Source organism: Micromys minutus (assembly GCF_963924665.1).
Source record: "Micromys minutus genome assembly, chromosome: 5".
NCBI classification, from domain to species: Eukaryota; Metazoa; Chordata; class Mammalia; order Rodentia; family Muridae; genus Micromys; species Micromys minutus.
In genome coordinates, this window is record NC_137974.1 from 51,566,926 (window position 1) to 51,639,014 (window position 72,089).

Sequence of the window (72,089 nt, forward strand, 5' to 3'; positions counted from 1 at the left end):
TTGTATATTTACAGGTTTCTCAGTATAACAACTATCAACACTCAGTACAAAAATATGCTTCTCTCTGAAAAATACATTAAGTAGACTGTAAACACATGAGAAGATAGTCACCATTAGTCATGAAGGAAAAGCAAAACAAATCTATTTGGATAGATATTTAAGCCAGATACATTACATGTGAGTGACAATTAGGGATTACTTTGCACTGCTAGTAGACCTCTTAAATACAATTAATAATAAATTAAATACCTCTACAGCCACTGTAGAACAGTGCTATGACAACTTCTCAGAAATGTGAATTCATCATTTTGCAGGTTTGCTTTGAGTTATGAACCAAAAAATATGAACATGGGAGCTGAGATATTTATTATTATTATGGCACAATAGCTGAAAGGGCACTCCGAGTGCCTATGGACAAGGAAATGGATAAACAAATCACAATACAAGCATTGATTAGGAAGAAATTCTATGATGGCATGCCACAATACAGCTGATCCTTAAGAATATTCAACTACATAAAACAAACCACTCACAAAAGGACAAAAAGGATTTATTTCTCTAAAGCATATAGAGTTTAAGTAGATAGAAAGCAAAATATTGGTAGCCAGGGACCAGGGAACCAAGCTTTAGCATTATGGGGTACCTAAGGAAGTGAAAAGATTTCAGGTGATGATGGGCATACAGCAGTGGGAATGTTAATGTCATTGGGCTACTCAGTAATGATAGTTAACAGTCATTCTTATGTCATGTATGCATTATCACAGTTTTTAAACTTTTCATTCTGTTCTCTTCTCACAGCAACTGGACCCTCCAACCTTAGGCATCATGGCTATGACTACAGAACTAAACAAACAAACAAAACTGAAGGAGGTAGCAGGGATCCCACTGCAGGCTCCAACCGTGGACAACTGGAGGCAGATTCAGACCTTCAAGGCCAAGCCAGATGACCTCTTCATTTGTACTTACCCCAAATCAGGTAACCTGGTAGAGTAATAGCCCGGGCCTTACCCTCTGAGGTATCTGAACTCCTCACCTCTGTTAGAGTTCACTGCAATGGGAACCTGCCCCTTTCTGTTTCATGATAAAAGGCTCCTCAAATGTCTTTATCCCTGGGTTTTATTAAGCTTACTCACTTCTTCATTTTTCTTGGGAAGAGTTGAAATATGTCTCTGATAACCTACCTTTCACAGTGATCCAAAGTCTTCTTAGCAAACAGGATCCTGGACAGAGTGGAAGGTGAAGTCAACATCTGCATCCACACCCCTTCATCAGTATGCTTCAAGAATAATAGGTTTCTGACTCAGTCTCTCCTGGCTTCTCAGGCACAACATGGATCCAAGAAATAGTGGACATGATTGAGAAGAATGGGGGTGTAAAGAAGTGCCAGCAAGACATCATTCAACACCGCCCCCCTTATATTGAGTGGGCACGGCCACCCCAGCCATCAGGTAAAAGTCCCTGATTTTCTCTGTGATCCTCTCCTGTCATCTCTGTTCTTGCCTCTTTATCTTCTCCTCTTTCCCCTCCTTCTCCTCCTTCTCCTCCTTCTCTTTTTCTTTCTTCTCTTGCCTATCTCCTTCTCTCCATATAAGACTCATTCTTTGTTTCTTAAAACAGGAACTTTCTATATGAATCTGCCTGCCCTGGTACTCATTATATAGAATAGCTGGAAACCACCTGCCTCAAACTTCTAAGTGTTGGGTTAAAGGCATGTGCCACTCTTTTCAGATCCATCTCTTTTAACCAAATATGATTCAACAAAGAATAAATATGTACATGAATGTGCCTTATTTTCTCATTATAATTTTGATCTAGTCATGTATAATTGCAGAATACAAGAAGGTACAAAACTTTACCCAGCAGCAGCTTATACCCCTCAGCTTTCAGTATTTTACCCTATTATAACCAAGTACTTTCTGGATAGTGTATAATGGCTCAACACACACACACACACACACACACACCACAAACATTGATGAGGGAGTTACTTGTGCTCATTTGAAAAGCTATTTTTTTTCACATAAAGTTAACTAGATTGTTTGTTTTTTGTTTGTTTGTTTGTTTGTTTGTTTCATACATCGGAAAAGTTCACAAGAACAACCAGAAGACATAAACAAGGATGGGAGACCTATCTTCACTTATCACATTGCAGAGCTGTATTAACAGAAACTTTGGAACTCTAGCAACTAGAGATGTGAGGGGACGGCAGGACCATTCTCATGTTAAATATGATACTCATGGGAAAGTCATGGACAGCCTCTAATAAACTCTTCCAAATGTCTCCAATCAGGAAGATCCTGATTAGATATACTTAGAAACTGTTAACCCATTCTAGAAAATGTCTTCATGTCATATTTTCTTCTGTCTGTCTAGCTCTCTTATCTCTAGAAGTCCCTCACTATGTAGGTGGCCACTTGCTATGTAGTCCCATGCCTTGTCTAGTCATGCTGTGACACCTCTGTAGGGTGTCTAATCCAACGCAGAATATCCTAACTGTGACTTGGGGCAGTGTAATCTTCTAGGTTGTCTTTGTTAACCCTCCTTCATAGAATTTGTTTTTTCCTTTCTCTTGAACCGACTTAGAGCATTTCCTTTCCATAGTAGATTAATTTCTAGATCCATTGGATATTGAGATATGAAGACTATGGCAGTAATAAAACTGTGATTTAAAGATCATAGAGGTAATGAAAGGACAGTGTGTGATTTCTCACTCTCAAGGAAAATGATCATAGCCAATGGAGACACAAAAAAAAAATTTCCCAGACACCCTCTACCAGTAAATAGATTTTTATTCTTGCATCTTTTTCTTAATATGACAAATGTTTCATTTTCCAGACAAGCACAGGTTTATGCTCTGTGTTCTGACCTTCTGAAGGCCAGAATTATCAGCCTCATTTCCACAGCGGTCACTGGACACAGCTGCAAGGATCAGAAAGTTCAACTGTCAGCACAGCCTCTCTGTCTTGCAATGTCTCTTTACTCTGGTCCCTGGGGTATGTCTCTTTAACAAAGCAACTCTTTTAGCAGCCACTTCTATTCTGCTTTCTCTGAAACTTTAATCAAGTCATGCTTCTTTCCTTGCCAAACTGCACATTTCTCATTACTTTTCTTTCTTTTGTTTATAGAAAAGATAAATATCTATTCAGAACAAATCTTAACAATTGATTATACATTCTAAGACACAAGGAAATAGCAAAACAGCAAAGAGAAGACAACAGCTGAATAAAGCAGAGTTTACCTCCTTTCATTTTGACTTGTAATACTTAAGTGACCCAGGCCATGTCTTGGCCTGTTTCCCCCAAGAACATTTTCTAGCTTATAGCTCACTCATGATTCTGGGTTAAAACCACCTTTCTCCTGAGAGTCAGAGGTTACATATTATGGATAAGCTTCTCTGGGACACCTAGTGGCTGAGGCAGATGTGCAAATGTGGGCATCTGGTAAGTTTCTTTACTGAGGAGACCTATTTCTCATTTGTGACAGTGACAGCTGAAGGAGCAGCCCTGGAACATTTAAGATGAGGCATTCCAAGGGCGAATGCAGGCAGCCTGGAGTGTGCTGCTCGGTCCCTTCCTTCCTTAGCTCCCAAGCAGCAGGGCAAGCTGTCAGAGACAGCAGAATTCCCCTGACTAGACCTGGCTGAGACTTTAAGGCAGCAAAAGGTAACGAGCACCTGAAGGTCTACCACCAGGCTCCATTGGCAGGTCTCAAGGGGGTCACAGGATGACCCACAAATTTGACCAAGATGCGTGAGGTTAAACAGGGACCAGAGGAGTCACCCTCAGCCTTTCTAGAGCAGCTCATAGAGACATTTTGTCAGTATACACCTAAGACCACAGCAGGGAGGAGCTCAAAGCTACTGTGACTATGGCTTTTTACAGACCAGGCTAGTAGAGACATCAGGCAAAAACCCTCAGAGACTAGAGGGACTACAGGATAAATCACTGAGGGATTTAATACAGGTTGCTGAGAGTCTACCATAACAAGAAGACAGAGGAAAAGGAGTAAAAATAATTTTAAAAACTAGAAAAAAAGGCGAAAAGAAAAAATATTTACAAAGAATCTTAGCTATAGTAGTTAGGGAAAACAGACAAAAGAGACTCTGACCAAAGAGAGACAGAAAACCCTTTGAAGACGACCAGTGTGTATTTTGCAAGGAGAGCGATCACTGGGCTCATGAGCGCCCTAACAAATGGAAGCCGGGGTGAGAAATCCCAGGCCTTGGAAAAGGTGCTTCAAACAGTGAAGATGTAACCCTGGGAAGAGAGAAACTAGGGAGGATGGATTTCAGAACTCCTCCCCAAACCCAGGGTAACTGAGAATAGAGCAAAACTCACCCAATTCTTGGTAGACACCAGGGCTCAACACTCTGTCCTCCTCCAAGTTGATGGCCACTGACACCAAAATGTATTCATGGACTATCCAATGAACAATGAACCTAGGGATTGTCCGGGTATCCCAATCATTTATGGTCTTCTCAGACTTTCCCTAACTGTACTGGCTGGTTTTGTGTCAATTTGACACAAACTGGAGTTATCACAGAGAAAGGAGTCTCAGTTGTGGAAGTGCCTCCATGAGATCCAGCTGTAAGGCATTTTCTCAAATAGTGATGGGGGTGCAGTCCATTGTGAGTGGTGCCATCCCTGGGCTGATAGTCTTAGGTTCTATAAGAAAGCAGGCTGACCAAGGCTAGAGAAGCAAGCCAGTAAGCAGCATTCCTCCATCACCTCTGCATCAGCTCCTGCTTCCTGACTTGCTTGAGTTCCAGTCCTGACTTCCTTTGCTGATAAACAACAATGTGGAAGTGTAAAGAAAATAAACCCTTTCCTCCACAACTTGCTTCATGGTCGGTTGTGATGTTTTTTGCAGGAATAGAAACCCTGACTTAGACACTACCCTCTGTTGAGGCCAGACTTTCTCTCCAAGATGGGGGCTCAAATCTACTTCCTTCCTAAGGGCCCTCAATTGAAGAGACCTGCTGGAGAACCTGTTCCAGTCCTTACTACTAGGCTGGAGGAAAAAACTAATTGTTTGAGACCAACACCCAAAAGACAGAGGATATCGATTAGTGGCTGGAAAAGTTTCCTTTTGCTTGGGCTAAAACAACAAGGCTAGGTCATGCATGTCTACAGGTCCCTGTATAGATGGAGCTTAAGACTCAGGCTGATTCTGTCTTGGTGCACCAGTATCTGATGTCAGGAAAGGCACAAAAAAAATTAAGGCACACATCTCCAGCCTCCTCTAGCTTGGGGTGTTGTTTATTATGTTTGGGCTACAACACACTGCTCCTGCTAGTTTACAAGTCAGGCACTAATGGTAATGTTGATTCACTTTCCAGAATTTGATACACAGTCTTAGACTTGAATAATGCTTTCTTCTGCCTGACCTTGACACCCCAAAGTCAAGAACACTTCTTCTTTAAATAGAAAGATCCAGAGGATGGGACCACCTGTCAGCTGATGTGAATTAGATTCTCTACTGGTTGGGCTCAATTCGAACACCTTGCTGCCTTATTCCAACCTCAAGACACCACAGCAAAAGTATCAAGAAATACTGGAAGAAGGCCATAGGTGAAGGAAAGACCTCTTCTTCCAACCCCTGCCTGGAGATGAGGCTACCTGGTTTACAGACAGACGCTGTTTTCTTGATGAAAGTTAGAGGCAAGTGGGTGCTGCTGTGGTACATTGCACAAATGTCATCTGGGCTGAACCTCTACCTCAGACATGTCAGCACAGAAAGCAGAGATAATTTCTCTCACCAGAGTCTTAAAACTTGGAGCTAGCAAGACCATCCACAGAGATAGCAGGTATGTCTTTGCCAAAGCCCACATCTATGGGGCTATATGCCAAGAGAGAAGACTGCTCACATCAGAGAGGAAAGAAATAAAAATCAAACAGAAGATCTTAGATCTCATAGATGACCCGAGGAATCCAACAACTGTGAGTATCATTCATTGCCCAGGACATCAGAAAGGAAGAGACTCGATGGCTTTGGGCAATAACAAGGTAGATCAGGTGGCTCGAAGTGGCTCGAAGTGGCTTTGCAAGAGCCTATCCCAGTTATGGGCCTGCAAGAGACACTTTCTATAAAATGAGATTATACTAGGGGATGGCCTCACTTAGAATATAAAACAGAAGAAAAGGCCCAAATTGTTAACCACCTCACCAACTACTACTTAGAATAGGAAAGACAATGGTACACTCAAGAAAAGAAAACTATACTCCTCAGAGAACAAGCAACAGACTCACTTGGCCAAATACACAAATAAACTCTTTTAGGGCCTGAAAAGCTCATCCAAGCAATCAAGAAATTTAAGGTATATGTAATGAACCTTAGGTTTTTAGCCAGAGATATAGTAGAACAATGTAAGGTATGTCAGCAAGTAAATGCTTATGCAGCCAACAGCAAACAGGGCATGAGAGCTGTATTGAGATATACGGAGAGGTGGATTTCACAGAACTTCAGTCAGGAAAATATAGTTACAAATACCTCCTAGTGTTTATAAATGATTTCTCCAGCTGGACTGAGGCTTTTGCCACCAAACAGGAAACAGCTACTATGGTAGCCAAGAAGATATTAAAAGAAATTTTCCTAAGGTTCAGAGCGCACAAGGTAATTAGATCGGACAACGGTCCTGCTTTTCTTTCTAAGGTAAGGCAGGGACTGGCAAAGATACTGGGATACTGGGAACTAATTAGAAGCACCATTGCGCATACCATTCCCAGATCTCAGGACAGGTAGAGAGACACTAAAAGAGACCTTAACTAAACTGACCTTGGAGCCTGATGCTGACTGGGTGATGCTTATTCCCCTGGCCCTGTTCCAAGCCCAGAACAACCCCCTACCATTTAACCCGAACCCTTTAGAGATCCTGTTTAGTACCCCAACTCACTAGGTGTCCACTGGGTCCTCCGTGGAGGTATCCCAACTCACTAAAAGAAATCTGTTCTCGAGGATCCAAGCCTGTCAGTCAACACTATATAAGAATTGGCCCAAACTGTCTGACTTATATGCTCCAAGAACACCAGAGACCCCTCACTGTTTCTACACTAGTGACTGGGTCTGTGTCCGGAGGCATCAGGCAGTTGCTGAAACCTGGTAGAAGAGACCCTTCCTGGTGCTGGCAACTACTTCTACAGCCCTCAAGGGGGATGATATTGCAGCCTGGGTGCATGGGTCCCATGTGAATCCTACAGATGCCCCATTCCAAGGGGAACCCAGCTGCCCCCATGTGCTGTCAGTCAAACCTGGACTACGGTTTCCACTGAAACTGGAGATGAGATTGCCTCCCTGAGGCCTCCATTAAGTGCCCTTAACACCTGAAGGCACAAGCTCACTTTTGACCTGTCTAGCTGGTGACAGGACATGATTCATCGTACATCCTCATCCACCAGTAGAGTTCTGACAGAAGCAAACTGCCCATATGTGAGAAAGAGGGCTCTGGTTTGGTGGGTGGCAATAAGATGTACATTTCCTACAGGAAAGAATCACCTATGAGCAACCCCCATTTACATTTGCCCTCCAGATGGAAGAACCCAGGCTGCCATGGCTGAAGATGCTGAGTGATTTCATGATAGAAACACTTCCAAGAAAAGGGGAAAATAAAAGAGAAAAAAAAAAAAAGGCTCATAATTTTCCACCAGCCTCAAGGCTCTGAGTAACCCCTCCCCTCCAGGAAGGAATGCTTCAATCTTATCTAGCCACAGTTTCAGGAATGTCTCCAGGGAAGCAGCCCTTCTTTCCAGGAAGAAGTGTCCCATCTTTATCTAGCAGCAGCTTGGAGAATGTAGGACAAGGGCCCTGAAATGCAGCCCAATCAGCCAATTGCCTTAAAAGTCAACTAAACCCACCAGTACTTGCTTGCCTAATCACCATCGCTGTAGCTCACCATTTACAAAGTGTATCAAAAAAACTGTAGTAATTAATAACTCAGGGTCGCCTCTCCTCTGGATATACACCAACCCCAGCATGCAGGACTAATAAACCTCTTGCTTTTGCATTGATCTCTGATCTCCTGTCTCATTCACAGCAGTCTCCCAGTAGTTAAGGCTGGATTCCAGTCCTTTTCTCTGCACGTGAAACACCTGTCCTCCAGGCAGGTACTGCTCATGTGGGTCTAGGAACCACACTCAAAGCACTTCTTGGGCTGCCCCTTGTACCATCTATCTATAGCCCCTCTCCACTCTCAAGAAGAAGACCTGAGCAAATGCCTCACTCAATCCTCCTCCTGGAACAGCTTGATCTCGAAATTGTACTCCAGGTCCAGATCCCAAGTCTGTTGATCACTTTCACAGAAATGGCCAGCAGGTTGCAGTGGCACGTGACCCAGGTCACAATGTTCTCAATGTCCACTGTCTGGTTCCAGAAGAGGATAAAGAGGGTCTGCAAGCTGAACTTGCCCCGCCCCCAAAACCAAAGTTCTCCCAGCAGTCTCTCCAGCTCTCCCTTCTCCTCATAGAGACAGAGAAACAGTGCTTGCTTTTCTGCGGATCAGAAGCTCAAGTCGAACTCGCGGCTGCCCCCCCCCCATCTGAATGAAGACAGAGATGTTCTCAGGGTCCATGTGGATGGATCTCAGGATGAGAATACCCGCCAAGAAGTCCGGGGTTGGAAAGGTACTTGTCTCCCTGGAAACAGATGACAACGAGGAAGCTGCGCTTATTGGCCAAAAAGCTTGTAGCTCCTCCTGTGGCAGTCTCTAGTTGCATGTTCAGTTGAGCCCTTCTTCCTGTAAGCATCTGCCCCCTCACCCATAGGGTCTCTGGGCTGCCCTTTGGGTCCCGGCTATTGGCAGGTGGGAAGTCGCCCACCAGGGGGCTCGTGAGCCAACCACTCCCACAGCTGCCTGCTTTGTCACACCACTGCTGTTTAGGGAAGTTACCCTTCTTCTCCTGATTCTAAACCACGTGGGCCCAAGGATTCCTCGCCAGGGGCCTTAGGGCGCACGGGGAGGCAGAGGTGCGACCAACTGTGGCTCCTCCTCAACTCTGCCGCAGGTTGCCCTCATTACTTTTCTTATTTGCCTACTTTCACTGTGGAACTGAAAAACAGCCGCGGGCAATGGAAATAACAGGACAGTATCTAGTCTTGATATTTCCTTAGCCCTTATTTGTGAATTCAACCTCACTCAGATTCTTAGGACATGAGCAGTATGTTGACAAATTCTTCATCAAAATATAATAACCTCTAACCCAGCTCTCAATACAGCACTTCCTAAATTTTCTTAGCTGAGCCTCCGCAGTCTACTCTTTCCTAGGCAGTTCTGATCTTCCAAATTCCCATCAGAATGGTCAATTAAGCTTTGCTTACAGCATTTTAGAGATTTTCTGGCTTGAGGTTCAAATTTCAGCTCACAATATGAATCTGTCAAGAAGCTTGAGGCAGTACATTGTATCCACAGTCAGGAAGCTAATGCTCTGCTCACCTTTTCTATTTAGTCTAATTCCACATTGGGCTGCCTATGTGCTGTACTTAAGCCTTTTGGAAACCTGGAGGAACACTTCACAGCATGACCTCCTGCTGCACATGTTTAGTTAAATGTCACTTATTATCAGTCATACTTCAAGTTTTAATAAATGCCTCTGCTCCTTGTGTGACAGGCTTTCTGATTATTTGTGTAAGAGAATCTTTACTATTTTCTGTGGATCAGAATCCAGATTTAAATGTGTCACCTAATTGTATGATTTGATGCCAATCTGTGCAGCAACTCAGGACTAATTCTTTTAGCTCCCCACTGGTATTACTTGAAAACTCTGATTCCTAAATTAAAGGAAAGACTTTAGAGGCTGTCTGGAATATCTTTATTTCCCCTCACCCCAATTTAACTCAATGGCTCACAAAGCAAGTTTCTAGAAGGGTTATAAATAAAAGTGCAAAAATTATAAATCATGTATCAGAAAGGATAGTATAGAAGAAACCTCACTGGACATAACCAGAAAGTTTGGATACAGCTGGAAGGTGAGTGAAGGAGCCTGTTCTTTGTTTTTGACTTACTCAATATATAAATTCTCAGCTTCAAGCTCATCATTTTCAAAATGATAAAGTACGTTCCTTGATGTTCCCATAAAACGACTTCAGGTTTGGGACTTGAGAGGAACACAGAGAGAAGTTTATTTAGAGATAAAAGTCTTGTTAGGAGAATCCTTAACCCCACAGACATACAGATACATGGCAGAATGTAAGGGCTCTGATGAGAATACAAGCAACATGGAAAAAGTAAGCATTCCATTCATATAGGTCTCCAAGCAAGTGGGTTCATTTCATTAACTCGGGCTATATCTGATTCCTATACAATAGTAGGAGGAGGAAGAAGAGAAGGAAGAGAAGAAAAGAAAGGATAAGGAAAAGGAGGAGCATATGTAAGAGTATTGTAGAGCTCCAGTGAGGCATTGTGGGGTACATCTAGTTGAGGATGAACAGACTACACAGGTGTAGGATGTGGTGCCACTGAACTCCTTGGGTCTGGAAGCATGGGCTTCAGATTCATCTTAAAGAAATAAGAATAGAGACTGTCATTCAACTAGAATTGGAGGACCCAATGAATTGGGCCAGCTATTCCTTTTACAAAAGAAGAAGGCTACTTCAGGGGTCATGAGCTGAGAAGCAGTCCTGTTTGGATTTCCTTAATAAAAAAATAAACACACTTATTTAAGCTTCCATTTCAACTTCTGCAAACTGACCGTAAATTCAATCAAAGCTCACATTCAGGTCTTAAGCTATGTACGCCTACAAACACACAAAAAAAACAATAATCCTTCTAAAGCTCCCACCAACCCCCAAAGACAAAAGTAGAATTCATGTGTGGATGATGGGTCCTCTGAGCATCACCTGGAGTGGATATGCTCACGTGCTGGACATACTGTGTAGTCATCTCCTGATTTGTGTTACAGGTGTGGACAAAGCCAATGAGATGCCAGCTCCAAGGATATTAAGGACCCATCTTCCCACCCAGCTGCTGCCACCATCTTTCTGGACAAACAACTGTAAGGTAAGACAGCAGCACTGTCCATGGGGATTGGAGCAAGAAGAGCAGAGATCCAGGCCTCCAGAGTCTGGAAGAGAATATGTTCCTCAGCATTATCTACCTCGTACCTCTGAGACCTAATACTCTGCAGTAAAGTCAAATACCAGGCTAGACTTAGTGTGCTTCCCTGGATGCTTTCAAATATGATACGGAGGCAGAGGCCAGACTGAGGTGTTGGAGATCATCTGTTCTTCAGTGAAGCAGACCGGGAGTGTGGAGCAGGCACCATAGGCTGTAGCCTATAGGACAGCTTATGGAGTGGAGCACAAAAAGACTGAGCAGATCAACTGCAAAGGACTGATGTCCAAAGGGTAAATCCCAGTGAAACCACAGGGGAGGCTTGTATAGAGCCTCAGAAGCCTCCAGACCAGTTTCATTCTTTAGAGGATTATGTCATGTATCCTAGTGTCTGGTCTATTGTGTTTCTGACACACTGAGGGTGCAAGACCATGGTAGGAGTATACCATGGATATACCAAGGGTAGAGAAACCATGTAGTGGGTGGAGCCTAGAGCTCAGGATGTGGTAATAGCTTTACTAAGGATACTCTTTTTCTATGTGAAAATTAGTGGAAAAAAAAAAGACAAAAAGGGAGTGGAGAAATGTCTCAGTAATTAAGAGCATTGACTGTTCTAGAGGACACGGGTTCAGATCCTAGTTCACAACTGTCTGAAACTTCAGTTCTAGGAGATATGATGTCCTCTTCTGGTTTCTTTGGGGACAGCATGTGCATGAGGCATGTTCATGTAAGCAGGTGAAATATCAATATAATAAAAATCATTACATAATAACATTTTAAGGAATATTTAAAAAGGACTAAAATATTTCTAGATAGCATGAGTATAGTTGGGAAAGCCATGATCAAATGACCAGTCAATTTTCCACAAAACTGGTTGAAAAATCCCAATTCTATTTCTGGCATTACTGAAACCAGCTATCATGAAACCACTGAAAAATACCTCTTGATGTTGTCCAACTGAGATCTAATAAGTTGAGAAAATGCCTAAGTTACAAAAGATAAAACTGGAATAAAATTAAGAAAGGCATAGAGATGTGCAGTGGTATTTGATGCCCTGTATAATTAGCTTTGATGTTTGCACAGGGACCGGAACAGAGCCTAAACACAAGGAGACAGGAGAATGAGGAGAGAGCATAGGTGCCGTGTGCCAGCATCCTCTATGTATACATATGTGGAAGAGTTGAGCTCTGTGAATAATCCTTGATGGGTATATTTTCAGTTTTGAATAAGTGAGTTAATTAAGTATATATAGCAAGCCAATGAAAAAGAACAGACACCCAGCCCAGTTTCGTCAGGACCTGCAACTTGCCCACAGGTGGCTGGGAGCTCAGAATAGCTGCAGGGGGCTTCTCACTCCTGACCAGAGAGGTGAGTTAATGTTCCATCCCCACTGTCTATCCTGGGAGAAGCTATTTAGAACTCTATGGAGCAAGTGGTAGTATTGCTTGGGAGTGCACATTTCCAGCCTACGCCAGACCTAGCCTAGCTGCAACAGAACTGGGCACTGCCATCAGAACTCACAGCCTACCCAGAGAGCTGAACACCTAGGAACAATAAGCCCCTGGAGACCATGGTCCCACAGACCCATAAGAGAGACAAGCTCCAGCAAGAGAGAAGATCACCTAGCATTACCTATAACAAGATGGCAAGAGGCAAGCACAAGACTCTAAGAAATGGAAACCAAGATAAAGTAGCAACATCAGAAGCCAGTTCTCCCATGACTGTATATAGTGGATATCCCAACTTACCATAAAAACAAGATTTAGACTTAAAATTGTACTTTGGGTGATGATGGATATTCTTGAGAAGCGCTTAAATAACACACTTAAAGAAGTTTAGGAAAGCCAGAAGAAAACATGAAAACAAGTTGAAACCCTTAAGGGGGAATTACAAAAAACACAAAAATCACCTAAAGAGCTACATGAAAGCACAAACAACCAGGTGAAGGAACTGGAAACAGAAATAGAAACAATGAGGAAATCACAAAAATGAGACAATCCTGAAGTTGGAAAACCTAGGAAAGAAATCGAGAGTCATAGATGCAAACATCACCAACAGAGTACAAGAGATGGAAGAGTGAATCTCAGGAGCAAAAGACACCATAGAAATCATTGAAACAACAGACAGAGAAAATGCTAACATCAAAAAGATTCTAACTCAAAACATCCAGGAAATCCAGGACACAATGAGAAGACCAAACCTAAGGATAATAGGTGTAGAAGAGAGTAAAGACCCAAATGAAAGGCCCAGTAAATATCTTCAACAAAATCATAGAAGAAAACTTCCCTAACCTAAAAAATGAGATGACACAAATATACATGAAGTCTACAGAAGCTTAAATAGATAGGACCAGAAAAGAAATTCTTTCTGACACATAATAGTCAAAACAACGAATGCTCAAAAAAATAAATAAATAAAAGAAAGAAAAGAAAAGAACACTAAAAGCAATAAGAGGAAAAAGGACAGGTAACATATAAAGCCAGACTGATCAGAATTGCACCAGACTTTTCAACAGAGACTATGAAAACTAGAATATCCTAGACCGACATAATATATACCCTAAGAGAACACAAGCTATAGCCCAGGTTACTATATCCAGCAAAACTTTAAATCACCATAGATGGAGAAACCAAGATATTCCACTACAAAGAAAAATTTACACAATATCTATCCATAAATTCGGCCCTACAAAGGATATAAAATGGAAAACCATACCACAAAGAGGAAAACATCACCCTAGGAAAATAAAGAAACTAATCCTCTTGCAATAAACACTAAAGAAGAAAAAAGCACACAAACATAACTCTAATCCTAACAACAAAAATAGCAAGAAAAAAGCAATCATTATTCCTTAATATACCTTAACATCAATGGACTCACTTGCCCCAATAAAAAGACACAGACTGCATACATAAACAGGATTCAGCATTTTGCTGCATACAGGAACCTCATCTCAGAAAAAAAAAAAAAAAAAAAAAAAAAGCACTATCTCAGAGTAAAAGGTTGGTAAAAAAATACTTTCCAAAAAGAGGTTCCAAGAAACAAGCTCGCATACCCAACCTAATATGAAATAATATAAATTTATTTAATTGAATAACTTTATTTTAAAAAACAAAGATAAATGTACAGGTCTTAAGCATTTTTGCATAAAAGTACACAAATACATTTTGTCAGTACATTTTGATTTTTTTAAAGGTATGATAGTATGCATTAAAATCTTACTAGTTAAAATGAGCATAAAGTACTTGAAAAACAGGATGTAACTTGGAAATAGTCAAAGTTTTCTTGGAGTGTAAAGATTAAGCAAAATAATTTTTCATTTTCTTTCTTTTTATTTTGTTATTTTTTAGGCCATTGTTTTTTCTTGAACTTCCTATAGTCTGTGAGTTCTTTCTGGGGTGTTCAGAGTTTTCTAAAGTTAGTATCCAATTATCAGTGACTGCATATTATGTCTGTTCTTTTGTGACTGGGTTGTCTCACTCAGGATGATATCTCTAGATAAATCCATTTTCTAAGAATTTCATAAACTCATTGTTTCTGATACCTGAGTAGTTCTCCATTGTGTAAATATACCACAATTTTAATATCCATTCATCTACTGAATGACATCTGGGTACTTTCCAGTTTCTGGCTATTATAAATAGGGCTCCTATGAACATTGTAGTGCATGTGCCTGTGTTGTATGTGGGATCTTCTCTGGGGTACATGCCCAGAAGTGGAATAACTGGGTCTTCAGGTAGTACTATGTCCAATTTTCTGAGGTATCGCCAGACAGATTTCCAGAGTGGTTGTACCAGTTTACAACCCCAGCAACAGTGGAGAAGTGCTTCTCTTTCTCCACATCCTTGCCAGCACCTAACGTTATCTGAATTTTTGATCTTAGCCATTCTGGTTGGGTGAGGTGGAATCTCAGGGTTGTTTTGATTTGCATTTACATGGTGGCTTATGATGTCAAGCACTTCCATAGATGCTTCTTACACATTCGATATTCCTCAGTTGAAAACTTGTTGTTTAACTCTGTACCCCATTTTTAATAGGGTTGTTTGATTCTCTGGTGACTGACTTCTTGATTTCTTTGTATACCTTGGATATTAGGCCTCTATCTGATGTGGGGTTGGAAAAGATCTTTTCCCAATCTGTTGGCTGCCATTTTGTTTACTTGACAGTGTCCTTAGCCTTAAAAAAACTTTGCAAACTCATTAAGTTCCATTTTTCGATATTTGACCTTAGGGCAAGACCAATTGGTGTTCTGTTCAGGAAATTTTCTCCTGTGCCTGTGTTCTAAGGTTTTCCCTACTTTCTCTTCTAATAATTTCAGTGTACCTGGTTTAATGTGGAGATCTTTGACCCACTTGCACTAGAGCTTTGTACAAGGAGATAAGAAAGGGTCTATTTTCATTCTTCTGCATGCTGAGTGCCAGTTGAACCAACACCATTTGTTGAAGAAGCCTTCCTTTTTCCATTGAATGTTTACAGCTCCTTTGTCAAAAAATCAAGTGACCATATATGTGAGGGCTCATTTCTGGAATCTTCTTTTCTATTCCAATGATCCGTGTCCCTATCTATGTACCAGTACCATGAGGTTTTTAGCACAACTGCCTTTTAATATAGCTTGAGGTCAGGGATAGTGATTCCCACACATGTTTTCTTGTTGAGGATGGATTTCGCTATTCTAGGTCTTTTGTTATTCCAGATGAAATTGCACATTGCTCTTTCCAACAAAATGAAAAACTGGGTTGGAATTTTGATGGGGATTGCATTGAATCTGTAGATTGCTTTTGTTAGGATGGCCATTTTTACAATGTTTATCCTTCCAATCCATGAGCACGGGAGATCTTTCCATTTTCTGAGATCTTCTTTGATTTCCATCTTTAGAGATTTGAAGTTCTTGTCATACAGGTCCTTCACTTGCTTAGTTAAAGTCACAACAAGGTATTTCATATTTTTTGTGATTATTGTGAATGGTATCTTTCCCCTGATTTCTTTATCCAAATGTTTTTCCTTTGAGTAGAGGAAGGCTCCTGATTTGTTTGAGTTAATTTTATATCCAGCCACTTTGATGAACTTGTTTATTAACTGTAGAAGTCCTCTGGTGGAATTTTTGGGGTCACTTACACACACTATCATGTCATCTGCAGTGATGTTTTTACTTCTTCCTTTCCAAATTTTATCCCTTTTATTTCCTTTTGCTGTCTAATTGACCGGCCAGGATTTTCCAGTACTATGCAGAATAGGTAGGGGGAGAGTGGACAGCCTTGTCGAGTCCCTGATTTTAGTGGAATTATTACAAGTTTCTCACCGTTAAGTTTGATGTTGACTATTGCTTTGCAGTATATTGCTTTTATTATGTTTAGGTATGGGCCTTGGATTCCTGTTCTTTCCAAGTCATTTAACATGAAGGGGTATTGAATTTTGTCAAATTCTTTCTCAGCATCCAGTGAGATGACCATGTGGTTTTGTTTTCTTTAAGTTGGTTTATATGGTGGAATATGTTAATGGATTTCCACATATTAAACCATCCCTGCATCCCAGGGATGAAGCCTACTTGATAATGGTGAATGATCATTTTGATGTGTTCTTGGGTTCAGTTTGCAAGGATTTTGTAGAGTATTTTTGCATCAATGTTCATAAGTGAGATTGATCTGAAGTTTTCTTTCCTTGTAGAGTTTTCATGTGGTTAGGAAATGAGGGTTATTGTTGCCTCAAAAAAAAATGTGTTAAGTAGTGTTCCATCTGATTCTATTTTGTGGAATAGTTTGGAGAGTATTGGAATTAGGTCGTCAATTAGTGTCTTATGAAATAATGCAATGAACCCATCTGGATCTGGGCTTTTTTTGGTTGGGAGGCTTTTGATGACTGCTTCTATTTCTTTAGGTGTTATGGGATTATTTAGATGGTTTATCTGGTCTGGTTTAACTTTTGTATCTGATATCTGTCTAGGAATTCATCCATTTCCACCAAATTTCCAGCCTTGTTGAGTGTAGGCTTTTGTAGTAGGATCTGATGATTTCTTGAATTTCCTCAGTTTCAATTATTATGTCTCCACTTTCATTTCTGATATTTTTAATTTGGATACTCTCTCTTTGCCCTCTAGTTAATCTGGCTAAGCATTTATCAATCTTGTTAATTTTCTCAAAGAACCAGCTTTTAGTTTTGTTGATTCTTTGAATGGTTATTTTGTTTCTATTTGGTCAATTTCTGCTCTGAGTTTGATTATTTTTTGCTGTCTACTTCTCTTGGGTGTATCTGCTTCTTGTTGTTCTAGAGCTTTCAACTGTGCTGTCAAGTTGCTTGTGTATGCTCTCTCCAGTTTCTTTTTGGAAGCACTCAGATCTATGAGTTTTCCGCTCAGTACTGTTTTCATTGCATCCCATAGGTTAGGGTATGCTGTGTTTTTGTATTAATTTCTAGAAAATCCTTAATTTCATTCTTTATTTCTTCTTTGACCCTGCTATCATTTAATAGAGCATTGTATAGTTTCTATGTGTATATGGGCTTTTTGTTGTCTGTGATGTTATTAAAGACCAGTCTTAGACCATGGTGATCTGATAGGATGCATGAAAGTATTTCACTCTTCTTATATCCACTGAGGCGTGTTTTGTGACCAATTATATGGTGAGTTTTTGAAAAGGTGCTGTGAGGTGCTGAGAAGAAGGTGTATTCTTTTGTTTTAGGATGATATGTTCTGTAGATGTCTATTAATTCCAATTGGTTCATAACCTCTGCTAGTTATACTGTGTCTTTGTTCAGTTTCTGTTTCCATAATCTGTTCATTGGTGAGAGTAGGATGTTGAGTTCTCCCACTATTATTGTGTGGGGTGCAATGTATTTTTTGGACTTTAGTACAGTTTCTTTTATGAATATGGGTGCTTTTGCATTTGGAGCATATATGTTAAGGATTGAGAGTCCCTCCTGACAAATTTTCTCTGTAATGAGTAAAAAGTGTCATTCCTTAAATTTTTTGATACCTTTTGGTTGAAAATATACTTTACTCAATATTAGAATGGCCACTCCAGCTTGCTTCTTGGGGCCATTTGCTTGGAAGTTCTTTTTCCAACATTTACTCTGAGATAGTGTCTGTCTTTGTCTCTGAGATTAGTTTCCTGTATGCAGCAAAATGCTGGATTCTGTTTATATATCTTCTCTGATAGCCCATATCTTTTTATTGGCAAATTGTGTCCATTTATGTTAACAGATATCAAAAAATTGTGGTTGCTTTTTCCTGCTATTTTTGCTTTTGCAGGTAGAATTGTGCCTGTATGTCTTTCTTCTTTTGGTTTTCTTGCTTAGGAGTTTTCTTGTTTTTATTAGGATGTAGTTTCCCTTGTTATATTGGGTTTTCCACATATAATTCATTTTAGTGCTGGGTTTTTGTTCAGATATTGTGTAAATTTAGTTTTGTCTTGGAATATCTTGGTCTACCCATCTATGGTGATTGAGAGTTTTGCTGGGTATAGCAGCTTGTACTGACACTTGTGTTCTCTTAGGGTCTGCATGATGTCTGCCCAGGGTCTTCTAGCTTTCATAGTTTCTGTTGAGAAGTCGGGTGTGATTCTGATTGGTCTGCCTTGATATGTTACATGAACTTTTACTCTTACTGCTTTTAGTATTCTTTCTTTGCTTTGGGCACTTGGTGTTTTGACTATTATGTGTCGGGGGGAATTTCTTTTCTGGTCCATCCTATTTGGACTTCTATAGGCTTCTTTTATGCTCATGGTCATTTTATTCTTAAGGGTAGGGAAGTTTTCTTCTACAATTTTGTTCATGATATTTACTGTACCTCTTTGTTGATATTCTTCACCCTCTTCTATTCCTATTATTCTTAGGTTTGGTCGTCTCATTGTGTCCTTGATCTCCTGGATATTTTGGGTTAGGAGCTTTTATCTTTGCATCTTCTTTGACTCTTTTTTCTATGTTTTCAATGTTGTCTTCAGCCCCTGAGATCCTCTCGTCCATCTCTTTTTGTCTATTGGAGATGGTTGCATCTTTGACTCCTGATTTCTTTTTTAGGTTTTCTACCTCTAGGTTTGTCTTTTATGTTTTCTTTTTTGTTTCCATTTTCATTTTAAACTCCTTTTTCAATTCCTTTATCTCTTTGCTTCTGTTTTCCTCTAGTGCTTTGATTTCTCTGAGTGTTTATCTTGTTTCCTATTTAGAAGCTTCTATTTCTTTATGCTTTTCCTCCCGTTCTTGTTTAAGGATCCATATCATCATCTTAAGGTATGATTTCGGGTCTGAGTCTTCATTTTCTAGAGTGTTTGGCATTCCGCTGTTTGCCGTGATGGGAGAGCTGGGTTCTGGTGTTGCTAGGTTGTCTTGGTTTTTCTTGGGTACGTTCTTTTGCTTTCCTCTTGCTATCTTGTTGTCTGTGATTATACATGGTCTTTTTGTCAGTGATTGGTTCCTGTCTCTTTTGTGTACCTGGCCTGTGTCCCTGGATCTCAGCTGTTCCTCGTGGCAGATGGCCTGAGTGCCTGTTCTGCACATACGTACCGACTGGATGGAAACTGAGACCCTAAGCAGGGTTCCTGCTCCCCTGAACCAATCGGGGGGGGGTGCACTTTCCGTGCACTCAACACAGACATATCTGCTCCACGGCTACTTGCAGAGCAGTCTCACCAGTCCTGTGTCCATAAATCTCTGCTGTTCCTCAATAAAATAGATTTTTAACCAAAAGTAATTAATAGAAAAAAAGAAGGACACTTTTTGTTCATCAAAGAAAAAAATCTATCAAGAGAAACTCAATCCTGAACATCTATGCACCAAACACAAGGGCACCCATATTTCCTTAAAAAAAAAAAAAAAAAAAAAAAAAAAAAAAAAAAAAAAAACTCTACTAAAGCACAGAGCATATATTACACAATGCACAATAACAGTGAGATTGAACACCTTACTCTCAGCAATGGAAAGATCATGGGCACAGAACCTGAACACTGACTCAGTGAAACTAACAGAAGTTATGAACCAAATGGATTTAACAGATATCTATAGAAAATTTCATCATAAAACAAAAGAATACACCTTCTTCTTAGCACCTCACAGAACCTTCTCCAAAATTGACCTTATAGTTAGTCACCAAACAGGCCTCAACAGATACAAGAAGGTCAGTATAATCCCATGCATTCTATCAGATCACTGTGGACTGAGGATGGTCTTCAATAATAACACAAACAACAAAAAACACACATACACATGGAAGCTAATCAATGCTCTACTCAATGATCGCTTGGTCAAGGATGAAATAAAAAAAGAAATCAAAGACGTTTTAGAATTTAACAAAAATGAAGGCACAACATACCCAAACTTATGGGATACAATGAAAGCAGTGCAGAGAGGAAAACTCATAGCTCTGAGTGCCTCCAAAAAGAAACTGAAAAGAGCATACACTAGTAACCTGACAGCACAGCTGAAAGATCTAGAACAAAAAGAAGCAGCTATACCCAATAGGAGTAGACTGTAGGAAATAATCAAATTTAGAGCTAAAATCTACCAAATTAAAACAAAAAGAACTATACAAAAAATCAACAAATCCAGGAGCTGATACATTGAGAAAATCAACAAGATTGATAAACCCTTAGCCAGACTAACTAGAGGGCACAGAGAGACTATCCAAATTGACAAAATCAGAAATGAAAGTGTAGACATAACAACAGAAACTAAGGAAATTCAAGAAATTATCATATCCTAATACAAAAGCCTATACTCAAAATAACTAGAGAATCTAGAGGAAATGGACATTTATCTAGACAGATACCTGATTGAGCAAAGTCAAATCAGGATTAGGTAGAAATAGAAGAAATCATCAAAAACCTCTCAATGACCCCCACCAAAAGCCAAGGACCCGATTGATTTACTGCAGAATTCTATTAGACCTTCATAGAATACCTAATACCAATACTCTCCAAACAATTCCACAAAATAGAAACAGAGGGAATACTGCCGAACTCATTCTTCAAAGCCACTATTACATTCATTTTAATACCACAGAAAAACCCTACAAAGAAAGAGTGCTTTAGAACAATTTCCCTCATGAATATTAGTGTAAAAATACTCAGTAAAATTCTTGCAAATTGAATCCAAGAACACATCAAAATGATCATTCACCATAAACAAGTAGGCTTCATCCCAAGAATGAAGGATAATTCAATATATAAAAATCTATCCATGTCATCCACTATATAAAAAAAAGTCAAAGAAGAAAACCGCATGATCATCTATTCAGATGCTAAGAAAACATTTTCCAAATTAAACACTCCTTCATGTTAAAGTCTTGGAAAGGTCATGAATTCAAGGCTCATACTTAAACATAAAAAAGTAATATACAATAAACCAATGGCCAACATCAAACAAAATGGTGAGAAACTTGAAGCAATCCCACTGAAATCAGGGACTAGACAAGGCTGTCTACTCTCTCCCTACCTATTCAATATAGTGCTGGAAGTACTAGCCAGAGATATCAGATAGCAAAAAAGAGGTCAAAGGGATACAAATTAGAAAGAAAGGAGTCAAGATATCACTATTTGTAGATGATATGATAATATACTTAAGTGACGTCAAAATTAAATAGGAGAACCTTTACAGCTGATAAACTCCTCCAGCAATGTGGCTGGATATAAAATTAACTCAACCAAATCAGTAACCTTTCTCTACTCAAAGGAAAAACAGGCTCAGATAGAATTTACAGAATCGACACACTTCACAATACTCACAAACAATATAAAATACTTTATTTTATATATTATTTATATTTATAATATATTATAAAATATATATTATATATTATAAAATATACTATATATTTATATATAATATAAATTATATTGTTTATAATTTATATATTATATAGCCAAGCAATTGAAGGGTTTGTAGGACAAGAACTTCAAGTCGGGAAAGAAGGAAATTGAAGAAGAACTCAGAAGATGGAAAGATCTCCCATGCTCATTGACTGGAAGGATAAATATAGTAAATATATCCATTTTGCCTAAGGCAATCAACAGATTCACTGCAGTCCCATCAAAATTCCACTCAATTATTCATAGAGCTAGAAAGAGCAATTTGCAAATTCATTTGAAATAATAAAAAAAATAAAACCTATGGTAGCAAAAACTGTTCTCAACAATGAAATAACTTTGGGGTAATCACCATCTCTGATCTCAGGCTGTATCACAGATCAATTTTGATAAAAGCTGCCTGGTATTGTACAGATAAAGGCAGGTAGGTCAATGGAATAGAATCTGAGACCCAGAAATAAACCCACATACCTATGGTCACTTGATCTTTGACAAAGAAGCTAAAAACAATCGATGAAAAAAGGACAGCATCTTCAACAAATAGTACTGGTTCAATTAGCAATCAGCATGCAGAAGAATGCAAATTGATCCCTTCTTAGCTGCTTGTATAAAGCTCACATCCAAGTTGATCAAAGACCTCCACATAAAACCAGGTACACTGAAACTAATAAAACAAAAAGTGGGAAAGAGCTTAGAACACACAGGCACAGAGAAAATTTTTCCTGAAGAGAACACCAATGACTATTTCTCTAAGATCAAGAATCAACAAATGGGACCTCATAAAATTGCAAAGCTTCAGTAAGGCCAAGGATACTTTCAAACAGACAAAATGGCAATCAACAGATTGTGAAAAGATCTTTTCCAATCCTACATCTGATAGAGGGCTCCTATCCAATATATACAAAAAACTCAAGAAGTTAGACTCTAGAGAGCCAAATAATCCTATCAAAAAATGGGGTAAAGAGCTAAACAAAGACTTCTCAACTGAGGAATACCGAATGGTTGAAAAGCACCTGAAGTAATGCTCAATATCCCTAGTCATCAGGGAAATGCAAATCAAAACAACCCTAATTTTCCACCTCACACTGGTAAATGGATAAGCTCAAAAACTCAGGTGACAGCAGATGCTGACAAAGATGTGAAGAAAAAAGAACACTCCTCCACTTTTGATGGGGTTGTAAACAGGTGCAACCATTCTAGAAATCAATCTGGCAGTTCCTCAGAAAATTGTACATATTACTACCAGAAGACCCAGGTATACCACTTCTGGGCATATACCCAAAAGAAGCTCCAATATCTGACAAGGACACATGTTCAACCATGTTCATAGCAGCCTTCTTTGTAATAACTAGAATCTAGAAAGAACCCAGATGTCTTTCAACAGAGGAATGGATACATAAATTGTGGCACATATACCAATGGAGTACTACTAAGCTATTAAAAACAATGACTTTATGAAATTCCTAAATGGATGGAACTTGAAGCTATCATATTGAGTGAGGTAACCCAGTCACAAAAGAGCAGTCAATGTATGTACCCACTTATAAGGGGATACTAGTCCCAAAAGCTCAAAATACCCAAGAAACCATCCACAGAACGTATGAAGTTCAAAAAGGATGATCAGAATGTGGATACCTCAGTCCTTCTTAGAAAGGAGAACAAAACACACATGAGAGGAAATAAAAGGTTAAATAAAGAAGAATGAATTGAAAATCTACAGAGACTGCCTCACATGGGGAACTACCCCATATGCAGCCACTAAACACAAGCACTATTGCTGATGCCAAGAGTGTTTAATAGCAGAAACTATATATGGATGTCTCCTCAGAGGCTCTGCCAGAGTCATATGAGGATGAGAATGCTTGTAGATAACCTTCAGACTGAACACAGGGACCCTAATGAAAGAGCTAAAGAAAGGACTGGAAGAGCTGAAAGGGTTTGCAACTTCATGGGAAGAACAACATCATCAACTAGCCAAGACATGGAGGTAAAGAGGATGATTGGGAGAGGGAACATCTTCATGGAAGCATGTTGAGGGGAAGGAGGGAGGAAAGTGCAAGGAAAGGGTTTAATATTTGCAATATTAATACAGAGAATATCCAAAAAAACAAAGAAAGATAAAAGGAACAAATAGCAAGCAGCAGGCAGGTGGAAGGATAAGACAGACACATAGACAGACAGACAGACAACAAATCAGGTCCTCAAACCATGGAGCAGAAACTGACTGGATAAGATCTTTTGTGTCTGTTCGCTGGTGTTCTCAGCAGAGAGGGTCCCAGGCAGAGCATAGTGTGTCCCTGGATGAGGCTTCCAGGGCAATGAATAAATCACAGTAGGAAGATAATATATAAACGATTGATGAACATCTCACAAATATCTGTTAAGATAAACAGCCAGTATCAGCCTGAGCAGAGTATTCCAAGTAAAGAACAATTAGAAAAGAGAAGACCTCAGCAGATCCTGTCCTCACATTTTTGAGAAACTGACTGAGGCAGTTTAAGCATCAACTGGAGTTTCATGTTGAGCTTTCTGTATCTGACTAAGGTTTCCAAGAGTTGACTGTCTAGCATCTCTTTTCACAAAGCAACAACTGTGGGACATAGTTCACCTTCCAGATGTTCGAAATAACAAAAGAATTTTCCTTGGACTATTTTGCTATTTGTTCTCTTCTCTTCCTTTCAGAGAGTTAGTAGAATAATCTTTTCCCCAAATAAGGGCTATTGGGGAACACTTAGAAAAACATGCTTGGTGTTGAAGTGTATATGGAGTAACACTACTTCTAGAACCAGCTTCTCAGTGAATTCAAACAACAAAAGACAATTTACCAATATAGTGTACATTGTGGATGGTAAAAGAGACCAGGGGCAGCTTCTGGGTAACCTTGAATTATTTCTCAATGGATATAATGATTAATTCCCTCTTCTTGCCCTTTCAGGGACACTATAAGCTCTACAAGTCAGCATAAGATGACCCCACTGTCAGAAACACCAGTATACCTAACAGAAAAACATATAGATCTTATCTGAAGAGTTACCTCATCTCAGACTCCCAGATTACTACCGTGACCAAGAACATACATTACATAAGGGAAGATACCTTCATAAAGCTGTCTGCTAAAGAACAACCAGGGTTGGCTCCCAAATACTTCTGACAAACCTGATACATACAAAAATAAAAAAATGTTAAGGCTGTGCAAAAATAAATAATTGGATCAAAATTACATAAAAAAATAAGATGTGATTTTAAGTGGAATAATCAAATAATGAAATGGTGATTTATAATTGCACACACATATGCATATATATTATGTACATTATATACATATTTAAATATTTATATATATAAAACACTGAAAGTTGAAAACCAGAACTAGCCTAAATCCCAGACTATGTGCATGTGAATAGAGAAATGTATAAACTTGGAAAGGGGATGAATGAAGGCTGAGGAAATGCAAGATTCATGTGATGTATCTGGAAGTCACATGCATAAAAAGGAAAGAAGACACTCACAAAATGTCAGGCAACATTGAGGTGAAAGACAACCTGAGGTACAAAGTTCAAGAATCAAGTAAAAATAAACACTTCAGAAAAATATTTGCACTGGAGCTCAGTAGAATGTTGACTTGGAGAAAGCATGGATTAGATCTCTATCAAGGTGACAAGGTCTCAATGAAGGGCATTCATATTTACGTGGCATTTGTGTATTCTCTGTGAAAGCACACAGATTCAAAAACAGTCACCATGAACAAAGGCTTGTGCTCACAGCAAGCTGGATCCATGCTGTGACTCTACATCAAAACACCAGATAGAGCTATTCCTTTCCCAGAAACCAAGTTGAGGTTTATGGGAGGCTCATTGGCTTCTTACTTGTGTAATGGGTCAGAGTAGATAGAGGAAGATTTTGCCTGTGATAACAAAACAGAAATCAAGAATTGAGGTAACTGTTAATGAGTTAGGGCTGGGCTGAACATACCATAATTGGCAACAATGATTTAGGCAGACTCTTGGTGCCAGAGCAGGGAACCTGAGCATTCCTAAGAGGACACGGCCAGAGAAAAATCTCAGAACTTCACATATTTGTGTCCCTTTAACCCTCCTTTCTTCTTCTCCAAAGTACATTTATGTGGCTCGAAACGCAAAAGACTGCATGGTTTCCTACTACCACTTCTACAGGATGAGCCAGGTGCTCCCAGATCCAGGCACCTGGAATGAGTATTTTGAAACATTCATTAATGGAAAAGGTAAGTAAAAATGATTTGTCCCCCTGAGATTTTACTCCAATTAGGCTGAGTTTAGAGATCTACACATGACACATGATTCCCCAGAGTGTCCTGTGCCTCCTATTTAAAAGATTTTCTTTGGAAAATTCTGACCTATAGACTTCCCTCAGCCTCTGTGACCCTATCACAATATTAGGGTGCAAGTGATCATTCATAATCAACATGAAGCCACATTAATTCTCATATTAAGGGAAAATCCCCAACACCGACAGAAACTATGTGACCTCGGAATCCAGCAACTCAGTGGACCTGACATACACCTAAATATAGAATTTTCCTTTGCTGATGTACCTTAAGCCAAAAAACAAAACAAAACAAAAAGCAAACTAAAAAAAAAAGTCAAACTTTCCTGACTAAGAAGGTTTGTGTGCATGAAAATTGTTCTTGTCTGTTGCAGTAAGTTGGGGATCCTGGTTTGACCATGTGAAAGGATGGTGGGAAATTAGAGACAGATACCAGATTCTCTTCATCTTCTATGAAGACATGAAAAGGGTAAGTAAATTACTGCTTCAGGATCAGAGACAGGAAAGGTGCTTTAGGAATGAGGTTCTGGCAGGTATATCTGGGAAAATGAGATGGTGTGAAAACTCTCTTCCAGTCCAACTCAATAGTAACCTCACTGACAGGACCCAAAGTGTGAAATTGAGAAGGTGATGCAGTTCATGGGCAAGGATTTGGATGAAGAGGTGGTGGATAAAATCGTCCAAGAGACATCATTTGAGAAAATGAAAGAGAATCCTATGACAAATCGTTCTACAGTCCCCAAGTCTATCCTGGACCAGTCTATTTCCCCTTTCATGAGAAAAGGTTTGTGGGGCTAATGTATCCCTAATTCTGAGACAGTCCCCCTCCCATCCACACATTGTAATTACAAGGTTAGAGATTTGTTCCTACTGTACAAGAGACTCTACAAAGCAAGTCTTACAGATAGTTAAGACAAGAGCCACCTTTGGTGCCCATCTCACTGGGAACCCTACCTGAGGTTAGACTCTTCAAGGATGAGATCTGGAAACCAGGAAGGTACCATTGGGCTGTCCGGCTCTCCCACTTGCTAGTACACCTGGTTTCCACATGCATACCTTCTCTCTTCTGCCCCTGTGACTTTCTTCTACTCCATAGCTGCTGCTTCTGCTTCTCTCTGTACATATACTACTTAGACTATGACTTCAAATCATGAATCATGCCACTTTCAGGACTTTCAACATATATTACTCAGACCCAGCCTCTTAATGCTTCCTGTATTTTGAAAGAATTCTGACTGGCCCAGATGGTTCACTTTTATGTGGAAAATGTTATTTTTTAAGTCAGTACACTCAATAACTGTTAAAAATCAATACTGTTTGACAATATCACACAGATTCTCACTATACCAATTTCCCAAGAAGAAAGGCACAGATGAAACTGTTGCAGTAAATATTAAAAAATTTAAAAAATAGTTTATCTTTCCATTGACACTGCAGTCTCACTTCATGAGCCTGATTCCAGTACGGAGCCTCACATGCCTCTGTTGCCTGGTCTGAGCTGCTACCTGGGTCTCACTCTGTTTGCACAACTCCCTTCCCTGGCAGTTGTCCACCATCTGTTTTCTGCCTCTGTCCCAGAGTGTTTGTTTCCCTCAAAACCCATACTCAAAAACACAACTCTACTGCCCGATAGCTTTTCATACAGGCTTATGTATTCAAATCTCAATCCACAAACCCTCTACATAACAAGATTACATTAAATAGACAAAGATACAAACTGCCCTTCTATATGAGATATTAGACCTATGAAATCCTTAATGTTCATAGCTATTTAATGCCAATTGAGTTCACCTAGATCTAGCTGGACTTTATAGAGATTCATCTTGGACCTCTCTCTGGTCCTCCTCCCTCTTCTGATCTCTCTTCCTGTTCCTCCCTCTCCACCATCCTTACCCTGCCCAGTCACTGTCTTTCATTTATTCTACTAACTATAAAATGTAAATACAATATCTGTAATTATAGAAATAATTGGAAGAAAACCAGCATATTTATGAGACCTGTATAGATAGTGATGTGTAGAGATCTCTGTTTGTTCCCTGGAGAGATGGCTCATATTCTAATATATAATGTAACCACAGTTTGTATTATAGTGAACAGATTTTTGTCATGGTATTTATATTTGTGTTTTTATTAGCCAAAACAAGCAAGCAAAGAAGCAAACACAAGTGTATACAGAGAACATTGCACATGGATGGGCTGGAAAAATGGTGCTTGTCAAATCCTCACCACTAAGAGAGAAAAAACGTAAAACAGTTTGATTTGTTTAAGTGCCTGGAATACATGGTATACAGGAAGGGCAATAAAATTAATTAACTCATGTGCTGAAAGTAAAAGAAATGATGTTCTGAAGCAGTGTGTAAACCCCAGTCCTGGTTGCACTGCTGTGGGGGAAAATTCATATGTTAAAAAGACAGTGGAATGAGTTTCTGTAGATTGTCCTAAAGCTGTTCTTATTTTAATGTTAATTGTACTTCCTCAAGAAGGGCTGCCTAGTCACTACTCATTAGGGGCCTTCGTCTGAACCTTCCCATTATAATTAGTACATATATAGATTATTGCTACAATGAACATTTTTGTTCACCAAGTTGAATGATTTTCTATAAAAATCACAGGTGTTATGCATATCTCTTTATCTTAACTTATTTTAATCAGTGCTGGTTGAAAAAATAGAATCTCATTCCAACAATACAACCTACAAAAACTCATAAAAATAAACTATAGAGTTCAATATGGTTTTAGAAACAGATAAAACTATGTGATCTAAGTTGGAAAGAATCCTGTCATGTTGGGCAATATCCTGTGATATCCTTTGCAAGCAATCTCTTCATTCCAAGAAAATTGTCTCATTTCTCATAGTAAGTTGGTTTTGCTCATTATTAAATGGCATATACCTGAAGTATCACAATATGTATTTTGTTATGTCCCAGATATTTGGCCAGTATAACATTTTAAGATTTTCTGATATGGCTATATTTTTACCATTTTTTCATTGTTATGATTGTGACTATCTAGTATATAAATGTACCAAAGTAGAGCCAGGATTCTGTATAATATTGAATTAACTTACTTGATTTAGAAGCTGGTGTCCCTGCGCAAAGACAGCTAGGGCTCCTTATCAACCAAAAATGATAAAGTGATGAGGAATTGAGCTCCTGTCTGGACAGCACCATTGGGGGCATTCAACACTCTAGGAAAACAGTCTGTCCATCAGAGACTGATGCTTCTGCCTGGTCTTTGTCTTTTAGGAACTGTGGGTGATTGGAAAAACCACTTTACTGTGGCCCAGAATGAGAGGTTTGTTGAAATTTATAAGCAAAAGATGGGCAGAACCTTCCTAAACTTCTGCATGGAACTCTAACCAAAGTGAGAAGATAGATATCCAGGACAGACTTCTGTCTGCAAACCTCAGCTCAGCCAAAGGAAGCTCTGAAAGCATCGTGTATATGCCAAGGATGGTGACTGCAACTCTGTGATTACTAACATTACATTGCAATTCAAAAAATCAGATTATCTACAGTGTATACTTTCTCTACTATTCAGTACAATTCAATAAAACACTTTAATAAGCTAATGGATAGATGATAAATAGATATATTGATAGATAGATAGACAGACAGATAGATAGATAGATAGATAGATAGATAGATAGATAGATAGATAGATAGATAGATAGATGATAGACAGACAGATAGACAAACTGAAATAGTATAAATTTTATTCTGGCATTTTCCTAGATAGTATAGCCTAGATTCTAATTCATAAATAACTATCTTAAGCATAAACACGCAAATATTAGAGATCATCTAAACGAATGTACATGACATTTTTAATGCTTTTCTGCTCAATCTGGGGTTTTGCCTGGTTACAATGAAAACAACCAGTTTGTGGAAAACTTGTTGCAACATGCTCACTGGATCATTTTCTACCTGGTGGAAGGAAAGTGGTGGAAAGACTCCACGGAGATGTCAAACCTTAGTAAAGGGAATCCTAGTTATAGGTCATAAAAGACACAGAAGGAAAACATGGGGTGGCCGTTTGGAAGCACAAATTGTGTCTTGAGCAAAGCAGAGTGGAGGCTTGGTGCTCAGCTTGGAGTCAGTTGAGTTTTGATCTCCTGTCATCTCTGAGGAGAACATGTACTTCTGTCCACTGTAGCAGTCCATCTGCAGTTGCTTACCAGCATGCGTGCCTCCATCTCCCACTAGTTCCAGGTCTTGGGCATCCTTTACTCCCATAACAGGCAGTATGGGGTACACAGCACATTGCATGATGAAGGATAACACAGAGGACAGAAAGGCAAACATGTTCCAGGTCACAAATTCTCAGCTTTCACTCGTTCACTTTAGTTGCAAACATCAGCATTGCTAAGCTGAGAGCAGCAGGAGCAGCCTGTGGTGTGAGCAGGAGCCTAGGGTATGTAGCATGAGCTGGAATGCCACTTGCTTTCTATCACTCAAACCTACAGTGGCCATGTGATGAAAACTTTCACACAGCATGTGTTACTGTCAACAACGGCCATTAAAAGGTGTAGTAGCAGTTAGTGGGTGGAAGCTAAGAAACTGGAGCATGACCTGGAAGAGAATGAGTGCTCCAGGCCCTTGCTTTTCCTTTGCCTTGTTTCTTGGCCATGAAAAAAAAAATCAATAAAATGAGGTGTGCAGTTTTGCTCTGCCATATATTTCCATCATGATATTCTGTCCATCTTTCCACAGTAGGTAAATTCCACAGCCAAGAGCTAAAATAAAGCTTTTGTCTTTATAAATTGCTTATTCCAATAACTTGTTATAGTGAAAGAAATCTCACTAACACATTTACAATGGCAAAGCTATAAAATACTGGAAAACATCCATAATTTTGTTGAACTTATAGACAGTTGTTTGGTTCCTGCTGCAATTTAACCTTATGTGCATAGTTAATTGACAACATCTATATAAAAGATGTTTATAGCCTAATTGTATTGTAAATTTTGTTTGCTTCTATGCCTTCAAAGTTTAAGTTATTCAAACTTTCTCTAGGCAGAGAGGTCCCTCTTACAGTCAAAACCAAATCAAAATTCCTATATCATCTTCCATTAAAGTTTAAGTTCATAACAGCCCGGAGTCACTCTAGTCTGTAAACAAAATGACTCTGGTCTCCAACCATCTACTTCTTAACTGTAGATTTAAGTTAAACTGGAAACATATTAGTGTTGAACTTAAGCCACCTTTTGCATTGTTCTTCTGGGAGTTTCCTTTGTATTCAGAATTTAAAATAGCAGGACTTGAAAGAAATAAATTGGAAAACATACTGTGTTGGCTTTGTAAGTACATGATTGTATGCATAATTTACATATTGGCAATTTTATTACTTTTAGAGCCCCAAGAATTGATCAAGTAAGTGAAACATGGCATTAGAAGAGTAGTTAAGTAACTGTTTAAACTTTTATAAATGTTTTAGTTTTATTAACTTATGATTATTTTCCTGGAATGTCTCTGGACACAAAATTCAATAAAAGAAAGTTTTAATTACTCCATTTCTTTATTATCAATCATTTATTTATTTCTATTAATGATAAATACTGAATATAGGCTGGGTGAAAGTAAAATAGTAAGAATGATTTAGTCCAGCTTAAGAATGCGGCAAGTAATAAACTCAAGCAACCTTCCTCAGCAGACCTCTACTAGTTCTGATATCACTAAAATCTTGAGGTCTCCAACACTTCTTGAACTTCATGGTGACAGCTTTGTCCTTGGGTTTAGGGTACTGTTGTGGATCAGACATCTCCTTTTATGGCAGTCTTAGTTCAGACTGAATACTTTTAAACAAATTTGCATGTTCAGAACTTGAAGCTTTTGATGAGTAGTTTTCCCCCAATGTAGGTTTCTATCATCTCACAGCAGAGCAGGGTATTTCTAGGTAACAATCATGGCCCCTTTTTCAGCATACACTTTGGCTAAAATTTTCACTTTCTCTTTTCCTTTCAATAATCTGCAGTTTTTTTTCAAATCTGTCTATCCAACAGTTGCTCTTTTTCACCATAGATGTAGACAAGAGAATTAAGAAGAATCCACACCATGGCCTAAATACATTGTCTTGAAATTCTCTGTGCCAACCAGTTAGTTCCTTGTTATTTGTTTTAATTTTCAGTTTAAGTGCTCAATTATTAGCACCCATGCATGAAATACAAGTACACCTAAGTTCATAATACAAGCATTTTTATAGATTTAATTATATGTTGGCCCTTACACATGAATAATGGAAGAGTTTACTACCCTGCTTTCACCAACTGACAGGTCATCCAGACAAAACTAATCAGAAATATCAGAGGTAGAAAACCAAATGGATCTAACATATTTTTACAGAACAATTCACCCAAATACTAAAGAATATACTTTCTTCTCTGCACCTATAAAACTTTCTCCATAATTGATCACATACTCAGATACAAAGTCTACACATATAAGAAAACTGAAATAACTCACTGCATCCTGTCTATTACAGGAGAAGCTGAATACCAACAAGACAAAAAAGGAAACAAACAAATAAAATACAGACCACTTTACAAACTAATGATAAATGAATAGGTCACTACTGAATGAAAAGCAAATCAAGCCAAAAAATAAGAAAGAATTTAAACACTTTCTAGAACTGAATGAAAATGGTTATGCTACATATGCAAACTCATAGGACACAATAAAGGCAGTTCTAAGAGGCAAGTTCTTAGCACTAAATGTTACATAAGGATTGTTAAGAGATGTTATATTAATAACTGGGCATACTTGGAAGCTATAAAACAAAACAAAGAAATCACAACCCAATGAAAAAGTTGGCAAGAAATAACCAAACTCAGGACTGAAATAAACAAAATTGGAACAAAGAAAAAGAATTAAACAAAAGGTTGATTTTATTCTTACAAAATCAGCAAGATTGACAAAACTTTAGCCAAATTAAATAAAAGACAGAGAGGAAATATTCAAATTAATGTAATTGGAAATGAAAGAAGAAAATAAAAACATAAATAGAGAAATCCAGAAAATTATAAGAAAACATAATAAAAACTTGCTTTCCAAACCTTAGAACACATAGGTACAGGAGAAAATTTCCTGAACAAAACACCAATGGCTCAAGCTCTAAGGTCAAAGATTAACAAATGGGACTTAATGAGATTGCAAAGTTTCTGTAAGGCTAAAGACATCGTCAAGAAAACAAAACAGCAACCAACAGAATGGGAAAAGATCTTTACCAACCCCACATCAGATAGAGGCCTAATATCCAAGGTGTACAAGGAACTCAAAAAGCTAGACACCAGAGAATCAAATAACCCTATTAAAAAATGGGGTACAGAGCTAAACAAAACGTTTTCAGTTGAGGAACACTGAATGGCAGAGAAACAATGACTTAACCAAATTCTTAAGAAAATGGCTGCATCTAGAGAATATCATCCTGAGTGAGATAACCCAGTCACAAAAGAACAGACATAATATGCAGTCACTGATAGTGGGATGCTAACCCCAGAGGCTTGCACTCCCCCAAAACAACTCACAGACTGTATGAAGTCCAAGAAATAAAGAAAACAAAGATCAAGGGGATTTTCTGAAATCCTCCTCAATTTCCTTCTTTAGAGGTTTAAAGTTCTTGTTGTACAGGTCCTTCACTTGCTTAGTTAGAGTCACACCAAGGTATTTCATAGTTTTTGTGACAATTGTGAAGGGTACATTTTCTCTAATTTCTTTCTCCACATGTTTGTCCTTTGAGTATAGGAAGGCTACATATTGGTTTGAGTTGATTTTGTATCCAGCCACTTTGCTGAATTTGTTTTATCAGCTGTAGGAGTTCTCTGGTGGAGTTTTGGGGGTCACTTAATTACACTATCAAGTCATCGGCAAAGAGTGATGTTTTTATTTCTTCCTTTCTGATTTTTATCCCCTTGATCTTTTTTTGCTGTCTATTTGGTCCAGCCAGGACTTGCAGTAATATCTTGAATAGGTAGGGGGAGTGTGGGCAGCCTTGTTGAGGCCCTGATTTTAGTCGGATTGCTTCAAGTTTCCCACCATTAAGTTTGATATTGGCTGTTGGTTTGCTGTATATTATTTTTATTTTGTTTAAGTATAGACCTTGGATTCCTGTTCTTTCCAGGACTTTTAACATGAAGGGGTGTTGAATTTTGTGAAATGCTTTCTCAGCATCTAGTGAGATGACCATATGATTTTGTTCTTTGAGTTGGTTTATATGGTAGATAACATTGATGGATTTCCTTATATTAAACCATCCCTGCATCCCAGGGATAAAGCCTACTTGGTCATGATAAATGATCGTTTTGATGTGTTCTTGGATTCGGTTTGCAAGGATTTTGTTGAGTATTTTTGCATCAATGTTCATAAGTGAGATTGGTCTGAAGTTCTCTTTCCTTGTAGGGTCTTGTGTAGTTTAGGTATGAGGGTTATTGTAGCCTCAAAAAATGAGTTAGGTAGTATTCCATCTAATTCTATCTTTTGAATAGTTTAAAGAGTATTGGTGTTATATCCCCAATAAATGACTGATAAAATTCTGCACTGAACCCGTCTGGACCTGGGCTTTTTTTGGTTGGGAGGCTTTTGATGACTTCTTCTATTTCTTTAGGTGTTATAGGGTTATTTAGATGGTTTACTTGGTCCAGGTTTAACTTTGGGATCTTGTATCTGTCTAGGAATTCATATATTTCCTCCAGATTTTCCAATTTTGTGGAGTATAAGTTTTTGTAGTAGGATCTGATGATTTCTTGAATTTCCTCAGTTTCAGTTGTTATGTCTCCACTTTCCTTTCTGATTTTGTTAATTTGTATACTCTCTTTTTGCCCTCTAGTTAGTCTGGATAGGGGTTTATCAATCTTGTTGATTTTCTCAAAGAACCAACTCTTTGTTTTGTTGATTTTTTCAATGGTTCTTTTTGTTTCTATTTGGTCTATTTCTGCCCTAATTTTGATTATTTCTTGCCGTCTACTCTTTTTGGGTATATCTGCTTCCTTTTGTTCTATGGCTTTTAGCTGTGCTGTCAGGTTGCTGATGTGAGCTCTCTCCAGTTTCTTTTTGGAAGCACTTAGGGCTATGAGTTTTCCTCTCAATACTGCTTTCATTGCATCCCATAGGTTTGGGGAAGGTTGTGTTTTCGTTTTCGTTGAATTCTAGAAAATCCTTAATTTCTTTATTTCTTCTTTGACCCTGCTATCCTTTAACAGAGTGTTGTTTAGTTTCCATGTGTACTTAGGCTTTTTGTTGTCTTTGTTATTGTTAAAGACGAGCCATAGACCATGGTGATCTGAGAGGATGCATGGGAGTATTTCAATCTTCTTATATCTATTGAGGCTCATTCTGTGTCCAATTATGTGGTCAATTTTCAAGAACGTGCCGTGCGGTCCTGAGAAGAAGGTGTATTCCTTTACTTTAGGATGATATGATCTGTATATATCTATTAATTCTAGTTGGTTCAAAGTGTCTGCTAGTTTTGCAGTGTCCTTGTTCAGTTTCTGTTTCCATGATCTGTCCTTTGGTGAGAGTGGGTTATTAAAGTCTCCCACTATTATTGTGTGGGGTGAAATGTATTTTTTGAGCTTTAGTAGGGTTTCTTTTATGAATGTGGGTGATTTTTTATTTGGAGCATATATGTTAAGAATTGAGAGTTCCTCCTGACAGATTTCCCCGGTAATGAGTAAAAAGTGTCCTTCCTTATCTTTTTTGATAACTTTTGGTTGGAAATTTACTTTATTCGATATTAGAATAACCACTCTAGCTTGCTTCTTGGGGCTGTTTGCTTGGAAGTTTTTTTCCCACCCTTTTGCTCTGAGATAGTGTCTGTCTTTGTCTCTGAGATGAGTTTCCTATATGCAGCAAAAGGCTGGATTTTGTTTACTTATCCAGTCTGATAGCCTATGTCTCTTTATTGGGGAGTTGAGTTCATTTATGTTAATAGATATCAAGGAATAGTTGTTTCTGTTTCCTGTCATTATTGCTTTTGTGGGTTGAGTTGTGTCTGTGTCTTTTTCTTCTTTTAGTTTTCTTGGTTTTACTAGGCTGTATTTTCCCTCATTGTATTGGGTTTTCCACCTATAATTCGTTGTAGTGCTGGGTTTGTGGTCAGATATTGTGTAAATTTTGATTTGTCTTGAAATATCTTCATCTCTCCCTCTATGGTGATTGATAGTTTTGCTGGGTATAGCAGCTTGGGCTGGCACTTGTGCTCTCTTAGGGTGTCCATGATGTCTGTCCAGGCTCTTCTAGCTTTCATAATCTCTGTTGAGAAATCGGTGTAATTCTGATTGGCCTGCCTTTATATGTTACCTGACCTTTTTCCCTTACTGCTTTTAGTATTTTTTCTTGCTTGGGGCACTTGGTGTTTTGACTATTATGTGTCGGGTGGTATTTATTTTCTGGTCCAACCTATTTGGAGTTCCTAAGGCTTCTTTTATGCTTGTGGTCATCTCATTCTTGTGGGTAGGGAAGATTTCTTTTACGATTTTGTTGAAGATATTTACTGTGCCTCTTAGTTGGTACTCTTCTCCCTCTTCTATTCTTATTATCCTTAGGTTTGGTCTTCTCATTGTGTCTTGGATTTCCTGGACATTTTGGGATAGGAGCTTTTTGTTTTTTGCATCTTCCCTGGCTGTTTTGTCTGTGTTTACAATGTTGTCTTCTGCCCCTGAGATTCTCTCTTCGATCTCTTGTAATCTATTGGAAATGCTTGCTTCTGTGACTCCTGATTTCTTTTTTTGGTGTTGTGTTTCTAGGGTTATCTCTTTTAGTGTTTTCTTTATTGTGTCAATTTCTGTTTTAATTTCCCTCTTCCATTCCTTCATTTCTTTGGTTGTTTTCCTCTAGTTTTTTGAGCTCTTTGAGTGTTTTTCTTGTTTCCTCTTTAAAAGCTTCTGAGTCTTTTTGCTTTTCCTCCCGTTCTTGTTTAAGTATCTCTATCAGCATCTTGAGGTATGATTTCAGGTCTGCATCTTCTTTTTCTGGAGTGTTTGGAATTCTGATGTTTGCTGTAATGGGATAGCTGGGTTCTGGTGTTGCCAGGTTGTCTTTGTTTCCTTGGGATATACTCTTTCGCTTTCCTCTTGCCATTTTGTTTTCAGTGATATGTTCTCGCCTTTCTCTTGTATTTGGTCTGTGTCCCTGGATCTCCACTGGTCCAGGTGGCAGATGGGCCCAGCCCTGTTCTATTCCTCAGAGTCGCTGGGTGGGAACAGAGGTTCCAAAGTTCTGTTCCTGGTCCCCTGATCAGGCAGGTCGGAGGGTGCTCCCCGCGTTTGCACTCCGCAGAGATCTCTCTGCTCCCTGGCCGCCCAGACATCCCACTCACCAGTATTTCAACCCCTAGGGGCTGGCGGTCTGCATGGCAGATGGTTCAGGCTCTGTTCTGCACCCTGAAGTCGCCACCGGGTGGAAACAGAATTTCCAATGTTCTGTTCCTGGCCCCCTGATCAGGCAGGTCAGAGGGTGCACCCCGCGTGTGCACTCCGCAGAGATATCTTTGCTCCTTGGCCGCCCAGATCTCCCACTCACCAGTCTCTCAACCTTAGGAGCTGGTGGTCAGCGTGGAAGATGGGCCGGGCTCTGCTCCACGCCCTGAAGTTGCTGCCGGGTAGAAACAGAAGTTCCAAAGTTCTGTTCCTGGTCCCTAGATCAGGCAGGTCGGAGGGCGCGCTCTGTGTGCGCACTCCTCAGAGATCTCTCTGCTCCCTGTCCACCCAGATCTCCCACTCACCAGTTTCTCAACCCCTAGGGGCTGGCGGTCTGCATGGCATATGGGCCGGGCTCTGTTCTGCCAAAAATGAAGGTTCTTTACTGTAAACCTATGTCAAATTACAGCAGGCATTGAAGAAAAAAAAAAAAAAAAAGCTTTGGTTATTGCTCCACAGTAAATTCAGTATGAGCTTGCTTATAAGAATTTAGGACACAAATTATATCCAAAACCTATTTTACCACAAAATTGCAGCTTAGAAAAGATGAATTAAAAACATTAAATTACTTATAGAAATAATTAGAATATATAAACTGCCTTATACCATTCTTAAATCTAACTACAGGAGAATTAAAACTATTTTTGATATCTTACAAAGGGATTCTGATCCTTTATCTTCTTGGCCTATAACTGTGGAAGGACATAAAGCATTATCTATAGTCAAAAATGCTGTAGAACAATACGTAATTTATTATATCAACTCTGCTAGGCCATGTGGAGCTTATACTTTACCCACTTCATATAAACCAACTGTGTTTTTGTGACAGAATGGATCCTTACACCCTTCTGGTTTCCTTCCACACCAAGAGCTGAGATGGTCCCACAACTTTTCATACCCAGATCCTGCCAGGAGAGAGTTTGTCTCACAGGAGTGCTATTACTCCTGAGATCACAAGTTCAGAGATTCCCAGGAGGGACAAGTCAAGATACAATTTACAGACCATATGAAGATCAAAAAGAAGGAAGACCCAATGTGGACACTTCAGTCCTTCTTAGAAGGAAGAACAAAGTACTTACAGGAGGAAGAAGGTGGGAAGGGACTTGGGAGGAAGATATGAGGGGGAGAGGAAAAGAGGGGACAGAATCCAGTATGAGGGGAGACAGGGTTGATATACAAAGGGTCAGAAAATTGAAAAAAAAAAGTATGTAGCAATAGGGGATGGGGAATTGGGGGTAGTCACCAGCAAATTCCAGATACCAGGAGAGCAAGAACTCTCAGGACACAGCAGGGATGAGATTAACTAAAATGGCCAACAAAGTGGAGGAAGAACCTGTGGAGATCATATCAAGACGTTAGGCAATGCCCCAGGTTGAAGGATGGGGCCAGCCACCCTTTTCAAAATGCTAACCCAGAATTGTTCCAGGCTAAAGAAAATACAGGGACAAAGTGTGAAGCAGAGACTAAAGGAAAGGCCATCCAGAGACTGCCCCACATGGGATCCATCCCATATGCAACCACCAAGCCTAGCCACTATTTCTGATGCCAATAATTGCTTTCTGGAAGGAGCCTAATATGGATGTCTCCTGAGAGACTCTGCCAAAGCCTTGCCAGTACAGATAAAGACTCTTCAGAGGCTGAGATCTACCTAGAGAAATGTTCGAGGTCATTAGTCATCAGGGAAATGAAAACCAAAAGTATTCTGAGATTACATCTTACATCTACCAAAATGGTTAAGATCAAAAACTAAAGGGACTACATGCTGGAGATAATGTGGAACAAGGGGAGTACTCCTCCATTGCTGGTGGGAATAGAAATTTGTACAACCACTCTGGAAAACAATTTGGTGGCTTCTCAGAAAAATGTGAATTTTTCTACCTCTAACCCTACCTTTAACCCTAACCCTAACCCTAACACACTCCTGGGCATATGCCCCTGTGATTCTCTACTACTCCACAAGAACACTTGTTTGTTCAACTATGTTCATAGCAGCTTTATTTATAATACCCAGAAATTGGACACAAACTAGATGACCCTCACCTGAAGAATGGATAAAAAAATGTGGTTCATTTACACAATGGAATAGTATTATGCAATTAAAAACAAGAACATTGTAGATTTTGAAGGAAATTAAAGGAGCTAGAAAATATCATATTGAGTGAACAACCCATACCAACAGAACACTAATGGTATGAATTCACTTATAAGTAAATATTAACCATAAAATACAGGATACCTAAGCTACACTCCAGAGACCCCCCCCCAAAAAGCTAAACAAAACAGGAGGGACAACTGAAGATGGTGAAATCTCAGAAGAGGAAATAAAATAATCATAAGAGGAAACAGGAGGGGAAAAATGGGTGGGAGAGAAAATTGGAAGGAGAACATATCAGGAGGGGTCAGGTGTAGAGGAGCAGGAGAGAATGAATGGAAATACGTGGTGGGTGGGCTTGGGGAGCATTTCTAGGATGTGTTAGAGAGCAGAGATGGAGTGAGATAGCCCCAGAGAGTCTATGAGGGTAATAGTCACTGATACTCTTAACAGTGGGGTATATGATGCCTCATGTGGCCACTAATGGCAGAGAGACAGGACTCCCTCTGAAAGGATACAGACAGCAAAGCACACACAAAATTTCACTCCAAAATGTGTCCTGCCTATAAGATGTACAGGGACAAAATTGGAGCAGAAACAGAGGGGATGGCCAAACAATGACTGGCCTGAAATGAGAACCATCCTATGGGCAAGTACCAATCCCTAACACTATTAATGGGGCTTTGTTATACATGTGGACATTAGTCTAGCATAACTGTAATATGACAGGCTCTCTACCAAGTAGGCAACTGAAAGAGATGCATAGACCCACAACCCAATATTAGGTTGAGATTCAAGAGTCTTGTGGAAAAATTGTTGGAAAGATTTGGACACGAGAAGAGAAGAGAAACTTCAGAGGACCACCAACAGAGTCAACTAACCTGGACCCTTGGAAGCTTCCTGAGAATTAACAACCAATCAAAGGGCAAGCATGGGCTAGACCTAGGCCCTGTGCACATATATAGAAGATGTGCAGCTTGGTCTTCATGTGGGTTCTGTGTCGCACGCCCTTCGTCCCGCCGGCAGGAAAAGGCATGCAACAACAGGATTCTTCTGCAAACAACCTTTATTGTACAATACTCTGAGCAGGGGATCTACCTGAGCAGGGGACTTCTCCACATGGGAGAGAAATGCATTGCTTATATATGCCCAGGAGACTTGTGTCGCTACCTGATTGGTGCGCCCTCCAGTAACTCATTAGTATGCCCCGAGAGTGGGCTGTGACGTATGTGGCGCATGCGCTCTAAGTCTCTTGGCTGGGCAACAGCTCTGTTTGCTGAGTTCTCGGCGGGAAGCCGGCGCCATCTTTGGGTGCGGCACAAATGGCTCCCTACATCTCCCCCTACTTTCTTAAATAAAAACATGGCCAATCAACTATCAGGCTCTTGTTGGACCTTTAGGGTTCAAGACCATGATCAGCAATAAATTTTGGGTAAGGCACCTTCCTGCGTGCAATGGGAACAAGCCCTGCAGGGTGCAAAGGCTGCCTATGTGTAGGATACCCATTTCTGGTGCAATGCCTCAAAGGCTCAGGGTGCAGAGGCTATCCATACACAGACCCAACATTTTTCCTAAAGCATACTAAGCCAAACAGAGGGAGAGGTGCCCATTTCGAGTGCAGCAAGAGCTTGTGCTGTGACCACTTTGTCATGTTATTGTTGAGTACGGAGTTAGCACACCATCCAGAGCAGAAACACAGTCTCTCTGCACAAAAGCATGCCAAAAATTACTTGATAAGGCAAGAGTTCTATAATCCCCTACCCCTGCTATCTCCATGTCTAAGGGCAAGTATGGTACATCAAAGGTTTTAATGGTGTCAAACAAACAAGAAAATAGTTTTGTATTAAGGCAAAAGGGCATCGGTTTTGGAAACACTGACATAATCGCCCATCTCGCCTCTCCTCTGACTCTCTGGTTCCAAAGCATCAGGAGCAGGGCTGTCATCACCCCGAACTATCTAGCCCATCCCCTTATATAGGAATCTGTCCTCGCCTTGGATGTGGAGCCCCCTGATTGGTTGAAACTCATCAGGCCCTATGACGCCATGGGAGAGGCAGAGCTCAAGGAGTGGAAAGTTACCTAGCACGTGCGCACATGACTTGTTTACTGCTAACTCCAGCCGGATGTCAGCGCCATCTTGTAATGGAGAATGTGCAGACAGTGCCCCACATCTCCCCCTATCTTTTATTCTTTAAGCAAAGTAGGACACCCATATTAGGAGGGCGGAGATAGAAGTCAGATCCTCATTAAGGTGTATAAAGACCATGTACAGGAGTAACCGCTAGGCTTTTTGTAGCCCGTAGTACTCTTGACCTGTCACTCTGCCGTTTTTCTGAGGGAGGGACACTGGGGCAGGCAACCCTCATGCAAAATGACATATCTCCCAGAGATACCCCATGACAAGGGTCTCTCAGTGTGATGCTTTGCTCGGCATCCCTCAGGGGCTGCTCAAACCAGACACTCTAATCCTGTGCAATGAACAGAAGTTCTAGGAGTGCAAGAGCTGTCTGGTCGGCGACCTACTGCTTAAGCATAGACAACCAGATATCGGCTGATGCTCTATGTTCTAGAGCGACAAGTGCTTGGGCAATAACCACCTTGTCTCTCTTTTTGTTTGGGCCTTGAGCTTACAAACCAGCCAGAGAAGCAACGCAAGTCCGCAGCAAAGGATTGCTCCAAAGAGTCCCACCCCCACCCAAGTTGATATCGGTGGTGAAAAACTTAGGGAAGACTGTATCATCATGTTCCACTGGAATTGGTTTTGGAAACACCGACAGAATCTCCCAACTCGGTTCCGCTTGAATTGTCATGTAGGACAGGCTCATCAGAAGCTACCAGAACAAGAAGCGACGTGTTAGACGTTCTGGGATCCAAATTGGGCTTTTTTCTTCCTGTGGAAAAACACAAATAGCTCCCCTGGATCGTATTAAGATAGGATCCGGGCCTTTCCAATTACCAGTGAGGACATCTTTCCATTTTACTAACTCTTTAGGTGACACAGGCCATTGTCCATGGCACTCAGCAGCTGAATGGCCATGAGCATCCAAATTTTAAAAATTTAAGGTAAGAAGCATAGTAGAAATGGCCATTTTAAGCATAGGGGGTACCTCTTCAATTCCCCCTTTTTGTTTGTTTAAATAAACCTTTAGGGTGCGATGAGCACGTTCAATGATGCCTTGACCCTGAGGATTATAAGGCAATCCTGTCAGGAGTGAAACTCCCATGTGATGGCAAAATTGCTTGAATTTTGCTGAGGTATAGGCAGGACCATTGTCCATTTTTAACACTTTAGAAATGCCCCATGCACTCCACGGTTCAAGACAATGAGTAATAACATGAGAAGCCTTTTCTCCTGATAAAGGAGAAGCAAAGATAACTCCTGAGCAAGTATCAATGGACACATGTACATATTTTAATTTTCCGAAGGAGGAAACATGGGTGACATCCATTTGCCAATGCCTCTTTTGGGGATATACCCCATATTATTCATTATCTCTTATGCAGGCAGGGAATAATTATTCATAAGTTTGAGACCTAGTTTTGTTAGAATGTCTCTTTCCCATAGATTAACCGGTAGTGGAAGGACATATGGTGTAAAAGTTTCTTTTTGTCCCTCAGGGGCTTTCCATTTTAATAATTTAGAACTAATAGCAGGACTGGCTTCATAGGCAAGGCCTCGTAAAGAATGGGAAGATTGATTAACTGGCCACTTAGCAGGCCACTACCTAGTAGATATGATGCTTTTGTTTGCCCCAGAGTCCAAAAGTCCTTTAAAAAGTTTTCTTTTAATCTCCAAATTTAGGTTGGTCGAGTGTTTAAATCTACTAATAGATATGCTAAGTCAGTTCCTGAAGAACTGAAGCCTTGTTCCCTCTTCTCCCTTTGTTCTCCCTTCTCGCCCAGTTTGATGCAAATTGGGCAGGACAATTGGGGAGGATGACCAATTGAGCAATCCGATCTCCAGCGGAGATGGGGCAGGGAGGAGCACATGATCTTTAGTTGGCCTTTATAATTTTGATCAATCACCCCAGGGTGTACTACCAAACCTTTAAGGGTGGCAGATGACTGTCCCAAAAGCACCCCTATTGTATTAGCCGGTAATGGCCCATTAAAGTCACAAGGGATAGGCTGAACTCCCATTTGTGGGGTCAGGACAATTCTGGTGGTGGCACGGAGGTCCAATCCCACGGAACCTGTAGTGGTTCTCCGCGGGGGTTTTCCTGCTCCCAGACTACTGGGGAGCTGGTTGCCCCATATATTTGAGGGCCCTTAACTGCCCAACATACACCCCGAGATTGACAGCCAATCCAAGGATACAGGGCTGAATCTCTTCTTCCTGTACAGAAAGGTGACCACTTAGGTTGGGCTGGAATAAACAAATTACCCTTTGGCTGGGAAATAGGCCAGCGACCGGCAATCCAGGTAGCATTAGCCTATCCAGGTTTTTTGTATAATTAGCAGTGACTCTATAAGTTTGGACTGACTCTGCCAACTCTTTAACTTGCTTATGTTCGAGGCAGTGATCATCCTCAAACAAGGGAAACATTTGCCTGATGGTATGGCATGTCTCCGGAGTACAAAAGACCTCGCACTTCCTCTCTGGATAAAGCAGAAGAGCAGAGATGGCGGCTGCTTTAAGAGCTTCCTGTTGTGTTACAGGAGTCCTCTGTCCGGGCTGAAACCGCTCCGCCTCACATTCTGCTGCCTCCTCCTCTAAATCTTCCTCCACAGATTCAAATAATTCATCCTCTAATTTTTCTTCTGCCAGCTCTAAAGCTTTTTGCTCTTTTAGCGGATACAAAGTATCCTCTCCGGGAAACTTGTACTTCGTTTCCCTGGGCACAATCCTGTCTTCTCCTGGCGGTCTTTCCGCCTTTGAATTCGCTCCATTTCTGACTTGTTTTGAACATGCCTCTTGGGGCCTACCTCTTTTACTTTTTTCTTGTGCGCTCCCTTTTTTATTACGCTCCATTTCTGACCCACCCTCTTGGTGCTGCATGATAACTTTCTGTCTAGATAACTTCCACAACAGTAATGTTACAACAGTTACCACAAATGCAAACAATAACACTTCTACTGCCGGAGAAAATCCAAAAAGAGACATGCCTAAGTTTTTGGCACGCTCTTTTGGCACCCCGTAAAATCCAAAGAGAGACATGTCTCTCGGAGCTTACCATTTACCTTTTCGCAGTTCTGAATCCACTCCAGCAAACTGAAGGGTCCCCTTGGCGCTCCCGGGATTTTCAGCACCACTTGTCGCGCGCCCGTCGTCCCGCTGGCAGGAAAAGGTGTGCAACAACAGGATTCTTCTGCAAACAACCTTTATTGTACAATACTCTGAGCAGGGGATCTACCTGAGCAGGAGACTTCTCCACATGGGAGAGAAATGCATTGCTTATATATGCCCAGGAGACTTGTGTCGCTACCTGATTGGTGCGCCCTCCAGTAACTCATTAGTATGCCCCGAGAGCAGGCTGTGACATATGTGGCACATGCGCTCTAAGTCTCTTGGCTGGGCAACAGCTCTGTTTGCGGAGTTCTCGGCGGGAAGCCGGCGCCATGTTTGGGTGCGGCACAAACGGCTCCCTACAGGTTCTGAACAACTGGAGTGAGGGTTATTTCTGAACCTTTTGCCTGTCTATGCATCCCATTCCCATGCAACTGGGGAACCTTGTCTGGAATCAGTGGGAGTCAATACACCTACTACTGCAGTCGCTTTATGTACCATGATTTAATGATGCCCGAGGAAAGACTCCTCTTTCTCAGAGAGGAGCATAAGGGAAACTACTACTAAACTAACATATGTTTTACAATTTAGAACAATTTTTCAAGTACTGTTGCTTTCAATTCTGAATAGAAAGGAAAACCCCCAGTAAGACAAAGTCAAAAGAGGCTTAAGTTCATCACCAACAAGTTTCAACAATTTACCCCAAATCTACTGTTAATCGGTCCCTAGTTGGAGACACAAGCACTCCTTCAATAAGCTCGAGTGACTCTGGAATGTTGTGAACTTAACCTTGAAAAGAAATAGGTATAGGAACTTTGGTTTGGTTTGGATTATAAGAGCAGATTCATTACCTACAGAAACTCTGAATTACTTCACCAAAAATTTGAAGAAGACATAAAAGTAAACAATAAAAATTTACAATCCAATTAGGATATAAACATCTTATATATAATAGATGTTGTCAATTATCTATGCACATATGGTTAGATTTCATCAGTAACAAAACAATTGTTTATAAGTCAAACAAAATTTCAGATGTTTCCCAGGATTTTATAGCCACATCATTGTGAATGTGTTGGTGAGTTTTCTTTGACTATAACAAATATCTGGGATTAGCAACTCATAAAAACAAAACTGTTATTTTAGCTTCTGGTTTTGGAATTTACATTATATGGTCAGATGGACAGAATATCATGATGGAAGTAAATGGCAGAGCAAAACTGCACACCACATTTTATAGAATTTTTCATGCCCAAGAAACAAGGCAAAGGAAAAGCAAGGGCCTGGAGCACTCATTCCCTTCCAGGTCATGCTCCAGTTTCTTAGCTTCCACCCACTAACTGCTACTACACCTTCTAATGGCCGTTGTTGACAGTAACACATGCTGTGTGAAAGTTTTCATCACATGGCCACTGTAGGTTTGAGTGATAGAAAGCAAGTGGCATTCCAGCTCATGCTACATACCCTAGGCTCCTGCTCACACCACAGGCTGCTCCTGCTGCTCTCAGCTTAGCAATGCTGATGTTTGCAACTAAAGTGAACGAGTGAAAGCTGAGAATTTGTGACCTGGAACATGTTTGCCTTTCTGTCCTCTGTGTTATCCTTCATCATGCAATGTGCTGTGTACCCCATACTGCCTGTTATGGGAGTAAAGGATGCCCAAGACCTGGAACTAGTGGGAGATGGAGGCACGCATGCTGGTAAGCAACTGCAGATGGACTGCTACAGTGGACAGAAGTACATGTTCTCCTCAGAGATGACAGGAGATCAAAACTCAACTGACTCCAAGCTGAGCACCAAGCCTCCACACTGCCTTGCTCAAGACACAATTTGTGCTTCCAAACGGCCACGCCATGTTTTCCTTCTGTGTCTTTTATGACCTATAGCTAGGATTCCCTTTACTAAGGTTTGACATCTCCGTGGAGTCCTTCCACCACTTTCCTTCCACCAGGTAGAATATGATCCAGTGAGCATGTTGCAACAAGTTTTCCACAAACTGGTTGTTTTCATTGTAACCAGGCAAAACCCCAGATTGAGCAGAAAAGCATTAAAAATGTCATGTACATCAGATAGAGGCCTAATATCCAAGGTGTACAAGGAACTCAAAAAGCTAGACACCAGAGAATCAAATAACCCTATGAAAAAATGGGGTACAGAGCTAAACAAAACGGTTTCAGTTGAGGAACACCGAATGGCCGAGAAACATCTGAGGAAGTGCTCGACATCCTTAGCCATCAGGGAAATGCAAATCAAAACAACCCTGAGATTCCACCTCACACCAGTCAGATTGGCCAAGATCTAAAACTCAGATGACAGCAGATGCTGGCGAGGCTGTGGAGAAAGAGGAACACTTCTCCACTGTTGGTGGGGTTGCAAGCTAATACAACCACTCTGGAAATCTGTCTGGCGATACCTTAGAAAATTGGATATAGTACTACCTGAAGACCCAGCTATTCCACTTCTGGGCATATACCCCAAAGACACTTTAATACACAACAAAGATATATGCACCACAATGTTCATAGCGGCTCTATTTATAATAGCCAGAAGCTGGAAAGAACCCAGATGTCCTTCAGAAGATGAATGGATACAAAAATTGTGGTACATATACACAATGGAATACTACTCAGCCACCAGAAACAATGACTTAACCAAATTCTTAAGAAAATGGCTGCATCTAGAGAATATCATCCTGAGTGAGATATCCCAGTCACAAAAGAACAGACATAATATGCAGTCACTGATAGTGGGATGCTAACCCCAGAGGCTTGCACTCCCCCAGAAACAACTCACAGACTGTATGAAGTCCAAGAAATAAAGAAAACAAAACAAAACCAAAAAAATTATTTACAAAACAAGAAAACTTTAACTATTTTCATGTTACATTTTGTTTTACATGTACTTTAGCTCATTGTAACTATTAAGTTTTCAAGGCATACAATCAAACCTTGAAAAAAATCAAGTACTGACTAAAAAATATATTCATATAGTTTTATGTAAAAATTATGTTAAAATCTGAAAAAAGTACTGACAAAAAAATGTATAATTTTAAGCAAAAATGTTTAAAATCTATACATTTATCTTTGTTTTGTAAAATAAAGTTGTTTTATAAAAAAAATGTCATGTACATTCGTTTAGATGATCTCTAATATTTGCGTGTTTGCCTTTAAGGTAGTTATTTCAGAATCAGTATCCAGGCTATATCGCCTAGAATAAAGCCAACACAAAATTTATACTATTCAAATTTGCTTTGTTTATTTATTTGTCATCTCATTAAGCTGTCTTACTGATTTGTACTGAATATTGGGGAAAGCACACACTGGATATGATTTGCTTTTATGAATTGTAATGTGATGTTAATAATCATAGATTTGGAGCCACAGTCCTTGGCATTTACACTTTGCATTGAGAGCTTCCTTTGACTGGGTTAAAGGTTGCAGACAGAAGCCTGTCCTGGACATCTATCTTCTCATCTTGATCAGAGTTCCATGCAGAAGTTCAGAGAGGTTCTGCCCATCTTTTGCTTATAGATTTCATCAAACTTCTCATTCTGGGCCACAGTGAAGTGGTTTTTCCAATCACCCACAGTTCCTAAAAGACAAAGCCCAGACAAGAGCATCAGTTTCTAATTGACAGACTGTATCCACACTAGAGCTGTCCTGACAGGAACCCAATGCCTCATCACCTTACCTTTCCTGTCTGAGAAGAGCCCCTACTTGTCTTTAGCAGAGGCACAAATTTCTAAATCAAGTGGTCAATTAATTCAAAGTGACCTGGCTCTACTGTGATACTTACATATACTATATATTCGTAGTTATAAAAATGAACAAATGGTAGACATATAACCATACCAGAGCATCTTAATATGTTGTAATGGCCAAAGATTATGGACATAAAGAATACATACTGTGATATTCCATATATATGCTATGTAAAAGCAATCAAAATCAACTTACAGTAAAAATGAGAATATTTTACTCTATAGGAAGAGATTGCCTGCAAACAATATCACCGGAAACTGCTTAAGGTGATGAAATTCTTTGCTTCTTTAATTCAGGTGATGATTGCATAGTTTTATTTGTTCATAACAATTTATTGAACTGTAGAGTTGATTTATTTTAATTGATTTTATGTAGAGTACATTGTTTGAGATACTATTTTTCAACAAGCACTGATTAAAATAATTTTAGATATGAAGATACTCTTTGTAATACCTATGGTTCTTGTGAAAATCCTGCAATTTGATGAACAAAAATGTTCATTGTAGCACTGATCATATAATGGAAACATAGTATTTATAGTTTCTATAATTAGAGAAATAATTGGATGAGTAACAGTATGTCTATAACACATGTACAAACGGTGATGTTTCAAGGTCTGAGTTTCTTCCCTAGAGAGCTGGCTCTTATTCTAGTAAACAAAAGTATATAAGGTAACAACAATTTGTGTTATGGTGAACAGATTTATATTTGGTATTTATATTTCTGTTTTTATGGGCCAAGCAAGCAAGCAAAGAAGCAAACACAAGTATATGGAGAAAATATTGGACATGGATGGGCTGGAAAAAAGGGTGATTGTCAAATCCACACCACAGACTAAGACAGAAAAAAGGTGAAACACTTCGCTTTGTTTTAGTGCCTGGAATACATGGTAGACTGCAAGGGTAACAAAATGAATTAACTCATGTGCTGAAAGTAAAAGAGATTCTGAAGCAGTGTGCAAACCCCAGTCCTGGTTGCACTGCTGTTGGAAAAAATGGATATGTTAATGACACAGTGGAATGGGTTTCATCTGTGAATATCTTCTTGGGAAATGGGTTTAGTGAGGATCTGACTGAAATTGTCAAACAGTATTGACTTTTTAACAGTTATTGAGTGTACTGACTTAAAAAAAATATCATTTTCCACATAAAAGTGAACCATCTGGACCAATCAGAATTCTTTCAAAATACAGGAAGCAATAAGAGGCTGGGTCTGAGTAATACATGTTGAAAGTCCTGAAAGTGGCATGATTCATGAATTGAAGTCATAGTCTAAGTAGTATATGCACAGAGAGAAGCAGAAGCAGCAGCTATGGAGTAGAAGAAAATCACAGGGGCAGAAGACAGGATGTATGCATGTGGAAACCAGGTGTACTAGCAAGTGGAAGAGCCGGACAGCCCAATGGTACCTTCCTGGTTTCCAGATCTCAGCCTTGAAGAGTCTAACCTCAGGTAGGGTTCCCAGTGAGGTGGGCACCAAATGTGGCTCTTGTCTTAACTATCTGTAAGACTTACTTTGTACAGTCTCTTCTACATTAGGAACAGATCTCTAACCTTAGAATTACAATGTGTGGATGGGTGGGGGACTGTCTCAGAATTAGGGATACATTAGCCCCACAAACCTTTTCTCATGAAAGGGGAAATAGACTGGTCCAGGATAGACTTGGGGACTGTAGAACGATTCGTCATAGGATTCTCTTTCATTTTCTCAAATGATGTCTCTTGGACGATTTTATGCACCACCTCTTCATCCAAATCCTTGCCCATGAACTGCATCACCTTCTGAATTTCACGCTTTGGGTCCTGTGAGTGAGGGTACCATTGAGTTGGACTGGAAGAGAGTTTTCACACCATCTCATTTTCCCAGATATACCTGTCAGAACCTCATTCCTAAAGCACCTTTCCTGTCTCTGATCCTGAAGCAGTAATTTACTTACCCTTTTCATGTCTTCATAGAAGATGAAGAGAATCTGGTATCTGTCTCTAATTTCCCACCATCCTTTCACATGGTCAAACCAGGATCCCCAACTTACTGCAACAGACAAGAACAATTTTCATGCACACAAACTTCTGAGAGTCAAGGAGTTGAGCTTCTTTTGTCTGGTTGTTGTTATTGTTCTCATTTTGGTTTGGTTTTGTTTTGAAAGCTTGAAGTACATCAAAGAAGGAAAACTTGTGTATCAAATATATCTCCAGGGCACCAAACTGCTTGATACTGAGGTCATGTATTTTTTGTCAGTCTTGGGATTCTGCCTTTATATGATCATTAAACTGGCTTCATGTTGATTATAAACAATCCCTTGTACCCCATTATGACAGGAACAAGCAGGCTGAGAGGAGTCTACAGGCCAGGATCCCCAAATAAAGGCTTTTGAAATAAGAAGCACAAGACACTCTGTGGAATCAACTCTCATTGATGGGACTCTTCTATTGTTAATCTTTTTTGACTCAGCCTCTTTAGAGTAAGAACACAGGTAAAGGGGGCAAAGGGACAAAGCATTTTTATTTACCTTTTCCATTAATGAAGGTTTCAAAATATTCATTCCAGGTCCCTGGATCTGGGAGCACCTGGCTCATCCTGTAGAAGTGGTAGTAGGAAACCATGCAGTCTTTTGCGTTACGAGCCACATAAAGGAACTATGGAGAAGAGAGGTGGGTTAAAGGAACATAAATATATGAAGTTCTGCGTTTTCTCTATGGCTGAGTCCTCTTGAGGATGCTCAGCTTCTCTGCCCAGGCACCAGGACACAACCTAGAGCACTGTTGCCAATTATGCTACATGCAGCCCAGCCCTAACTCATAAACAAATTCTTGATTTGTTATCAGGAACAAACTCTTCCTCTTGTTGGTCTAACCTGTTATACAAATAAGAAGCCAGTGAGCCTCCCATAACCCTCCACTTGGTTTCTAGGAAAACAATATCTTCACCTGGTGTTTCAACGTGGAGCCACATTATGGATCCAGCTTGCTGTGAGCACAGGCCTTTGTTCATGATGACCATTTCTGAATCTGTGTGTTTTCACACAGAATAAAAAAATGCCTTGGGCCCTGTATTTGAATAGGGGCCCTTCATGAAGACCTTGTCACCTTGATAGAGATCTAGCCCATGCATTCTCCAAATCAACATTCTGCTGTGCTTCAGTGAAAAGACTTTTCTAAAGTGTTGGTTTATTTATTTATTTTTGCTTGACTCGTGAACTTTGTACCTCAGGTTGTCTTTCAACTCAGTGTTGCCTAACATTTTATGAGTGGCTTCTTTCCTTTTTATGCATGTGACTTCCAGACACATCATATGACTCTTGCCTTTCCTCAGCCTTCATTCATCCGCTTTCCAAGTTCATACATTTCTCTATTCACATGCACATAGTCTGGGACTTAGGCTAGTTCTGGTTTTTAACTTTCAGTGTTTTATATATAAATATTTAAATATGTATATAATGTACATGATATATATGCATATGTGTGTGCAATTATAAATCACCATTTCATTATTTGATGATTCCACTTAAAATCACATCTTATTTCTTTATGTGATTTTTTGATGCAATTATTTATTTTTGCACAGCCTTAACATTTTCTTATATTTGTATGTAGCAGGTTTGTCAGGAGTATTTGGGAATCAAATCTTGCTGTTCTTTAGCAGACAGCTTTATGAAGGTATCTTCCCTTATGTGTATTGTAATGTATGTTCTTGGTCACAGTGGTAATCTGGGGGTCTGAGCTGAGGTAACTCTTCAGATAAGATCCATATGTTTTTCTGTTAGGTATACTGGTGTTTCTGACAGTGGGGTCATCTTATGCTGACTTGTAGAGCTTATAGTGTCCCTGACAGGGCAAGAAGAGGGAATTATTATATTCTTTAAGAAATGATTCAGAAGCTGCCCACAGTCTCCTTTACCATGCACAATATTGGCAAATTTCCCTCTGTTGTTTAAATTCACTGAAAAACTGGTTCTGGAAGTGGGGTTTCTCCATACACACTTCCACAACCAAACATGTTTTCCTAAATGTTCTCCAAGATCCCTTATCTGGGGAGAAACTATTCCAGTAACTCTGTGACAGGGAAGAAGAGAACAGCAAAACAGCCCAAGTAAAATCCTTTTTTCACTGTGAACATTTGGAAGGTGAACCATTTTCCAGAGGTGTTACTTGGTTTAAGCCACTGGGAAAGAGATGCTAGACAATCAACACTTGGAAACCTTAGTAAGAGAGGTAAAGTTCAACATGAAACTTCAGCTGATTCTTAAACTGCCTCAGTTTCTGGAAAATGTGAGCACAGGATCTGCTGTTGTCATCTATTTCCTACTTGTCCTTCCTTTACTTGGAATACTCTACTCAGCCTGGCACTCTTGCTGGCTGGTTATCCTAATGGAGATTCATCAGTAGTTTTCTGAGATGTTTGTGAGTTCTACATTTATAATAGTATCTTTCTACTGTGATTTATTCCTTGCCCTGGAAGCCTGATTCATGACACTTTATTCTCTGCCTGGGACTCCCTCTGCTGGGAACACCAGTGAACAGACACAAGAGATCTTACCCAGTCAGTCTCTGCTTCATGGATTAAGGACCTGATTTATTGTTTGTTTGTCTGTCTGTCTATCTCCATCCTTCCCTCTGCATGCTGTTTGCTATTTATTTATTTTTTGGCTTTATACATATATATATATATATATATATATATATATATAATTTTTATATATTTACTATATATTATATGTGATATATTTTATATACATGTAATATATTATATAATTATATATATAAGTATATATTATATAATGTATATATTAGATATATATTTAATAAACTCAGTCATTAAAAACTGAAAATATACCCATCAAGGATTATTCACAGTGCTCAACTCCTCCACAAATGTATACATAGAGGATGCTGGCACACGGCACCTATGCTCTCTCCTCATTCTCCCATCTCCTTGTGTTTAGGCTCTGTACCAGTTCCTGTGCAAACATCAAAGCTAATTATACAGGGCATCAAATACCACTGCACATCTCTATGCCTTTCTTAATTTTATTTCAGTTTTATCTTTTGTAACTTAGGCATTTTCTCAACTTATTTGATCTTAGTTGGACAACATCAAGAGGTATTTTTCAGTAGTTTCATGATAGCTGGTTTCAGTAATGCCAGGAACAGAACTGGCATTCCTCAAGCAGTCTTGTGGACAATAGACAAGTCATTTTATTATAGGAGTCTGAACTACATTGCTTCTATCAAGGAACATTTTAGTTCTTTTAAAATAATCCTGAAATTTTTAGTTATGTAATGATTTTAATTATATTGCTCTTTTGCTTTCTTAGATTAACATAAGTGGTTCACATGCAGTCTACACAGAAACCAGAGGGCATCATATCCCCTAGACTGAAATTTTAGACCGTTGTGAGTTAGGATCTAAACTCCTCTAGAACATTCCTCTTAACCACTGAGCCATTTCTCCAGTCTCTTTCCACTTTCCCACTTTCTTTCTTTCACTTATTTCACTATTTTCCACATTTAAAAAAAAGTATCCTTAGTAAAGCTATTACCACATCCTGAGCTCTAGGCTCCACCCACTACATGGTTTCTCTACCCTTGGTATATCCATGGTATACTCCTACCATGGTCTTGCACCCTCAGTGTGTCAGAAACACAATAGACCAGACACTAGGATACATGACATAATCCTCTAAAGAATGAAACTGGTCTGGAGGCTTCTGAGGCTCTATACAAGCCTCCCCTGTGGTTTCACTGGGATTTACCCTTTGGACATCAGTCCTTTGCAGTTGATCTGCTCAGTCTTTTTGTGCTCCACTCCATAAGCTGTCCTATAGGCTACAGCGTATGGTGCCTGCTCCACACTCCCGGTCTGCTTCACTGAAGAACAGATGATCTCCAACACCTCAGTCTGGCCTCTGCCTCCGTATCATATTTGAAAGCATCCAGGGAAGCACACTAAGTCTAGCCTGGTATTTGACTTTACTGCAGAGTATTAGGTCTCAGAGGTACAGGGTAGATAATGCTGAGGAACATATTCTCTTCCAGACTCTGGAGGCCTGGATCTCTGCTCTTCTTGCTCCAGTCCCCATGGACAGTGCTGCTGTCTTACCTTACAGTTGTTTGTCCAGAAAGATGGTGGCAGCAGCTGGGTGGGAAGATGGGTCCTTAAAATCCTTGGAGCTGGCATCTCATTGGCTTTGTCCACACCTGTAACACAAATCAGGAGATGACTACACAGTATGTCCAGCACGTGAGCATATCCACTCCAGGTGATGCTCAGAGGACCCATCATCCACACATGAATTCTATTTTTGTCTTTGGGGGTTGGAGGGAGCTTTAGAAGGACTATTGTTTTTTTGTTTGTTTGTTTGTTTGTTTTTTTTGTGTGTGTGTGTTTGTAGGATTACATAGCTTAAGACCTGAATGTGAGCTTTGATTGAATTTACTGTCAGTTTGCAGAAGTTGAGATGGAAGCTTAGATAAGTGTGTGTTATTAAGAAAATCTAAATGACCACTCTGGAAATCAGTCTGGCGATTCCTCAGAAAATTGGACATAGTACTACCTGAAGATCCAGCTATTCTACTTCTGGGCATATACCCCAGAGACACTCCAATATACAACAAAGATACATGCACCACAATGTTCATAGCAGCTCCATTTATAATAGCCAGAAGCTGGAAAGAACCCAGATGTCCTTCAGTAGATGAATGGATATAAAAGTTGTGGTACATTTACACAATGGAGTACTACTCAGCCACCAGAAACAATGACTTAACCAAATTCTTAAGAAAATGGTTGCATCTAGAGAATATCATCCTGAGTGAGATAACCCAGTCACAAAAGAACAGACATAATATGCAGTCACTGATAGTGGGATGCTAACCCCAGAGGCTCGGACTGCCCCAGAAACAACTCACAGACTGTGTGAAGTTCAAGAAAAAAAGAAAACAAAACAAAACAAAACAAAATAAAAAAACGTCATGCTCAATCCTTACACACCAAGAAAACGTTGACTAATTCCGGGTTACATCCTGTTTTACATGTACTTTTTGCTCATTGTAACTAGTAAGACCTTAGTGCAGAGTATCAAACCTTAAAAAGAAGAAAAATAGCCAAGCACTGACACAATTGTATTTGTATACATTTATGCAAAAATGTTTAAATTATTTTCTTTCTTTTATATTTGTTTTTTAAACTAAAGTTTAAAAAATATAAATAAATAAATAAATAAATAAATAAATAAATAAATAAATAAATAAATGAAAGAAAATCTAAATGAGACTGCTCCTCAGCACATCCCACCCTACCCTTAGGTGCAGTTTTTTTCTTCTGTAAAGGAAATAGCAAGCCCCCCCACCAGGAATTTATTCATTTTTAACTAAAATACACAGAATAAGAGATTTACTGGGTTCTCAAATTGTAAAAGAAAGGCTCCATGTTTCCTTCTTTAAGAAAATGTACATGCCCAGACTACCGGATCCAAAGAGATCAGAGAGCCATCAATGGCAACATATTCCACACCTGTGTAGTATGTTCACTTTCAATAGATGTGTCCCACACACATCACTAGAGTTGTACATTCCTATCCTGGTATTTTTCCTCCTCCTTCTCCTCCTCCTCCTTCTCCTCCTCCTCCTGCTCCTCCTCCTGCTCCTCCTCCTGCTCCTCCTCCTGCTCCTCCTCATCTTCCTCCTCCTGCTCTTTCTTCTCCTGCTCTTACTTCTCTTATTTCTCCTCCTTCTCCTCCTCTTGCTGCTGTACAGGACTCAGAGACAGCCTAAGTTTACCAATTCCTAATTCCACCCAGACCTATAATAAGAATGCACTTCCCATGTTTTACCATGTTGCTTGGATTCTCATTAGAGCCCTTTTATGCTGCTGTTGTATCTGTATGTCCAAGGAGTCAACAATTCCCCTAACAAGATATTAATTTCTAAGGAAACTTCTCTTAGTGTCTCTCTCAACATCTATACCTGAAGTCTCTTATGGGAACCTCAAGACATTCACTTCACCATTTTGGGGATGATGATCTTGATGCCAAGAATAACCAAATTTGTCTTATTAAGCCAGAGCCAGTCAGAATCAGAGAGCAGACTCTTTCATTTCCCTTCCAGCCATATCCAAACCTTCTCTCTAGTTCTGTGCATTGATGTTATAACATCTTTGCTGATACATGATTTGTAAATTTTACTCTTCTATTTACAACATTTATAGGTACTTGTTCTGGAATCATTGAGTTAAACTGGGGTGAGGGGAAATAAAAATATTTCCAACTGTCCCTAATGTCTTTCCTTTAATCTAAGAATCAGCCTTATCAAGTAATGCCAGTGGAGAGGCTAGAGAATTAATCCTGTGTTGCCTCAAAAATTGGGTGAAATCATGCTGTTAGGTGGCACATTTGCATCTGAACTCTGATCCACAAAAAATGGGTAATGATTCACTTATATGAATAATCTGGAAGCCTGTCACACAAGGAGTAGAAATACTTAAATAAACTAGAATTATGAGTGATAATAAGTGACATTTAACTATAAATGTACAGCAGGAGGGCATGCTGTGAATTTACAATCCACCTTACTTCTATGATGTGAGGTCTGGAAGGTCACCAGCTAAAAAGCTTACTTTCCAATGTCAACCTGACTGGATCATGAACTGTATCTCTGGGTATGTATATCTACAATGGGGTTTCCAGAAAAGCTCAACCACAGAACATTGGAAGCCCAATAAAAAATTAAACTAAATAGAAAAAGATGAACAGAGCATTAGCTTCCATTTCTGCTTCCTAACTATAGACTCAATGTGATCAGCCATCTCAAGCTTCATGACAGATTCATATTGTGTCCTGAAATTTGAATATCAAGCTAGAAGCCCTAAAAGGCTGTAAGCAACACTTAAAAGACCAATCTGGGGGAAATATGGAAGAGCAGTGTGCCAAACAATGAGTAGATAGTGGAGGTCCACTCATGAGGTTTCAGAACTGCTCTATGCAGAAATGGGCTAGAGGTCATTATATTTGGTGAAGAGTCTGGCCACATACTGCTTTTGAACTAAGAATCTGAGTGAGGTTAAATTCACAAATAAGGGGTTATTCATGTAGTCAGGAAATCCAAGACTACAAAGAATCGTGTTAAGATTATTGCTCATGGGTGCTTTTCAGTCAACAGTAAAAGAGGGAAAGTAAAATAAACTAATGAGAAGTGTGCAGTTTGGAAAAATAAGGAGAAGGAGAAAAGCTAGAATCATGACTTTATTTAAGGATTAAGGATTAGAAAAGGCAGAACAGAAGTGGCTGTTAGTTAGAGTTGGCATCTTTAAAGAGACATACCCCTGGGGACCAGAGTAAAGAGGTGCTGCAAGGTATAAAAACTAGAGAGGCTGTGCTGACAGATGCCCTTGACCACTACAGCCTTGCCCAGTGATGCCTGTGAAGATTGAGGCTGATAATTCTGGCCTTTAGAAGGCCAGATGACAAAGCACAAATCTGTATCTATCTGGGATGTGAAACATTTGCAGGCTTAAAAAGAGACAAGAGAATAAAACCTTATCTAATGATACAGAGTATCTGGGAAATTTCTCTCTGTCCCCCTTGGCTGTGATGAGTGAAAATAGTCTTCGTAAGGAGTGAGAAGCTGCTCACTGTCTTCTTATTTCCTGAATATCAGCTTCTTTACCTACATAGGCTTTATGTCACAGTGTCCGATTGATCTAGAAATTAAGGTATTATAGATTGAAAATGTTCTAACACAGCTCAAGAGAAATAAGGAAACAAATCCTGTGAAGGAGAGTTAAAAAGAAAAAGACTGAGAAGATTTCACCAACCAAAATCACAGTTAGAATATTCTGTATTAGGTATATACCACACATAGGTGTCACAGAGAGGATGGACCAGGAGTAGGACTACAAAGCAAATGGCTACCTACATAGTCAGGGATTTCTAGAGACAGAAGAAATAGACAGACAGAAATGATATCCTGGCATGAAGACATCTCCTTGCCTGGGTTACAAGTTCCTAAGTACTTGATCAGGAGCTTTCCATGCAAGGGTTCCAAAGTTTCTGTTAATATCACTCCATGAAGTGAAAACTTAAGATTGGTCCCCAATCCTGATTTCTGTCTTCTAGTTGTTCTTGGGAGCATTCCCCCATGTATGAAAAAAAAATCATCAGGTTAACTTTATGTGAAAAGTAGCTTTTCAACTGAGCAAAGTACGTATGTGTGTGTGCATGTGTATGTGCATGTGTATATATATGCAAGTGTATGTGGGTGTGTTTATTTGTAGATATGTGTATGTGTGTGTATGTCTGTGTGTGTTGTGAATAATAACACGCAGTCCAACAAGTACTTGGTTATAAAAGGTAGATTACTGAGGGCAGAGGGCTATGAGCTGCTGATGAGTAAGTAGAGTTCTGTACCTTCTTCTGGTCCACAGTCACACCTGACCAGAGCAACGGTATAACAAAAAATAAGGCAGAATTTTACCTTTACATGCATCTATCTTCCTTGCTGACTCACATTTGGTGGAAATAAAGAAAAGGATCTGGCAAGAAAGGGACATACATTTAGCCTAACACTTAGAAGGCAGAAGCAGGAAGATCTCTGTAAGTTCAAGGCCAGCTTAATACACATCATAAAAGCCAGAGCTATGTAAAGAGATGCTTTCAAAATAACAAAAAAAGAGGGAGACAGAGGGAGACAGAGGGATAGGAAAAAAGAGGAAGAGACAAGGACAGAGAGGATAATTAAATGAATAAAACAGGAGAGGAACATGTATGAACTCAGAGTCTCTTACCTGACGGCTGAGGTGGCCTTGCCCACTCAATAAAAGGGTGCCGGTGTTGAATGATGCTTCTCTGGCATTTCTCTACATCCCCATTCTGCTCAATCATGTCCACAATTTCTTGAATCCATGTTGTCCCTGAGGAGACCCATAAAGATTACGAGTCAGAAACCTATATTCTTCAAGCAGACTAGTGAAGGGATGTGGATGCAGTTGTGGACTTCACCTTCCACTCTAACTAGAACACTATTAGCCACAGAAAGAATACTTTGGATCTCTGTAAAAGATGGAAGATTTGAGACAAAGCTTACCTCTTCCCAAGAAAAATGAAGGGTAGAGGAGACTAATCTTCAGGGATAAGGCATTTGAAGTGGTGCCCATTGTGGGACAAAATAAAAAAAAGTCAGCTTTCATTGTAAGGAGTTCTAACTTAGGTGGGGACTTCAGACAGCTCAGAATATGAAGCTGGGGCTATTACTCTACCAGGTTACCTGATTTGGGGTAAGTACAAATGAGGAGGTCATCTGGCTTGGCCTTGAAGGTCTGAATCTGCTTCCAGTTGTCCACAGTTGCAGCCTGCAGTGGGATCCCTGCTACCTCCTTCAGTTTTGTTTGTCTGCTGGATTCTGGGGCCACTGCCATGATGTCTCAGGGAGGAGGGTCCAGTCCTTGTGCGAAAAGATCAGAATGAAATAATTAAAGTACTGTGATAAAGCATACACGACACAAAAATGACTCTTAACTATCATGAGTGGATGGCTCAGTGGCATTAATGACATTCCTGCTGCTCTATGTCCATCATCACCTTCTATCTGCCCAAAACGTTTACTTTCCTAGATGAAAACTAGGAGCCCATTCATGCTATATCTCTGCCCTCTGGTGCCTGGCCACCACTATTTTCCTTTTTATCTCCTTGAACTCTAGATGCCTTAGAGAAGTCAATCCATTTTGTCCTTTTGTGAATGGTCAATTTATTTACACCAATCAGTTGTGCGGTGACATGCCATCAGATTTTCTTCCCAGTTAATGCCAACTTTTAGTTGTGTGTGCCTGCTTGTAGTGTGTTTTGTTTATCCATTTCTTTGCCCATGGGCACTCAGAGTGCCCTTTAAACTATTGTGCTATAATCACAATGCACAAATATCTAAGCTCCTACATTCATATTTTTGGGTTCATAACTCAGTGCTAATGTGCAAGATAGTATGTATACTTTTTGGGAAATCGTCATAGAACATTTCTGCAGTGGCTGCATCATTTAAGAAGTCTACCAGTAGTGTACAGTATTCTCTTACTCTCACTGGCATGTACCTCCCTTAAATATCTATCCCAATAGATTTGTTTTGCTTTTCCTTCATGACTAATGACAAATATCTTCTCATGTGGTTATGGTCTACTTATGTCTTTTTTTCACAGAGAAGCACATTTTTGCACTATTTTCTATTGATTCCTATACCTAGTAACTTGTTAATATAAAACTAGGAGGGTAGGAGGAATGGACCTCTCTTATCAAAGAGTAAGTGGCTATTGTAGTTTCAAAAGACATCTATTACTGCTGCTCAGAGGAATAACAAGGTAATGTTCAGTAACTGCTACAGTGCTAAACTGAGTACCTTTATTATATTTATTATAATTCTTATATAATCTGAGGCTCAGAACATTAGAGAAGGATCTTTATGGAAAGTGTAACAATGCTGGTAACAAGTAAAGAAAACTAGCTCAGCCACTCCAGTGAGGGAGAGAACCAAAAACTGTGCCCAGGCCAGCCAAACCAACTATCAGAGTGACAGATTCCCAGAGAAAGCTGAGATCTCTAGAATGGACGCCGTGCTCTTAGAAAATGAAAACCCAATTCTGCATGGAGGCATTTTAAATGTGAGCAGCAGCTGGAGTTGTAGTATGGCAGAGACACGGACTTCCCATGAAACTCTGACATGTGTTGTAATTAGCTTCAGCAGAGGAAGATAGAATATTGCTATCTCTACTTTTGAGGGTGAGAGTAGGTAGGGTCTCTCTACATATCCCAAGATGAACCATAGCTTACGTCGAAGCTCAGGCTAGCCTTGAATTCACAATCCTCCTGCTTCAGTTTCCTTGATTCTGAAGTAACAAATGTAAAGTTACCTCACTTTTTGGAGCACTGACACTTCTAACATACCTTCTATGTTAGGCCCTTTCCTAAATTGCCCCTTCCCTTTTAATTCACTTTACAAGTTTAGCATAAGTAATAATCATTCCTATAAATATAAAAAGGTTTATAAAACACTAAATCAATGGCTTGCTCAGGACCTTAGATAGTGTATATCTACAAATATCATCATCCTTCTTTAAAAATTGGCTCCTTTTAAGTTGTTAAGTGTGCAATAAAATTTAAGATACTCCTACAATAAGTTCATATTCACAAAAAAGCAATTGTTATTAGTGTATTTTTGTCCTTTTCAAATGTAAATTTTGGTATCCAATATAACAGTTCCCAAAAACATTCTCATTCTGAACTTCAGTGGACCTTTGGTGGTGGGTATGGGAATCCTCAAAGTATAGTGATGATAAGGTTCCCACGCCAACTCAGAGACAAAGGGAAATAGATGTCAAGCCCTTTAGAACCTGAGAGAAAACAAAGGCAACGTTCTCAGTCCTTCACCTTCACAGCAAAGTGGAAGGCTGATGTCCAGCAGAGGAACTGAGGAGGGATGCTTTCCCTGAGGCTCTAGGAGTGCAAATTGAACCTTTACTTTTACCCAGCAGCTGTAATCTGCTCAGACTTCTGACCAACAACGTTCAAGGCAATCAACAGGGTGTAATGTCAAGCAACATGAGGAAAGCTAGCATAGAGACTGAGTTTGAGGCCAGGTTAGGCTACAGTAAGACTGTTTCAAAGCATCAAATCTGTGGGTCTAGAAACCCATGCAACCAGGGGAGACAATCCAGAGCAAGACTGTGGCTGATGTATCCAAGCCCTGAAATTCTCATTCTGAGACCAGCAAGAATAGGACTGTTTTCCTCCTTGCTCTGGACCTGCATGCCCTGTGCACATAAACCTTATAATCCTCACTTAGGCCACCTTTAGGGTAGCCATGTAGCCTAATGGAAAAATTACAGTCTAAACTTACTCAGGAAGCAGACATTCTTCCACATGCAAATGAGCATTCCCAGCATATGGACACCAGCCAATAATGTATCCTTACTCTGAAAACCCCTACCTACCCCTCAAGGTTTATGTAACCTTTATTAACCCCAATAAGAGAGCTGTTTCACTGAAAACCATCTCTGAAGAAGGCTATTTATCCCCTTGCATTTACCCAGACTGAGGCCCTCTGAAATTCACCCATCAGAATAAATTTTGTTCCTTTCAGTCTTACTCAGTGCACAGTGGTGCCTGGATACCTAAAGGGCAGAAGCAGATCTAAGCTGGCACAAAACAAAATAAGAATAAAGAAAAAAAGTTTGAGTTAAAAAGTTTATCCCTTTTTTTTCTAAACGGGGTCTCAATATAAAATATCATGTATGCCAGGTTGGTCACAAAGTTGCAAGTATCCTCTGCCTCTGCCTCTGCCTCTCTGCCTCTCTGCCTCTGCCTCTGCCTCTCTGTCTCTCTGCCTCTGCCTCTCTGTCTCTGCCTCTGCCTCTCTGCCTCTCTGCCTCTCTGCTTCTTTCCCTATCTGCCTCTCTGCCTCTCTGTCTCTCTGCCCCTCTGCTTCTCTGCCTCTCTGCCTCTCTCTCTCTGCCTCTCTGCCTCTCTGCCTCTCTCTCTGCCTCTCTGCCTCTCTCTCTGCCTCTCTGCCTCTCTCTCTGCCTCTCTGCCTCTCTGCCTCTCTGCCTCTCTCTCTGCCTCTCTGCCTCTCTGCCTCTCTGCCTCTCTGCCTCTCTGCCTCTCTGCCTCCGCCCCCACCCCGACCCTGCCTCTGCTGTGATTACAGACATGTACTAGCACATCATGTGTCATTTTAAACTACTGTTTGTGAAAGAGAAAACTATTTGCATAAACCAATATTGCAAAAGCATTGTTGGATATGATTGATTTATTTGTGTCCCTTCACAGTCACATGTTGAGCTCTAATCTTCTTACTTTAAAATGTGACAGTTTGAGACAGGGCCCTAAAGACATGATTAAGTTGAAAGGAGGTTCTAATTCTATCCTACTGGGGTTCTTCTTAGAAGAGATTTAGACCTGCAGAGAAACACCAGGGGATGTATAGAGGGAACAACATGTGTGGCCAGAGCAAAAGATGGCCCCCTGAAAGCAGAGGAAAAAGCCTTGAAGAAGAAAAAGCTGAAGCCATGATCTGGACTATTTGTAGGAATTGTTTTTGAAACTGAGCAGACTAGAATGATCTGTTCAAGCTCAGAAACAAGTTATTTCATTGAACATCAGAAAATAAATAAAAGTGATCACTTGTCTTAATAATCTTTGTTATTACTTGTTGTTTGTTACTTGAACAAATCTTGCTAGCTAGCTGAATTTAAGTAGGTTTAGAGTTATTGTCTGAAGGTAAGGACTGAAAATCTTCAATCAACAGAGAGAAGCTCTGTAATAGACTTTGTGTGATACACAGGTAAAGCTGAATAGCAGGGTGAGGCCATGAAAGTATATAACGTGAGTCAGGTGGGGGGCTGATGGTAGAAGTTTGTCCAGTATGCATCATTCTCAGCTTGACAATGTTTGGGGGAGGGGCTGTAGAGGTTTCTGAATGTTTGATCTCACAGTGATACAAAAGCCATTAGCACTCAGCTGAAATCAGATTCTCAAGTTTGCATATGTTCCCAGAATTGGAATTAATTTGTAGCACAAACCCACTTCTGTTGCTGAGGAGAAGCAGCAATCACAGGGGAAGAACTGACTGTAGCCTCCTGTGTTGCTGAGCACCAGTACCTGGCACATTGGGTATATCAGATTCTTAGAATGATGACACTTTCCACCTCTGATAACCTCATGCAAGGTCAAGAAGCACACAAGTGGAAATACACCTAGCATCTGACAGCCCACAGCATGCAGGTTATAGGAGAAAAAGAGCCCTCCCCTTGGCTCTACTTATAGGTGGACTCAGCTATGGTCACTATTTTTAGAATAGGGCAAATAGACACACGGACTTTCCTGAGCAGGCTCCTTTTCATCTTGTGGGGCCAGGTCCCTGTGACCTCTGTTGTGAATCAATCTCTAGTCTTTTTCATAGATTAACCTTTCATTTTGTTTTCTGAGACAGGTCCTCACAGTGCCTTCCAGATAGACTTTGAAATCATAACAGTCTCTCACCTTAAGCTGCAAGAGGATCTAACTTTGCATGGGAGCTTTACAGATCTTATGCCACAGCGCTGTAGTTACTTCCTTATATGTTACTTTCTTAAGCAGAGACCTGGTCCAGTCCCTTTTATAGGCCTGGCCTGAGTAGTAGCCAAAAGGAGGATCTGGTGAGGTAAAGAAATACTCATAGCCAGAGAAGTCTAGTTGGCTGGCAGGAGGGGAGTCTCTGTGAGGGATAAGTTAAAGGTGCAAAAAAGATGGTATCATGGAGAGGTGTTTGCATGAATTTCTAAGTTGAACACAGCCAGTGTTCACTTCAGATGCTTTTTATTATTTTTTTTCTAGGTTTCTTGGGACTTAGGATCTTTCTGACTTGAGTTACTCTGCTTACACATAAGCACTTGCATCACTGAATACTAGGAACATACACCAACAAGTTAGGCCAAATATTTCAGATAAGCTGTGTACTTACCTTCAGACTCTAGTTCTCAGTAATCCGAAAGCTGGACTGCCCCCAGAGTTCAGTGAGTACAAAAGTATATTTAGAGGAAAGAGGAAAGTATTTCTGGTATATGGCAAGTACAGAGGCTCAAATTCTACTGTGTCAAAAGTACCCAACCTTCAGCAATCAGTCTCAAAGGCTCTGCAGCCAGTGTAATCAGCTAGAGCCTTAATCAGCAGAGTCAAGAGTACAAGAAACAAACCTTGGCATCTGCACAATGAGGAAGTAAATCTCACTGCATAATTATTGCTAGTCTATGAATCTCTACTTCCTTGAGTGCTTACAGACTCAAGGTTGTTTGGATGGATGCACAGAGGCCAGCACACTGCTCCTTCCACTCTAAGACAACTTCATTCCTCGCTATGTGCAGGTTCCTGACTTCGTAGCAGAGTCTTGCTGCTCTTGCTGCTTGGTCTCCTTCCCCTCCATTCTGATGGAGTTTAAAATGGGAACAGCTAGGGTTTAGCCAAGAATATGTTAAAAAAAAAAAAAAAAAAAAAAAAAGCCCGAAAAGCTGCTACATTCAGCTTTTCGCTCAAAACAGCCTGTGCCTAGGTAAACACAGCCCTTATTCAAACAAGCATGAGGCTGATATACATGACCCCTATTCACCTTTTAAAACTCGTGATGCTAAGATGTGCCAAACTAGGAAAATTATTAACGACCAGAATTTACTAAGTAAACTATCTCCCAACCTCACTTGACTATGATGAACAGAAGTTTAAAACCTGAGTGAATTTTAAAAATATTTCAGAACATGAATTCATAAGCTAAGTCTTGCTGGCTTGCTAAAGAATCTTTCTTTTTTTCTTCTACCATAAGAACTAGCCTTAGATGCTTGGGTCCTGTTCTTTGGGCAAGTAAATAGACTTGGGTTCGGTAATGGGAAACTATATACCTGGCTGCAGGGTTTCAAGCATCTAGTGGGACCTTCTTAGAGATTTTCTTTCTACATGTATAAAATGTGAGGCATGCTAACTACCTGTAATCAGTACTGTTAGATTAAAATCAAAGAGATAGACAGACCCACCTAGCACAGACTAAGTAACAAATGCTGGCATTTTCCCATTATTTGCAGAGTATATTCATTGACAAACACATGCAGAAGGGACCAAGCAAAAGACTAGACTTATTTATGTGTTTATTTATACTCACATCATCCCATGACACATATACTTGCATGGAGGCAAATTATATTCCTTGGTGTTCTTAGCTACCTTAGATTAAAAACTGAGCTTATTTAATCTCTTCTGGCAGCTTCCAAACTTCCTTTAGCCACAAAATTAAAGCTTTACTTATCTTTTGACCCTGTAATTCCTATATAGCTGATATGTCTTTTATCATCTCTTTTCTAAAGAAGGTTGTTGTTGTTGACTTGCATGTCAAAATCACCCTGTAGAAGGAGTCTCTGTACCCTAGTATCTATGTGGAGATATCCTACATTGCATGCAACTAGTTTTATACTCAAAGTGTAACTCTAGGCTCTTTACTCCATATAACAGTGACATTTATTAAATGAATGGGTATTTATTGAGGGTGAGTGTAAAGAAAATAAATCCACAGTTTCTACCACCCTGGCATAAATGTTTAGTGAGCATTGATGGCAACTGATTCCTTCATGGTCACAGTGATGAACTAAAGTGCTACTCACCCCTCTATCAGCTATGTTTGCTTCTTCTATCATACAAAATTTGTGGACCACCAACCAGATACCAGTAAATGAGAAAACAGAAATGGTAAACAATTTGCCACGCTTGAAATAGACATCTAGAAACCAGAAGAAACAGACAGCAAAAGTCATCAAATAATCAGTCATACGTGACAGCCCATGGATAAAGTAAGATGGTCTCCAAAAAGAAAATCTGGAAATATATATAACCATAAATGCACCAAAAACAATTTTATAAGACAAATGCTATCTATTGGGTCTAAATCCATAGAATAACCACTACAAACATATTGGGTGCTTTAGTACCTCATTCTCAAAAATTGAGAGGTTGTCCAAACACAAACTAAACAGAGGAACATTGGAGCTGAATGAATTAATAGAAAAGGACAAAAAATACCTTACAACACATCTACCTAAACATTAAAACTACTGTCTCTTCGGCAAAACAAAGAACTCTCCCCAAATATTGACCATATAATAGAACAAAAAAACCAACTTCCAACACAGGAAAATTGAAGCAATCTATCTGAACACAATGAAATATTACAGCTTTGAATGCTTATTGAAAAAACAATCAAGACACCAAAATTTTTTTTAAAAACTTAATGATACATCCAAAAGCAATGAAAAACAAGAACAAACCAAACCTCAAATCAATAGAGAAAAGACATAATCAAAATGAAGTCAGCCAGTGCTAGAGCACTCTGTATGAGACCACACTGGGAGAGAGCCAGTCTCACAGGAGCGCTGACACATATGAGAGCATAGGTAAGATCACTACCTCTGCCCAAATTCCTTGCCCAAGAGGAACCTACCCGGGGCCCTCAGAAACAGTCTGGGACAGGATCCTGCCAGTTTACACCTGTGCCTGGAGCTGACCCAGTACCAGAGAACTCTGTACCCAGACACCATTGAGAGGGAGCTGGTCCGCCAGAAGTGCTGACACACCTGAGAGTACAGGAGGGTCAAGTCACTGTCAGAATCAGCAAGACCAGCTAACACCAGAATTAAGCATATTGCAGGAGATAAGTCCTAGAACCAAAACAACAGAAACCAAGGCCATTTGGCATCATCAGAATCCAGTTTGCCCACCACAGCAAGACCTTGATACCCCAGCACACTGAAAAAGCAAATTTTTGATTTAAAATCATAACGCATGATGATGTTAGAGGACTTTAAGAAGGTTGTAAATAATTCCCTTAAAGAAATACAGGACAGCACAAGTAAACAGGTAGAAGCTCTTAAAAAGAAAACACAAAATCAAACAGACAAGTGAAGGACATGAAAAAAAAATCAAGGATCTAAAACTAGAAATAGAAACAATGAAGAAATCCCAAAGGAGCCAACCCGAAAGGTAGAAACAATAAAGAAATCAAAAAGTTAGACAACCCTGGAAATAGAAAACCTAAAAAAGAGATCAGAAATCATAAACACAAACATTACCAACAGAATACAAGAGATAGAACAGATAACTTTAGTGATAGAAGATACCATAGAAAACAATGACACAACTGTCAAAGAAAATGCAAAATGCAAAAAGCTCCTAACCCAAAACATACAGGAAATTCAGGACACAAAAGAAGATCAAACCTGAGGATAATAGGCATAGAAGAGAATGAAGATTCCCAACTTAAATGGCTAGTAAATACCTTCAAAAATATTATAGAAGAAAACTTGACTAAGCTAAAGAAAGAGATGCTGATAAACACACAGCAAGTGAAGGACCTGTATGACAAGAACTTCAAAACTCTAAATAAGGAAATCGAAGAAGACCTCAGAAAATGGAAAGATCTCCCATGCTCATGGATTGGAAAGATCAACATCTTAAAAATGGCCATCTTACCAAAAGCAATCTATAGATTCAATGCAATCCCCATCAAAATCCCAAGGCAGGTTTCACTGAGTTGGAAAGATCAATGCGCAATTTCATCTGGAATAACAAAAGGCCTAGAATAGCAAAATCCATCCTCAACAACAAGAAAACATCTGCGGGAATCACTATCCCTGACCTCAAGCTATATTACAAGGCAATTGTGCTGAAAACTGCATGGTACTGGTACAGAAATAGGCACATGGATCAATGGAATAGAATAGAAGATCCAGAAATGAGCCCTCACATATATGGTTACCTGATTTTTGACAAAGGAGCTGTAAACATTCAATGGAAAAAGAACAGCCTATTCAACAAATGGTGTTGGTCCAACTGGCACTCAGCATGCAGAAGAATGAAAATAGACTTTTTCTTATCTCCTTGTACAAAGCTCAAGTACAAGTGGATCAAAGATCTCCACATTAAACCAGGTACACTGAAACTATTAGATGAGAAAGTAGGGAAAAACTTAGAACTCATAAGCACAGGAGAAAATTTCCTAAACAAAACACTAATAGCTGGAGCTCTAAGGTCAACGATTGACAAATGGGACTTAATGAGATTGCAAAGTTTCTGTGAGGCCAAAGACACTATCATGAAAACAAAATGGCAGCCAACAAAGTGGGAAAAGATATTTACCAACCCCACATCAGATAGAGGCCTAATATCCAAGGTATACAAAGAACTCAAAAAGCGAGATGCCAGAGAATCAAAAAACCCTATCAAAAAATGGGGTAAAGACTTAAACAAAAAGTTCTCAATTGAGGAATATCGAATGGCTGAGAAACATCTAAGGAATTGCTCAACATCCTTAGCCATCAGGGAAATGCAAATCAAAACAACCCTGAGATTCCACCTCACACCAGTCAGATTGGCCAAGATCCAAAACTCAGATGACAATAGATGCTGGTGAGGATGTGGAGAAAGAAGAACACTTCTCCACTGCTGGTGGGGTTGTAAACTGATACAACCACTCTGGAAATCAGTCTGGTGATTCCTCAGAAAAATGGACATAGTACTATCTGAAGACCCAGTTATTCCACTTCTGGGCATTTACCCCAGAGATGTTCCAACATACAACAAAGATACATGCACCACAATGTTCATTGCACCTGTACTCATAATAGCCAGAAGCTGGAAAGAACCCAGATGTCCTTCAGTAGATGAATAGATACAAAAATTGTGGTACATTTACACAATGGAGTACTACTCAGCTATCAGAAACAATGGCCTAACAAAGTTCTCAAGAAAATGGATGCATCTAGAGAATATCATCCTGAGTGAGATAACCCAGTCACAAAAGAACAGACATAATATGCAGTCACTGATAATGGGATACTAACCCCAAAAAGATCTGAACACCCCAGAAACAACCCACACACTGTATGAAGATCAAGAAAAAAGAAAAAAAAAGAATATATTTTAATGAAAATAGAACTGTATCACATCCCCCTTTCCTTCCTATAGCCCCTCCCAGTTTCTCTCCTATCTCCTCAAATTAATAACCTCTTTTCCTATATTATTGTTACATATATACATATGTGTATGTATATGTACCCACAAATACTTAATTACAACCTTATAAAAATGTATTTGTATACTTTTATGCAAAAATGCTTAAAAATCTGTACATTTATCTTTGTTTTTTAAAATAAAGTTAAAAAAAACATTTTCAAGAAATGTTCTGGTTCAATTGGCTTTCAGCATGCAGAAGAATGCAAATCAATCCATGTTTATTGCCCTGTACAAAACTCAAGTCCAACTGGATCAAGGACCTCCACATAAAACTAGACACACTCAAACTAGTAGAAAAGAAAATGGGGAAGAGCTTAAACACATAGGCACTGGGGAAACTTTTGAACAGAATACCAATGGCTCATGCTGTAAGATCAGAAATTGACAAATGGGACCTCATAAAATTGCATAGCTTCTGTAAGGCAAAGGACACTGTCATTATGACAAACTGGCATCCAACAGAACGGAAAAAGACCTTTTCCAATCCTAAATCTGATACAGGGCTAATATCAAATATATACAAAGAACACAAGAAGTTAGACTCCAGAGAATCAAATAATCCTATTAAAAATGGGAAACAGAGCTAAACAAAGAAATCTTAACTGAGGAATACTGACTGGCTGAGAAGCACCAAAAGAAATGTTCACTATCCTTAGTCATAAGGCAAATGCAAATCAAAACAACCCTGAGATTCTACCTCACATCAGTCAGAATGGCTAAGATAAAAAACTCAGGTGAAAGCAAATGCTGGTGAGGATATGTAGAAAAAAAAATGCCTCTTTATTGTTGGTGGGATTGCAAGCTGGTATAACCATCGTGGTAATCAGTCTGGAGTTTCCTCAGAAAATTTGACATAGTACTACATGAGGACCCAGCTATACTACTCCTGGACATATACTGGAAAGACACTCCAAGTTATAACAAGAACACATGCACAACCATATTTATAGCAGCCTTATTTATAATAGCCAGAAGCTGGAAACAACCCAAATGTCCTTCAACAGAGGAATGGATATAGAAAATGTGGCACATTTATACAATGGAGTACTCTACAGCTACTAAAAATAATGACTTCATGAAATTCTGAGGCAAATGGATTGACTAGAAAATATTGTCCTAGTGAGGTAACCCAATCACAAAAAAAAAAAAAAGATCATACACAGTATGCACTTACTGGTAAGTGATATTAGCCCAAAAGTTTGGGTTACCCAAGATACAATTCAAAGACCACATGAAGCTCAAGAAGGAAGACCAAAGTGCAAATGCTTCTTAGAAAGGGAAGCAAAGACATTTACAAAAGGAAATTGGAAACAAAGTTTGAAGCAGAGACTGAAGCAAAGGCTATCCAGAGACTACCTCCTCTGGAGATCTAGCCCATATACAGCCACCAAACCCAGACTATATTACTGTGTCCAAGAAATACATGCTCACAGGAGCCCAATATAGCCGGAGATGCTCTGCCAGATCATGACAAATACAGAAGAGGATACTCACAGCCTACCATTAAAGTGAGAATGGGCTCCCTAATGTTAGAGAAAGAATCAAAGGAGCTGAAGGTGTTTACAACCCCATAAAAACAATACCAACCAACCAGATATCCAAGGGATTAAGCTAATAATGAAAGCGTACACATGGATAAACCCATGGCTCCAACGGCATATGTAGCAAAGGATGGCCTTGTTGGGCATCAGTGGGAAGAGAAGCCCTAGATCCTGCTAAGGCACATTGCACTAGTGTAGGGGAATGTCAGGGCAGGGAGGTGAGAGGGAATTAGTGGGCACCTCCACTGAAGCAGGAGTGAGGGGATGGGATAGCTAGTTTATCAAGGGAAAATTAGGAAACAGGATAACGTTTGAAACATAAATAAAATAAATCAAAAAAATCTTAAAAGGAAAAACCTTAGGTCA

General features: G+C 39.7%; 2 protein-coding genes across 2 annotated transcripts; one reads left to right on the forward strand and one right to left on the reverse strand.

Moving 5' to 3' along the window:
* Window positions 1-825: 825 nt before the first annotated feature.
* On the forward strand, window positions 826-29,491 carry LOC308420734 (sulfotransferase 1C2-like; the record flags this gene model as incomplete). Its single annotated transcript, XM_080916920.1, has 7 exons — window positions 826-976; window positions 1,323-1,448; window positions 10,890-10,987; window positions 25,945-26,071; window positions 26,508-26,602; window positions 26,737-26,917; window positions 29,379-29,491. 7 exons carry the CDS (start codon window positions 826-828, stop codon window positions 29,489-29,491), a joined length of 891 nt encoding a protein of 296 aa, XP_080773046.1.
* An 18,849-nt stretch (window positions 29,492-48,340) lies between these two features.
* LOC308420572 (sulfotransferase 1C2) lies at window positions 48,341-60,032 on the reverse strand (the record flags this gene model as incomplete). The annotated part of the gene is made up of 7 exons (XM_080916663.1): window positions 48,341-48,453; window positions 50,245-50,425; window positions 50,560-50,654; window positions 51,133-51,259; window positions 54,723-54,820; window positions 59,403-59,528; window positions 59,882-60,032. 7 exons carry the CDS (start codon window positions 60,030-60,032, stop codon window positions 48,341-48,343), a joined length of 891 nt encoding a protein of 296 aa, XP_080772789.1.
* Window positions 60,033-72,089: the final 12,057 nt, after the last annotated feature.